Source organism: Gigantopelta aegis, chromosome 8, assembly GCF_016097555.1.
Source record: "Gigantopelta aegis isolate Gae_Host chromosome 8, Gae_host_genome, whole genome shotgun sequence".
NCBI lineage: Eukaryota > Metazoa > Mollusca > Gastropoda > Neomphalida > Peltospiridae > Gigantopelta > Gigantopelta aegis.
The window spans coordinates 69,323,571-69,395,659 of record NC_054706.1 but is presented as its reverse complement, the minus strand read 5'-3'; the positions used below and the strand labels follow the sequence as shown (position 1 = coordinate 69,395,659).

At 40.0% G+C, this 72,089-nt stretch overlaps 4 protein-coding genes across 5 annotated transcripts in view; 2 read left to right on the top strand and 2 right to left on the bottom strand.

Moving 5' to 3' along the window:
• Positions 1–760, bottom strand: part of LOC121380078 (testis-expressed protein 47-like) — a 32,264-nt gene extending 31,504 nt beyond the window's left edge. For both annotated transcript variants that reach the window (XM_041508829.1, XM_041508830.1), the window contains exon 1: positions 637–760. In XM_041508829.1, the coding sequence (XP_041364763.1) occupies positions 637–732 (96 nt within the window). In that variant the 5' untranslated portion in view covers positions 733–760. The remainder of the gene's footprint in view (positions 1–636) is intronic.
• An 11,939-nt stretch (positions 761–12,699) lies between these two features.
• On the top strand, positions 12,700–27,784 carry LOC121379939 (G patch domain and ankyrin repeat-containing protein 1-like). The gene is made up of 2 exons (XM_041508629.1): positions 12,700–12,832; positions 26,366–27,784. Exon 2 carries the CDS (start codon positions 26,435–26,437, stop codon positions 27,641–27,643), a length of 1,209 nt encoding a protein of 402 aa, XP_041364563.1. The 5' UTR covers positions 12,700–12,832; positions 26,366–26,434; the 3' UTR covers positions 27,644–27,784.
• Positions 27,785–32,426: 4,642 nt separating this feature from the next.
• Positions 32,427–49,316, bottom strand: LOC121380198 (alanine racemase-like). Its single transcript, XM_041509012.1, has 10 exons — positions 49,098–49,316; positions 48,758–48,894; positions 46,639–46,790; positions 45,596–45,724; positions 43,194–43,280; positions 41,688–41,809; positions 41,059–41,168; positions 39,914–40,043; positions 38,696–38,793; positions 32,427–32,792 (listed from the first exon to the last, which is right to left on the bottom strand). The coding sequence occupies exons 1-10, from the start codon at positions 49,136–49,138 to the stop codon at positions 32,551–32,553; spliced, it is 1,248 nt and encodes a 415-aa protein (XP_041364946.1). The 5' UTR covers positions 49,139–49,316; the 3' UTR covers positions 32,427–32,550.
• A 4,982-nt stretch (positions 49,317–54,298) lies between these two features.
• Positions 54,299–54,793, top strand: LOC121379799. The gene has a single exon (XM_041508451.1). The coding sequence runs from the start codon at positions 54,299–54,301 to the stop codon at positions 54,791–54,793; it is 495 nt and encodes a 164-aa protein (XP_041364385.1).
• The last annotated feature ends 17,296 nt before the right edge of the window (positions 54,794–72,089 follow it).

Sequence of the window (72,089 nt, the reverse complement as noted above, 5' to 3'; positions counted from 1 at the left end):
GTACGGGAGATGCCGAAGTGGTAATTCGGATTACTGTGTAGCGTAAAAACATACCGTGCATACGCACCCCGCACACACACCCCACACCAAATTACCAAAGGTCCAATTTGTTTTTCTATTAAATTTAAATAACATTATACGTACACGTAAAGTTTTTTGTTGTTGTTTTTAACAGACTCTTAGCACAGGCCCAGAGCACATCAGTCATATTTTACTTCTCAGGCGCGTGCGCGGGGAGGGGGGGGGGGGTTTGGGGGTCGACCCCCCCCCCCCCCCCCCTCAAGGCGTAAACAAATTTCATATCCCGATTTTTAATGTAATTTCTTTCCAAAAAAATGTGGTCAGAAAGCAGCTCGGCTAGCCAGCAGAAAACACCTCAGAATAGCCCTAGAAGGGGTCAATTTTTTCTCGACTCCCCCCCCCCCCCCCCCGCGCAAAAGTTCCTGCGCACGCCCCTGCTTCTACATCATTGCGCTTTACAGTCTAACAAAAATGGAGTCGTAGCCATTGTTGGTCCCATCACGAGGAATTTGCACCCCTCCCCCATTAAAAATCCTGGGACCGGGTATTGGTCTGAACTGGGATTATTGTGGATTTTACGCCGTTAATTACAATCGGTGCTTTAGTGTACTTTACCTTGTTTAACGTTCTGTTTCTGTCTCCAGTTACCTCGAACAGAGATTGTCGATTAAAGTCAAAAAATAAATCTTTTATTGCCTCTTCGGACGCCATCTGGGAAAAAAGCAGACTACAGATGAGATATGACGTCATTCATAGTAAACGTCATTTAAAATGACGTCATGTGGATTTCATCGTGGCACATTGGGCCTGTTCGGGCACTTGTTCTACCAAATCATCAGCCCAAAGAAGATGAGATAAACTTTCTTTATAAAGAACTACCGGGTCACATACTTCATTTGGAAAAGTTAAGTCATTGATTAATAAGTTAAACAATAATAATAAATTTAATAAAATTATCAATAATAATAAAACAATTTTGAGTGTAACGAGATTTATGATAGTATTACAGGCAATTTATTATTATTATTTTTTTTTTTTTTTACCAAATTTAACTAATTGTGAAAGATAATAAACTGAGAACAATTAACAGAAAAACGTTTTCCCTTTTGATGTAACTAATAATATATGAACCGTTAGCTGTACTGCAAAATGCTCTTAATATACTACATGGTTAATCTGAGAAATGGCACATGTCCATTAACAAATAAATCAAACTATATGACAGCTAAACGTGGTTAGGCAACATGCATTTAAAATCGGAATAAATGACATTAAACAAATAAATGAATATACATATCTAGGCTGCACTATAACATCAAATGGTAATTTTCATAAAACTAAACAGAATCTCCACAGCAAAGGTTTGAAAATTCTTTTCAAACTTCTTCAAAATTCATTGCATGTTCATCATCTCCACCATAAATGTACAATAAGTTATTTGATACTTTGGTAAAACCAATAATATTATATAATTCGGAAATTTGAGGAACTTGGCTACAAAGAAAACAAAATAAAGGCTACAACAAATTTATGGATTCTTTAATAGACTGAACCTTTTGAAAAGATACATAAGTAGTACCCGGGCCTATATAGCGTCATGACCTACTTTCCGTGACCTTGACCTTGATGACGTCACGGCCTTGTCACGTGACCTCGTCCTACTGACCCTGACCTACTTAGACTGACCTTGACCTTAATGACGTCACGGTCTTGTCACGTGACTTCGTCCTACTGACCCGGCCCTGACCTACTTAGACTGACCTTGACCTACTTAGACTGGCCTACTGTGCCGTGTGCAACGTCCTACTGACCCGGCCCTGACCTACTTAGACTGACCCTGACCTACTTAGACTGACCTTGACCTACTTAGACTGGCCTACTGTACCGTGTGCAACGTCCTACTGACCCGACCCTGACTACTTAGAACAATAACGTGTTGAGACATTAACTGTTTCAAACACGTGTGAGACACTTGAATGTTTTTGACATAACTGTATGTTTTGTCATATATTTTATGTACTACATTTTTGTTGTTTAGTAATAAAATTTTGTGTTGTATCCTTCTGTTATTTATAAATAGCATGACTTTGTGACCTATAGGCCAGTTGAGAACCATGTCTCGGTGGGAAAGGTACCTAGAGTCTATTTACTACGATGTAAAACATCCTGGGAGTTATGCAGGTCCTAGTAAACTGTATCAAGCTGTTAAAGCAGAGGGTAAATTTAAAATTCCTCTGACACGTATTAAGTCATGGTTGAAAGGTCAAGAGACCTATACCATGACACATCAAGTGAGGCGAACGTTTCCACGTAATACCTATGTTGTGGAAGGGTTAGACAGTCACTGGCAATCCGATCTAATGGATATGGTCAGTTTGGCTAAATACAATGACGGGGTGAGATACCTCATGGTGATCATTGACCTGTTCTCCAGGTACTTGTGGGTGCTACCACTCAAGTCGAAAACGGGGAACGACGTGGTAGATGCTTTGACAGAATTCTGGAAATTAGAGTCCAGAAAACCCAAACTGTTTCACTCCGATTCAGGGTCAGAATACAAGAACCATAAGGTCAAAGCATTGTTGAAGTCGCATGGCATAACGCAGCTGTTTGCTCTAAATAAAACCAAAGCAAGTTATGCCGAACGGGTCATTAAAACCATCAAAATGCGTCTCTATCGCTACATGTTAAACAACTTTACTTACAAGTACATGGATGTCCTAGACAAGGTCGTCTATAGCTATAACCACACCAAGCATCGAATGTTAGGTCAAACACCAGCCAGTGTCAACCAAACGAACGAAGGAGAGGTCCGTCTGTCTCAGTACCTGATCAAACCTAAAAAGGCAATCCACAAAAAGAAGTTTACATTTAACATAGGTGATAAAGTACGAGTCAGTCATCTTCGGGGCACCTTTGATCGGGAATACCAAGAGAAATGGTCTGGCGAAATATTTACCATTGAGAAAAGGTACTGGTCTCAAGGTAAAGACTTGTACAAATTAAAGGACTGGGGTGGTGATGCCATCGAAGGGACATTCTGTGCAGCTGAACTTCAAAAGGTGACTGAGAATCTTGATCAACTGTACCGTATCCAAGACATTGTGAAAAGGAGAACTCGTAACAAACAGAAAGAAGTGTTGGTCAAATGACTTCACTGGCCTAAGAAGTACAATTCGTGGATTCAAGAAGCAGACGTTGTTCGATATCAGACAGTATAAAAGACCTAAGCACATGTTTGACTTTTCATTATCATGGAAGAAATTGTAGAGACACAACCTCTGTCAAGAAGTCATTCGGGTGATACCTGGACATTTTTTTGTAAACGTGTGGCCAAATCGGAAACGGTATTTTTCTCTCAAATCATCATCATATACGTGGTGGTGATTACGTGTATCATCAACTTATCTCTTCATCAAGGTAATTCTAACTTGTGGACAGCACTACTCAGCAGTAGCTTGGGTTATTTGCTGCCAAATCCCAAGATCAAAACGAATAAGCACCATGGATAAGTACATTACCATTCGAAGTACAGACAGCACGTCTTACTTTCCCGACAACACACACTGGTCTTTTAGAGTCAATCTATATGACAGACTACATCTCGGGAAAAAGTGGGTGGTAGCAGCCACCGAAATCACCATTCAGAACTGGGAAGTTTCGAGAAAATCAGACAGCCATGACATTTACGTGTGTTCCAACATCTGCTACAGCTCACACGTTGTAGAAAGAAAGGAGCCCTTGCTGAGACGCATCTGTTTGATGGGGAATAAAAAGGAAAGATCTTTTGTGTTTCCAAACTATCATTACGTACCCATGAGACTGGACGATGTGCAGATCGTGGACATCTATATACAGGACGCAGATGGCAATCCAGCCTCATTTATCACGGGACCAGTGACGGTGACTACATAAAGCCGCAGCCCTTTTGGTTTTGAAACATGTCTGAATACGTTCTAAAACATTACAATTATTTAAAACTGATGACGAATATTCACGATTACCATATGACTCTGGGATTACTGAATGATATGAATGAAGAACAAATGTTGGCCTTCGTGGAGATCGTTCAAGGGTTGCTGGACGGACGTATTCACGTCGGAGCAGGACAGAAACGTCGATTTTTACAGTCTAACAATGAATATCTGAACATGATGAAAATGCTCGTATCACCTGCCGTGATGAATAGAACTAGAAAACGTATATTGAAACAAAACACCCCTTTGTTAGCCTTCGTTTTGGACGACAGTCACCTGGATCAGATGAAAGCAAAAACCGTATGGTCAGTGGTCACGGATAGCTGGAGATATGCAGGATGTCTGTCACAAACCATCACCATTTGAGATAGAACCTTCAGAGGAGCAACATGTCAGACCAGTACAAGCTGTACGTTCCCGACGTAGACAAGTGGACCCGTTTCTACAAACTGCAGGCACAAGGCAAACTTCAACCTCACTTCGAAATTCAACGTGGTGGGCAAAGTCAGATCATGTACAGTGTGGATCGATGTCTAGAACTGTATGACCGTACATGGAAAAAAGAAAAAGAGGAACAGAACAAACCCCCGGCACCCAATGTTGTCATGGTCTCCCCAACGCAACAGGTGGTAGAGCAAGCCATGGCCGATCTGAAACGGAAACGAGAACAGAGTGGCGTGGAACAGAAACGACGAGAGCAGACTGGGCAAAAACGGCACAAGCATTTCTGAGAAGGCTATAAAAGGGGGCATGGCAGTTTCAACATCGTCAGTTCACATCGAACACTTCAACAGTCAACAACATGAATCAGTGTCGCATTTGCGAAAAAAAATATGTTTGGACCAACGACCTAACTCGGCACGTACGAAATAAACATGGACTCTTGGAATCTGACAATAAGTCTTCCCAACAGCAGCAGCAGCAGCAGCAGCAGCAGCAGCAGCAGCAGCAGCAGCAGCAGCAGCAGCAGCAGCAACAGCAGCAGCAGCAGCAGCAACAGCAGCAGCAGCCCCTAAGATTGTTACATCCGTTCACCATGATCGTGTCGGGACCCACGTCGTGTGGAAAGACATTTTTGTTGTACAAACTGCTAAGGGATGGTAAAATCCAGCCGCCTCCCCAGCGCATCATCTGGCTCTACAAACCATGGCAACCCCTCTATGATATGATCAAAAAGGTTGCTCGAGTGAAATTTGTTCAAGGCATACCCGAGAATTTGGAAAAGGATCGTTATTTGGATTCGAGAGTCAGAAATCTCATCGTGTTGGACGACCTGATGTCTACAGCTGGAAAAGACCCTCGCATCACCGACCTGTTCACGGAAGGAAGTCACCACAGAAACCTCTCTGTGATTGCCATCAACCAGAACCTCTATAACAGCAAGGACCCGACACAGAGAAGAAACTGTCATTACCTGGCACTGTTCAACAACCCCATCGACAAGCAGCAAGTCCTAACCTTGGCACAGCAGATGTATCCTGGAAATACTCGTCATTTCATGCAGCGGTTTGAGGAAGCTACCCACAGGCCCTACGGATATCTCTTGGTGGACTTGAAACCGACCACGCCCGAACATTGGCGCCTTCGACCTAATGGTTTAGAGACAGAGCCGTCCGAATGGTATAAAAGCACGAACGTAACGGCGAATGTTTCAGAAGAGTTGCAGCCACCGACGGAGAAAGAGCTCTACGTGCAAATCATGCAAAGAAACGCATTCAAAAGAAAACTACCAGGCATACCCGCCTACGAAAGTAACGACGAAGAAGAAGATGAGGTGGAACCCTATCTGAAAAAAGTCAAGAGGATGCAGTCTTGCGATACGTGTGGTCTGGTCTTTAAAGACGGTAGCGACTTGCAGCGACATCTGCGATTTAAAACGTGCGAAGAGGGAACTGAAAAAAAAAAAGAGCTGTCGCCCGACCTGGAAAACGAAGGCATTCGTCTCATGGTGGAACGTGAATTCGACATCAATCATGACTACATCGAAAGCAAGAGGAAACGCTACGAAGAAAAAAACATGTCCCAAGATGCCATCGAAAGAAACATGAAGACTTTACAATGGAAGTTATTTAAAGACACGTACTCTCGCTTTCTGACCTATATGCATTACTTTGACAAAGGCCCCAACACGAGGAAACTTCTACAGTCTGTGAATCCTAACCGAGATGTCAGACCACAGATTCGTTCTAAATTAAATCAGTATCGTTCCTGGATCGGCGAATATTTGGACGAAGTAGATGACGACGATACCGATGATGATGATACTGATGAGGAGGACGAAGATGAAGAGAAATGAACACTCATATTATTCACATGTCGCCCTTAAGGCCTCTCGATGTAACACAATGTGTGCCCATTTTATATATGTGTCTGTGATTTGTAATTTAGAAATAAATGAAAAACCAAACCATTGTGTTTGTTTTTTGTGTTTTTTACTCTATGACTAGATTTGTGATTGGATATTTCTACCGCTACTTTATAGTAGCAAGAGCTGTGTGTACAAGACAGAACATACCACGACCTTTGATATACCAGACATAATACACTGGTTGTACTGGCTTGTACTCTAGGGAAATACTTGTGTTTAAAATGCAGTTAAAGATCATAGGTTAGGTTGGAGCGTTGAGTTGCAGTCACGCGTTCTTTCTTCAAAGCAATGGGTTGGAGTGTTTCACACACACACACACACACACACACACACACACACACACACACACACATTCCTTTCTTTTTAACAAACATTCCTTTCTTCGAGACAAATATGTCTTTCTTTCCCTATGACTAAAACAAAATAAATATTTGTGTTCAATTAATCTTTATTTTACAAGGAAGGAAATGTTTTATTTACTCAATATATTTTATTTTACGGTTATATGGACATATGGTTAAGGACCAAACATATATTGAGAGAGGAAACCCGCTGTCGCCACTTCATGGGCTACTCTTTTTGAATAACAGCAATGGATCCTACACTATCCCACATACAGGATAGTACATACCACGGCCGTTGTCCAGTTGTGGAGCACTGGCTGGATATAGCCCAATGAGCCCACCGACGAGGATCGATCCCAGACCGACCGCACATTGAGGGAACACTGAGTTACGTCCCGTCCCCACAGGGTTATTAGAGGCTGCTTGAAAAAAACATCGTAACATAATAAATAAAAAAAAAAAAAAAAAAATAAAAACAAATAAATAAACTTTCAATAACTAACTCATAATAATAAAACTATTAGGAAAAGGAACTCAATACCCTCAAAAATGTATTTTAAAAAAGAAAGAAAAAAAAGACAGGAGTGTTTGAATGAATGTGTGTGATAGGTATGACCAGTGTCTCTCCGCTCAAAACGATGGACGGATGGATGTAGGAACTGTGTTTTGTTTTCACTACAATATATATTGTCAATGATTTGAAAATTTCAAATTTCACTGTAAATCCACTGTATATCAGTCATGCCTAATTGTGGGGACCATGCAAATTACATTGATCACCTGTTCCAAAATTGTTAGATGTGTACATGATGGGTAGCATTGAACCATTGAACAACACAATCTCTGTATATTTAATAGGTTACATCCACTGACTAAAAACAAAATCACAATACATCTCTAAAGGTATACTAGTTTTAAATCTTCTCTGTATACATGGGTACACATTTAAAGCGTAAATGTCATATATGAGTGTGAATATATATATGTACCCTAAAATCTAATATAAATTAATTAAACTGCTGTTTAAACATGAAATGTTAAATTTCAAAACAACCTACTTATACAGACCCCCGCCCTACAGGTGATATATAGGCTGGTTGTACAAAGGTGAAAGGAGGCTGCTTTAAAAAATTCGTAACATCAAAAATAAATAAATAAGCAAACAAATAAATAAAAACAAATAAATAAACTATAAATTATTAAATTTTTTTAAAATAACAGAATTTTTTTAATTTCCCCACTTAAAATACAAACGGCGTACCTTCCGCGCTGGACGCGAACTCGTTCGCAGTTGACTACTTCACACATGTAAACAAAACCTGTCATTTAAACCACATATACATATATGCGAGCGGCGAAGTGCGTTCTTTGGGTATGTTAAAATGGTTTAATAATCTTGCTAGTGCGGGAGACATAGTGGGACGAGAATTCTATTTTACACCTATTTAAATCATTTCAATTTTCACGTCTATAAGAATGTAACTTCTAGTTCCGAAGAATATTGTCACCGACAATAAAATAGGATACCACCGCTTCCCGGATGTAAACAGTGTCAGTGATAACCATTCAACATTCAGTGCGCTAAAATTAAACAATACCTCGCGTCGGGCTGAGTCCTTAGAAGTGGTTTTGTTTAACGACACCACTAGAGCACCTTGATTTATGAATCATCAGCCATTGGATGTCAAACACACTTTTCACAGTTTTAGAGAGGAAACCCGCTACACTTTCCCATTAGTAGCAAGGGATCCTACACTTCCCACAGACAGGATAGCACGGACGTTGCTAAGTACGACGGATCGGGGCCGGGCTAAATAGGTCAGGACTAGACTAAGTAGGTTGGGGGGCGGGTCAGTAGGACGTTGCACACGGCACAGTAGGCCAGTCTAAGTAGGTGGGGGCCGGGTCAGTAGGACGAGGTCACGTGACAAGGCCGTGACGTCATCAAGGTCAAGGTCAGTCTAAGTAGGTCAGGGCCGGGTCAGTAGGACGAAGTCACGTGACAAGGCCGTGACGCCGTCAAGGTCACGGAAAGTAGGTCAGTAGGACGAGGTCACGTGACAAGGCCGTGACGTCGTCAAGGTCACGGAAAGTAGGTCATGACGCCCAACAGGCCTCCCTACTACTTACATATTAAATTCTGCAAACTTAATCTTCAAGTTGGAAGAAATACAACAAATATAGCATGTAAGGGTGAGTTAGGAAGACACCCCTTAATAACTGATATAAATGTCCGTGTGTCCAAATACTGGGCCCATTTAGAAAACCTTCCTTTAAATCGTTCATTACTTGCTGATACTGTGCTATGTAGCAAAACATTAGATTCAGAAGGGAGCCTACCAATAGCTGGCACATGCTATGTTTAAAACAAATAACATTATTATAAATTCATTAGATGTTACACCACATGAACAAAAACAGTTTGGACAAAATGTAAAAAATATATTTCATCAAAAATATTTAACATATTATCAAAACAAACTCGTGGAATCGGAAACATTATTATTACAAACATCTTATAAAACCATATAATTTATCTCCGTAATTAACTAAAATAAAAAAATAAACAATTTTAGAAGAGCTATAGCAAAATTTCGCATATGTGCACACAGATTAGAAATTGAGCGAGGCAGTTAGCCTACAGGAACATTAAAAGGGAAGATAGATTGGGCAAAATATGTAATTATGGTGTAGAAGATAAATTACATTTATAAATAAATGTCATGCTTACAACAACCAAAAAAAAAAATATATATATATATAGAGAGAGAGAGAGAGAGAGAGAGAGAGAGAGAGAGAGAGAGAGAGAGAGAGAGAGAGAGAGAGAGAGAGAGAGAGAGAGAGAGAGAGACTTGCTATATAAAAGAAACTTGATCAACAATGTCCATTATTTAAAACTCTTAAATAAGAAAAACTATTTTTCATTCTTGACTGTCCTGCAAACCTGTCTTCTATAGTTGGTAAGTTTTGCACGGAAATGTTTAATGAGCGGGATAAACTACTTAACATCAACCCATCCAAACCTACTAATTAACATGATATACGTGTATATGCTGATCTGAAACAGTTTGAGGAGCACTGAAATCTTATTCTATGATCTACGTGTATATATAATTTGATTGGCTGTTTATCATTGAGTAAAATTAATTTTAATATGTATATATTCCTCATGGACTTATACAATGTCCTTTTAATCCTATGTTTAACAAATTTAGATTTCTATCATTGTCATATGTTTTTAGCTTGCACAATATACGTGGCACAACTCATTTATACTGTTGATGTATTTACGAATAAACTGAATTGAATTGATATACGGAGTTATCGGTAATGATGACATATCGTTCCTTGGCAACAGGTTTGTTTATCCTTTGGTTTTTAAGGAATTACCGAGGAGTCGTTTTGTCCTAATATGAGTTAACACAACTCTGTTTTAACCACTGAATTTTCTCAACGTTTCGTTAATATACTATTAACATCATTAGTTAAAGACCGAACATAAAAACTAAGTACTGCAGAATTTAAAAGCAAGATACTTTTTTTTAGCAACCACTGGCATCGAGAGAGAAATTCTAAAGGGGAGGGTCGAAGGGAGAAGAGGAAATTTTATTAAACTGATCTTGGGTCGGACATGGTAGAGAATTCGACAACTTTGAAACCTGTAGCAGATCTAAGGGGGGTACTTGGGGCCCGGCCCCACACCATAAATTTTGCTCCCCCCCCCCCCCCCCCCCCCCCCCACACACACATTGTTTACGTTGGAGAATCCGATGAATCCCTTCGGAAACGTTTGTGGCCTTTGGTCATATATAATTGTAATACCCCACCCCCTCCAATAGATTTTCTGGATCCGCTACTGTAAATTGAATATATCTAGGGTTTCTACACTATAATTGGGATTAAATAATAAATAAATTACGAAGATTAGCTATAGGAACTTTTCTGCGATTTATCATTTGTTCGAGCAATTTACCTTCATTTAAACTATATTTATTTCTGTTTATATATTAACAGCTGGGAAAGACATTTCCTTATAATATACAGTTGAAGTAATAACTGATCAACAAGGAAATGTTGAGAAAAATAGAAGAAGTAGTGTATTTAGTGTTGAGTAAAGTAAATCTATTACATTTTTAACCTTTTCAAATATAAATAATTGTATATAAATTAGAACACCAAAGAAGAAGAAAGGATAAGAAGCATGTGACATAGAGAATATTAAATTTCATGTTTTTTGTCAAATATGATTTATATCTCATCGAGTGATGTTTGCAATTATATCTCACGAGTCGCGCTTGCGCGACGAATGTGATATGATTGCAAACTTCAAAAAACATTAAATTTTCTATTTATAATATAACTTTTAGCAATTTACCTTCATTTTTAAAATGCCAGCAGCAAAATAGTTCCGGCTTTCTTACAGTGAAGGTAACGCTTTCTATAGTGACGATAACACATTTTAGAGTGAAATAGTGAAATTTTCACTCTAAAATGTGTTATCGTCACTGAGTGACTGATAGCACTTTTATTTCACTGATATTTTAAGATATTTCACTAAATGTTATATAATAAATGTTGATATTTAAATTTGTGTGCTTTAACGGATAAGTAGGTCTGGCGCTCTCTGTTGTATAGAGGGGCAAAATAATAGGAACTATTCCAAACCTTCAACATAATGACCACAGGAACAGTATGGGTTTTCTTCAATGAAGCGTGCGAATTTGCTGCCATTTAGATCGCTTATTCCTTGTCGAAGTCTCCACTGCAGTATTTGTAGCTTCCTTTCACTCTCATAAAAATGTGCAGAGACTGCTAAATCTTTTGCTTTTAATTTGTTCTTGAAACAATTTCTAGATGTGGAATTTGTAATATTCAGTGATAAATTGGTCCATAAATTAATGCTGGGGGGGGGGGGGGGGGGGGAGAGTTAGATAGATTCAGGATATTATTTTGAACGATATCGATACGAACGTTATATGTGATTAATCATAGGCCTACATAAAATCTTAGGTCAGCTAAATTGAATAGTTATCCTTTACCAAATATAATACTAGGCATTAGCTATATAATCTTAAATAAAAATTGTGTCCACTTCGCGATCACATTGGCTTATGGACTTTTTAATTAAAAAGGCACGTTTTTGTATTGTGTGGTAAAGCGCTCGCCTGCTGCGCGGTCAGTCTGGGATCGATCCCCTTCCGTGGTTTCATTTGGCCATTTCTCGTTCCAGACAGTGCACCACGACTAGTATATCAAAGGCTGTTATATGTGCTATCCTGTTTGTGGGATGGTGCATATAAAATATTTTTATTTTATTATTATTTATTTAAATTATTATTATAAATTAATAATTTTCCTACACGTAAGACAGGTCTGCGCTGAACCTCGTGTAAAACAAATTGTATGAAAACACAACACAGCCCCACATTAACACAAATAAGATGATTATTAACCCATAGGTTCATACACTGTGATAATTAGCTTGCCCTAAGGTATAATTTCAAACTTGAACATGAATTCACATGTAAGTATATTTTAGTAAAGTTATTTTAGGGCACAAATGCTTTTATACATTTAAGATATTAATGTATGTTACAGTTAAACTTTAAAAAGAAAAATGTTTATATTTAATTATAATATAAAACATTGTTTTAAATATGTTACGGAAATGACATTAAGAGAGACTGTCATTATATAAATAAATAAATGTTCTGAAAATTCACGTTAACTTTCTGCTGAGTATCAAAATGTACAATCAATACATTATTTTTATTAATTTTAAATGGAGTTTATTTTTTGATACTTGAGATAAGGAAATATTCAGAAATTGTAGAATGACCCATGTAGACTATTTGAAAACTGAACTTCTGAACTCATCCCTTTTGTCAATAAAATACCTAAATAAATCAATCAAACAAACAGTCAATCAAAGTATTTTATTAATCAATCAATCAAAATATCAAATCAATCAATCAATGGATTGATCGATCGATGAAATAAAACTTTCAATATGTAAAATATTCTACACTGGACTCAAGAATCAGTGGAAGAAATTACCAACTATCCTGGACGAATAACTCCAGTGTGTTGATGTTTGTTGGTTATCTCCCTTTATTACAAAGGTTTGTTTTAATTTTATTTTGTTTAATATTTTATTTTATTGTTATATAACCAAAAAGAGTTAATTGCGTGTACATTTGATGCACATCGAATCGTAAATAATGGTTATAATTTAAAACATATGGCTATTCTTTGACCGTACAGTTCATAACTCGGGGGCGAGACGTATCGTCAACGTCCCTAACTGCTTCCAATTCCGTTCACTTTGTTTTCTCGTGCACGGTTCGCGCAATCAGCATCCGATTTGCTATCATCGGCATGTCGTTCATTTATGAGGTTTTTCTTCACAGTTCAGTAACATTTTCATAAAAAAAGTTTTTTTAAGAAAGTAAGTATCTAAATACAAACTTTACAAACCCCTAAAAGTTAAAACCGTTTTTGTTTATAATTTCATTCCTTAAAATTACAGATATCGGGTCCACATGACTCGTAGAAATTGACTTAAAATGGAGAAAGATGAATTAACATTCAGTGCATGAACCAGCACACGAACCAGATCAACAAGACCAAAGCATTTAAATTAAATTTTAATTTTTACGATATTTAAAGGGACATCCCTGAGTTTGTGCTATTTTCAAAATTCTGCCTATTTTCAACTCTAACCCCCCCCCCCCCCCCCTCCATCCCAAGTCAGGCCACCGATCTAATCTAGCGACCAAATGTAATGAGTAGAATTTTCTCTAATTAATAGGGATGCGCAGCAAAATTTTAAAGGCCCACTATTTAATTTTTGGATGTAAATTTCTAAATTGTCCACTTAATTTTTTTTCTGTGCCGGGACAAGTCCCTGGCTATCCAGAGACAGGCCCCGGGACGGACATGCTCGAAACTCTAGTGGTATATGAGCATGTAAAAAGTATTCGCACTCGCATTGTAAGATGTTTCCGACTGATAAAATGTTTCTACGATTAAACTTACATATTAAATATATTTTCTTGTTTCGAATATATCAGTGTCTGTATATTCAATGTGTTTCTGGTCATCTTACTATTTGTAAGAAGCCCAAACTGGATTTTGTTAAATTATTTTAGGAAATAAACAATCTAATTAAAATTAGCTCCCACTATTACATGTGGAACTAACACCAGCCAGTTGGAGCTCATGTCCACCAATCAAAACCTTACTTGCAGAATCCTGCCAGTGATTTAAAAACAATTTGAAAACATTCCAAATTATCCTGAGGGTATACGATATGTTTCATGTGAATTACGAATGCCTTATTTAGACCAGCAGAACTAATTTTAATCGGATTGCTAACAACACTGCGTAGTCCCCAATGTCCAGGTAACATTTCGTCTGTAAATAATGATTTAAGTATTGACCAATCACACTTCGCCATTTATAACGTTATTTGGGAGCATACAAATTCTAAAAATATCGGGCGAGTCTATTTTAGTGGCCGCAGTACAGCAAACCATATCAATACGTAAGGGGTGGGTTATCAGTCTTCAATTTTACATTAAAAATATTTATTTATTTATAAAAAAAAAAGTTTTCAGTTTTACATTACAAATTATTTATTTTATAAAATAAAACATGTTTTAAGGCATTCGTAATTCACACGAAACATGTTGTATACCCTCAGGACAATTCGGAATGTTTTCAAATTATTTTTAAATCACTGGCAGGATTCTGCAAGTAAGGTTTTGATTGGTGGACATGAGCTCCAACTAGCTGGTGTTAGATCCACATGTAATAGTGAAGCTAATTTTAATTAGATTGGGAAATAAAATGAAATTTAACCTACTACAAATATTAGAACGATCAGAAACACATTTGATATACAGCCACTAATATTGTATGCAGAAAAATGTATTTGATATGTAATTACAATCGTTAATAAGTCTGTTAGTTGATAACATTTTAAAAATTGCAGCAAACTTAGGAATGTCCCTTTAACTTGTTTAAGACCCCTGTTGTTAGAATTTGTTTTCAATTATTATATTCGATCTGCAAAAAGTATGCTACATTTTTGTGCCTCTGTTGTAGTGAATGGTATTCATAATCCGTTCATAACAATTGTAAATAATTTTGAGTGTATAAATTGTGTTACCTGGTAATTAAGAATCAATTCATTAAAAAAAATATTTTTTAACAAACTATTCACTGGTATAAACATATTGCCTATCAGTATTGATATCAAGTGTTTAGCGATGTGTGTTGATAAAACGCAGACCAGACCAGAACACTTGGCAAATTGAATTTTTCCTTTTAATTTTTTTTTAAAACTAAGTGTTCGTCAACTATGCATAGTTAAGAAACATATATTTTTTCATGCAGTGGCCTTAAAAATGGAAAATGACGAACCACACATGCGCGTTTCAGTACTTTTTGCAAACATGCACCTGAACGCAGTTAGAAATGTCGCACTCTTTCCTGTTTACCGGAGGGTGTTTCACTTTTGTTTACTAGAATGGATTTGTTTTACATTCACATTGTTTATTTTTTATGTTAATTGATTGCAATCTATTTTGTTTCACGTATCGTAGCTGAAAAATATAGAATAGTATTTCCGTGTTTTTGTCGTTAGGTGAATGCAGTTTGGGACATCGATGGTAGCCCAATGGTAAAGCGCTCGCTTGATGCGCAGTCAGTTTGGGATCGATACCTGTCAGTGGGTCTATTGGGCTATTTCTCGCTCCAGCCAGTGCACCACGACTGGTATATCAAAGACCGTGGTATGTGCTATCCTGTCTATGGGATGGTGCATTTAAAAGATTCCATGCTGCTAATTAATTGAAAAAGAGTAGCCCATGAAGTGGTGACAGCGGGTTTCTTCCCTCAATATCTATGTGGTCTGACACCATATTATAACTGTAAATAAAATGTGTTGAGTGTGTCGTTAAATAAAACATTTCCTTTTTCATAGCTCGAGTCACCTCTACTAAGGGACGTTTTTTTATACTATGAGATTTACTACTAGTTATTTATTTCTGAGCTGATTGTTTTAAAAATTGCACACAAAAATAGTATATTTTTGTTACTTCCAAACACTTTTATTTTTCTTCTTATGTCAAACCAAACTGAAATTATTTACAAAACAATTGTTTTGTAGGATCGGACATCAACTACAACATATCAATATGGGTAGGGCTGCCTCAGTGGTGTAGTGGTTATGCCATCGGACATCTGGCTGGTAGGTACTGGGTTCAGTACCTGCTCCAACCCAGAGTGAGTGCACTGCTAGGCTCGATGGGTAGGTGTAAGGCCACATACACCGAGTTTCACCCACTTCATGGGTGCGATTATGGGTGTGTCTCCCGAGTGTATGACCCCACATGAGGGATGATTACCTGGCATGCACTGCAGGTTCCGTGTACCCCGGGTTTGGGTGATACTGAGATAGCTCAGCTGGAGCACGGACCTGTCAAGTAGTCCCATACCAAAATGGAAATACTGTGGCTTCATCATTCATCTCATCATCATCATGTTTGTAATGTACAAAAATACAAAAGCTGTCTTTGTTTCTGTGTTTGTGGCTTTTAAAAAAAAGAAGTAATAATAATAATAAAAAAATAATTAAAAATAAATATGGGTCTGGCTAGAGGCGACTCGAGCTAACGGTTTCACAGAATGGATAGATGGGTTACAGGTACTTTATTAACATCCCTATGTCCAAAAGAGGTTCAGGCACGCCTATCCAACATTAGATCTCTGGCACTGGGGTTTAGGGTGAGCAAAACAATTCACCAAATTGTCTATTAAACTTAAAAAATTGCAGAAATTGTCAGTTATTTTCTTTAAAAATGTCAATTATTACATGAAATTATTTCGCCAGACTAAAATAAAATTTGCAGTTGGTGAATTTGGTGAGTACCCAAGCTAACTCTGCATTGCATAATTTGCACAATGCTTAACAAGTAAACCCACCAGTTTTTGTCGACCGAGTGTTAAGACAGTACTCCACTAGTCGCAGATTATTAAATTTTCGACAAGTTCGAAATTCTTCAACATTGATCCATTGGTTTTAATGTTTTATAATATTTATCCCATTAGGCCAGAAATAATATACATTATTTTCTAATACAAAATAAATCACCAGTTGTCAAACTGGCTACAAAACATCAAAATAACTGTCCATCAATTGATGTATCATGTTTTCTTGATGAAACAGCAGTATAATTCAGAAACCTTCATACTGAAATAATAAATTGAATGTTTACTTCTAAGTTAATTGGACTATTCTTTTAGTTTTCGTCACCTGTGATATAGGTTTGGCAGGTGTGTATTTGGCAGATAACGAGACCAAAAACTACTTATTGGTAGTATTAACATTATGGGGTAAAACATATCCCAGTGGTAAAGAAATCACCTGATGCATGCCCGTCATTTAAATATATAAATTGCTGTTGGTTGGGAACATCACCGATGGCACTTTTGTGCTGCTGGATTCAAATTACTACCATCAGTAAAATTCCTCAACAAGAGCATAATGAATACATCTAGTGTACATTATCTGCCAGGCAAGGCTCACGCTGTCGGTAGCCAAATAAGCCATTGGCTAATTTGAAAAAAAAGGCTAATAAAATTTGCAAGTGGATAAAATTTTGGCAGTATTTCACATTTGTATATTTGAAATTTGTCTAAATGCAACAAAATAACCTTTCAGTCATTTCTTTGCTGTAAAAGTCACGTTTAAAACAAAATTGCCACAGGTGGGCTCAAAATTGCCATTGGTATGCTGTTTCACCCAAGGCAAATTTTAAAGTTTGAGCCCTGAACCAGTGCATCACGATGGTATATCATAAGTTGTGGTATGTGCTATCCTGTCTTGCTACAAATGGAAAACTGTTGCGGGTTTCTTTTCAAGACTATATGTCAAAATTATCAATTGTACATCCAATTTTCCAATAGCTGATGATTAATAAATCAATATGTTGTGTCGTTAAACATCAATTTAAACTTTATTAACATCACAGGGTATTGTGATGCATTTTTTTACCAGTCTGATGTGTGATGACATGCCTTAATATTAGACTTAATAGTATGGGGGGGGGGGGGGGGGGAATGTAGGCACTAATGTTATTAGCATGTAGTGGATCACCATATTGCTCAAGAAAATTAACTTTCCGGTAATGGGTACACCTGTGTAAAATTGACTTAATGGGTAGGTGTAAGGCCACTACACCAACTTCTGTCTCAGTAATAACTAACAGTTAATCACTAACCTATTGGACATCTTGGATAGACAGCCCAATATATTATTTATAACCATAGACAGTTGTTAAGATAAATTAATTATAAAACAAACAATATTTATTGAGTAAAAGTTGTATTTATCTAGACCAAAAACAGAAAAGAAAAATAAGCGAAGTTTATTTTATGACAGTGATGTAATGCAGATGTAATTTCTTAGTTGACTAAATTTGAAAACATGTGTTTTTGTTGTTTTGGTTGTTTTTTTAAAACTATTACTTGGAAACAGCGAGCCCATGTTTAGGTCTCTGTTTACTTGTACATCCGCTATACCCTGTAGGTTAAGGATTACTGCCATCAGTTGTAGCTAGTAGTTACAGAATGAAATGCTATACCCTGTAGGTTAAGGATTACTGCCATCAGTTGCAAGTAGCTAGTAGCTGAAAGGTAGTTAATGGCATTACTGCCAGTTGCTGTAGCTATAGAAATGAAATGCTATACCCTGTAGGTTACAGTTGTAGCTAGTATGAAATGCTATACCCTGTAGGTTAAGGATTACTGCCATCAGTTGTAGCTAGTAGTTACAGAATGAAATGCTATACCCTGTAGGTTAAGGATTACTGCCATCAGTTGCTATACCCTGTAGGTAGCTAGTAGTTACAGAATGAAATGCTATACCCTGTAGGTTAAGGATTACTGCCATCAGTTGTAGCTAGTAGTTACAGAATGAAATGCTATACCCTGTAGGTTAAGGATTACTGCCATCAGTTGTAGTTACAGAATGAAATGCTATACCCTGTAGGTTAGCTAGTAGTTACAGTAGTTATGAAATGCTATACCCTGTAGGTTAAGGATTACTGCCATCAGTTGTAGCTAGTAGCTAGTAGTAGGTACAGTTGTAGCTATGAAATGCTATACCCTGTAGGTTAAGGATTACTGCCATCAGTTGTAGCTAGTAGTTACAGAATGAAATGCTATACCCTGTAGGTTAAGGATTACTGCCATCAGTTGTAGCTAGTAGTTACAGAATGAAATGCTATACCCTGTAGGTTAAGGATTACTGCCATCAGTTGTAGCTAGTAGTTACAGAATGAAATGCTATACCCTGTAGGTTAAGGATTACTGCCATCAGTTGTAGCTAGTAGTTACAGAATGAAATGCTATACCCTGTAGGTTAAGGATTACTGCCATCAGTTGTAGCTAGTAGTTACAGAATGAAATGCTATACCCTGTAGGTTAAGGATTACTGCCATCAGTTGTAGCTAGTAGTTACAGAATGAAATGCTATACCCTGTAGGTTAAGGATTACTGCCATCAGTTGTAGCTAGTAGTTACAGAATGAAATGCTATACCCTGTAGGTTAAGGATTACTGCCATCAGTTGTAGCTAGTAGTTACAGAATGAAATGCTATACCCTGTAGGTTAAGGATTACTGCCATCAGTTGTAGCTAGTAGTTACAGAATGAAATGCTATACCCTGTAGGTTAAGGATTACTGCCATCAGTTGTAGCTAGTAGTTACAGAATGAAATGCTATACCCTGTAGGTTAAGGATTACTGCCATCAGTTGTAGCTAGTAGTTACAGAATGAAATGCTATACCCTGTAGGTTAAGGATTACTGCCATCAGTTGTAGCTAGTAGTTACAGAATGAAATGCTATACCCTGTAGGTTAAGGATTACTGCCATCAGTTGTAGCTAGTAGTTACAGAATGAAATGCTATACCCTGTAGGTTAAGGATTACTGCCATCAGTTGTAGCTAGTAGTTACAGAATGAAATGCTATACCCTGTAGGTTAAGGATTACTGCCATCAGTTGTAGCTAGTAGTTACAGAATGAAATGCTATACCCTGTAGGTTAAGGATTACTGCCATCAGTTGTAGCTAGTAGTTACATACCCTGTAGGTTAAGGATTACTGCCATCAATAGTAGTTACAGAATGAAATGCTATACCCTGTAGGTTAAGGATTACTGCCATCAGTTGTAGCTAGTAGTTACAGAATGAAATGCTATACCCTGTAGGTTAAGGATTACTGCCATCAGTTGTAGCTAGTAGTTACAGAATGAAATGCTATACCCTGTAGGTTAAGGATTACTGCCATCAGTTGTAGCTAGTAGTTACAGAATGAAATGCTATACCCTGTAGGTTAAGGATTACTGCCATCAGTTGTAGCTAGTAGTTACAGAATGAAATGCTATACCCTGTAGGTTAAGGATTACTGCCATCAGTTGTAGCTAGTAGTTACAGAATGAAATGCTATACCCTGTAGGTTAAGGATTACTGCCATCAGTTGTAGCTAGTAGTAGTAGTTACAGAATGAAATGCTATACCCTGTAGGTTAAGGATTACTGCCATCAGTTGTAGCTAGTAGTTACAGAATGAAATGCTATACCCTGTAGGTTAAGGATTACTGCCATCAGTTGTAGCTAGTAGTTACAGAATGAAATGCTATACCCTGTAGGTTTACTGCCAGTTGTATAGTAGTTACTGCCAGGTCTGCCAGTTGTAGCTAGTAGTTACAGAATGAAATGCTATACCCTGTAGGTTAAGGATTACTGCCATCAGTTGTAGCTAGTAGTTACAGAATGAAATGCTATACCCTGTAGGTTAAGGATTACTGCCATCAGTTGTAGCTAGTAGTTACAGAATGAAATGCTATACCCTGTAGGTTAAGGATTACTGCCATCAGTTGTAGCTAGTAGTTACAGAATGAAATGCTATACCCTGTAGGTTAAGGATTACTGCCATCAGTTGTAGCTAGTAGTTACAGAATGAAATGCTATACCCTGTAGGTTAAGGATTACTGCCATCAGTTGTAGCTAGTAGTTACAGAATGAAATGCTATACCCTGTAGGTTAAGGATTACTGCCATCAGTTGTAGCTAGTAGTTACAGAGCTATGAAATGCTATACCCTGTAGGTTAAGGATTACTGCCATCAGTTGTAGCTAGTAGTTACAGAATGAAATGCTATACCCTGTAGGTTAAGGATTACTGCCATCAGTTGTAGCTAGTAGTTACAGAATGAAATGCTATACCCTGTAGGTTAAGGATTACTGCCATCAGTTGTAGCTAGTAGTTACAGAATGAAATGCTATACCCTGTAGGTTAAGGATTACTGCCATCAGTTGTAGCTAGTAGTTACAGAATGAAATGCTATACCCTGTAGGTTAAGGATTACTGCCATCAGTTGTAGCTAGTAGTTACAGAATGAAATGCTATACCCTGTAGGTTAAGGATTACTGCCATCAGTTGTAGCTAGTAGTTACAGAATGAAATGCTATACCCTGTAGGTTAAGGATTACTGCCATCAGTTGTAGCTAGTAGTTACAGAATGAAATGCTATACCCTGTAGGTTAAGGATTACTGCCATCAGTTGTAGCTAGTAGTTACAGAATGAAATGCTATACCCTGTAGGTTAAGGATTACTGCCATAGTTGTAGCTAGCCTATCCCTGTAGTTGGATTACTGCCATCAGTTGTAGCTAGTAGTTACAGAATGAAATGCTATACCCTGTAGGTTAAGGATTACTGCCATCAGTTGTAGCTAGTAGTTACAGAATGAAATGCTATACCCTGTAGGTTAAGGATTACTGCCATCAGTTGTAGCTAGTAGTTACAGAATGAAATGCTATACCCTGTAGGTTAAGGATTACTGCCATCAGTTGTAGCTAGTAGTTACAGAATGAAATGCTATACCCTGTAGGTTAAGGATTACTGCCATCAGTTGTAGCTAGTAGTTACAGAATGAAATGCTATACCCTGTAGGTTAAGGATTACTGCCATCAGTTGTAGCTAGTAGTTACAGAATGAAATGCTATACCCTGTAGGTTAAGGATTACTGCCATCAGTTGTAGCTAGTAGTTACAGAATGAAATGCTATACCCTGTAGGTTAATTACTGCCATTACTGCCATCAGTTGAAATGCTATACCCTGTAGTAGTTACAGAATGAAATGCTATACCCTGTAGGTTAATGATTACTGCCGTCAGTTGTAGCTAGTAGTTACAGAATGAAATGCTATACCCTGTAGGTTAATGATTACTGCCGTCAGTTGTAGCTAGTAGTAGTAGTTACAGAATGAAATGCTATACCCTGTAGGTTAATGATTACTGCCGTCAGTTGTAGCTAGTAGTAGTAGTTACAGAATGAAATGCTATACCCTGTAGGTTAATGATTACTGCCATCAGTTGTAGCTAGTAGTTACAGAATGAAATGCTATACCCTGTAGGTTAAGGATTACTGCCATCAGTTGTAGCTAGTAGTTACAGAATGAAATGCTATACCCTGTAGGTTAAGGATTACTGCCATCAGTTGTAGCTAGTAGTTACAGAATGAAATGCTATACCCTGTAGGTTAAGGATTACTGCCATCAGTTGTAGCTAGTAGTTACAGAATGAAATGCTATACCCTGTAGGTTAAGGATTACTGCCATCAGTTGTAGCTAGTAGTTACAGAATGAAATGCTATACCCTGTAGGTTAAGGATTACTGCCATCAGTTGTAGCTAGTAGTTACAGAATGAAATGCTATACCCTGTAGGTTAAGGATTACTGCCATCAGTTGTAGCTAGTAGTTACAGAATGAAATGCTATACCCTGTAGGTTAAGGATTACTGCCATCAGTTGTAGCTAGTAGTTACAGAATGAAATGCTATACCCTGTAGGTTAAGGATTACTGCCATCAGTTGTAGCTAGTAGTTACAGAATGAAATGCTATACCCTGTAGGTTAAGGATTACTGCCATCAGTTGTAGCTAGTAGTTACAGAATGAAATGCTATACCCTGTAGGTTAAGGATTACTGCCATCAGTTGTAGCTAGTAGTTACAGAATGAAATGCTATACCCTGTAGGTTAAGGATTACTGCCATCAGTTGTAGCTAGTAGTTACAGAATGAAATGCTATACCCTGTAGGTTAAGGATTACTGCCATCAGTTGTAGCTAGTAGTTACAGAATGAAATGCTATACCCTGTAGGTTAAGGATTACTGCCATCAGTTGTAGCTAGTAGTTACATACCCTGTAGGTTATGAAATGCTATACCCTGTAGGTTAAGGATTACTGCCATCAGTTGTAGCTAGTAGTTACAGAATGAAATGCTATACCCTGTAGGTTAAGGATTACTGCCATCAGTTGTAGCTAGTAGTTACAGAATGAAATGCTATACCCTGTAGGTTAAGGATTACTGCCATCAGTTGTAGCTAGTAGTTACAGAATGAAATGCTATACCCTGTAGGTTAAGGATTACTGCCATCAGTTGTAGCTAGTAGTTACAGAATGAAATGCTATACCCTGTAGGTTAAGGATTACTGCCATCAGTTGTAGCTAGTAGTTACAGAATGAAATGCTATACCCTGTAGGTTAAGGATTACTGCCATCAGTTGTAGCTAGTAGTTACAGAATGAAATGCTATACCCTGTAGGTTAAGGATTACTGCCATCAGTTGTAGCTAGTAGTTACAGAATGAAATGCTATACCCTGTAGGTTAAGGATTACTGCCATCAGTTGTAGCTAGTAGTTACAGAATGAAATGCTATACCCTGTAGGTTAAGGATTACTGCCATCAGTTGTAGCTAGTAGTTACAGAATGAAATGCTATACCCTGTAGGTTAAGGATTACTGCCATCAGTTGTAGCTAGTAGTTACAGAATGAAATGCTATACCCTGTAGGTTAAGGATTACTGCCATCAGTTGTAGCTAGTAGTTACAGAATGAAATGCTATACCCTGTAGGTTAAGGATTACTGCCATCAGTTGTAGCTAGTAGTTACAGAATGAAATGCTATACCCTGTAGGTTAAGGATTACTGCCATCAGTTGCTGTAGCTAGTAGTTACAGAATGAAATGCTATACCCTGTAGGTTAAGGATTACTGCCATCAGTTGTAGCTAGTAGTTACAGAATGAAATGCTATACCCTGTAGGTTAAGGATTACTGCCATCAGTTGTAGCTAGTAGTTACAGAATGAAATGCTATACCCTGTAGGTTAAGGATTACTGCCATCAGTTGTAGCTAGTAGTTACAGAATGAAATGCTATACCCTGTAGGTTAAGGATTACTGCCATCAGTTGTAGCTAGTAGTTACAGAATGAAATGCTATACCCTGTAGGTTAAGGATTACTGCCATCAGTTGTAGCTAGTAGTTACAGAATGAAATGCTATACCCTGTAGGTTAAGGATTACTGCCATCAGTTGCTGTAGCTAGTAGTTACAGAATGAAATGCTATACCCTGTAGGTTAAGGATTACTGCCATCAGTGCTGTAGCTGTAGCTAGTAGTTACAGAATGAAATGCTATACCCTGTAGGTTAAGGATTACTGCCATCAGTTGTAGCTAGTAGTTACAGAATGAAATGCTATACCCTGTAGGTTAAGGATTACTGCCATCAGTTGTAGCTAGTAGTTACAGAATGAAATGCTATACCCTGTAGGTTAAGGATTACTGCCATCAGTTGTAGCTAGTAGTTACAGAATGAAATGCTATACCCTGTAGGTTAAGGATTACTGCCATCAGTTGTAGCTAGTAGTTACAGAATGAAATGCTATACCCTGTAGGTTAAGGATTACTGCCATCAGTTGTAGCTAGTAGTTACAGAATGAAATGCTATACCCTGTAGGTTAAGGATTACTGCCATCAGTTGTAGCTAGTAGTTACAGAATGAAATGCTATACCCTGTAGGTTAAGGATTACTGCCATCAGTTGTAGCTAGTAGTTACAGAATGAAATGCTATACCCTGTAGGTTAAGGATTACTGCCATCAGTTGTAGCTAGTAGTTACAGAATGAAATGCTATACCCTGTAGGTTAAGGATTACTGCCATCAGTTGTAGCTAGTAGTTACAGAATGAAATGCTATACCCTGTAGGTTAAGGATTACTGCCATCAGTTGTAGCTAGTAGTTACAGAATGAAATGCTATACCCTGTAGGTTAAGGATTACTGCCATCAGTTGTAGCTAGTAGTTACAGAATGAAATGCTATACCCTGTAGGTTAAGGATTACTGCCATCAGTTGTAGCTAGTAGTTACAGAATGAAATGCTATACCCTGTAGGTTAAGGATTACTGCCATCAGTTGTAGCTAGTAGTTACAGAATGAAATGCTATACCCTGTAGGTTAAGGATTACTGCCATCAGTTGTAGCTAGTAGTTACAGAATGAAATGCTATACCCTGTAGGTTAAGGATTACTGCCATCAGTTGTAGCTAGTAGTTACAGAATGAAATGCTATACCCTGTAGGTTAAGGATTACTGCCATCAGTTGTAGCTAGTAGTTACAGAATGAAATGCTATACCCTGTAGGTTAAGGATTACTGCCATCAGTTGTAGCTAGTAGTTACAGAATGAAATGCTATACCCTGTAGGTTAAGGATTACTGCCATCAGTTGTAGCTAGTAGTTACAGAATGAAATGCTATACCCTGTAGGTTAAGGATTACTGCCATCAGTTGTAGCTAGTAGTTACAGAATGAAATGCTATACCCTGTAGGTTAAGGATTACTGCCATCAGTTGTAGCTAGTAGTTACAGAATGAAATGCTATACCCTGTAGGTTAAGGATTACTGCCATCAGTTGTAGCTAGTAGTTACAGAATGAAATGCTATACCCTGTAGGTTAAGGATTACTGCCATCAGTTGTAGCTAGTAGTTACAGAATGAAATGCTATACCCTGTAGGTTAAGGATTACTGCCATCAGTTGTAGCTAGTAGTTACAGAATGAAATGCTATACCCTGTAGGTTAAGGATTACTGCCATCAGTTGTAGCTAGTAGTAGTAGTTACAGAATGAAATGCTATACCCTGTAGGTTAAGGATTACTGCCATCAGTTGTAGCTAGTAGTTACAGAATGAAATGCTATACCCTGTAGGTTAAGGATTACTGCCATCAGTTGTAGCTAGTAGTTACAGAATGAAATGCTGTAGGTTAAGGATTACTGCCATCAGTTGTAGCTAGTAGTTACAGAATGAAATGCTATACCCTGTAGGTTAAGGATTACTGCCATCAGTTGATTACTGCCCCTGTAGGTCTGCCATCAGTTGTAGCTAGTAGTTACAGAATGAAATGCTATACCCTGTAGGTTAAGGATTACTGCCATCAGTTGTAGCTAGTAGTTACCTGCCATCAGTTGAAGGTATAATGTTTGGTTTTCAATTTTGTAATAAACATTTGTTGCGATAATTGCTGGCTTTTTTCATTTTCTGTAGGTAGTCTCAAAATTGCCATACGGCAAAAAAAACCTTTCAAATAACTTTCAAATTTTCCATAGGAAAAACAATTCTTATGCTAAAGCCCTGTACTTAATCATATTTTGGACGTGACTGGATAGTTTACATATTCTGTTTACATAGATAGATCTTCTATATTGGACACTGTGTATAATTTGTAATTTGTTCTTGGCTTTTTCTTTTCAGAATACATGTCCATGGATATTCGGTATATAAATTTGAATACAAAAGGATTGTAAATATAATTGGTGAAACATGACACATCCCAGATTAAAAGCAGATTACCAAACACTTGTTCAGTTTGTCCGAGCTTCAGATCTGAGTAGAACCAGACGTCCGGACTTAAAGCCAGCTTTAACGAAACAAGTTACTTTGGATGGCCAGAAGGTCAGAACGTTTTATGAGAAAATAACTTCATCAGAGTATGAAGCACCTACAGATAAACCTCAAAGAAAAAAAGAACATGTTAAAAGGGTTAATAAGACGTCTAAGAAAAAATTATCAAAAGTTACATGTGACGAAAGTAGAAGGGCAAGTTCTGAGGGAAACTTGTCACCTCGTTCCATGATTGTAGGTGAAAAGAAGACACACAATGGATGTGAGGTGACTGTGCAAAGTAATTCATCTTCTGTTATTGGAGCTGGGTGTGAGGTTCGAACAGGACATCCGGAGACGGTGTCTAGACTTGGCTTGACGCTGCTGAAACATGCCCAAGAAGGAGACACTGAACAGGTCAAGACATGTTTACTGCAGGGTGTTTCCGTGGATTTCCAGGATCAGTTTGGTTGGAGTGCTCTGATGTGTGCATCAGTGGGTGGACATCCTGATACAGTTCAGTTTCTGTTGGAGCGGAAAGCCGACATTTTCAGAAGGGAAAAATCTGGCATGACTGCTCGAGACCTTGCAAGGCAGAAAGGACAGAATTGTATTTTGCAACTATTTGAACAGTCACAGTCCCATTCAGAAGTGAATTCCGTTTCATCGCCAAGCTCATCCATGGTCCTGAACACAGACACACGCACCACTTTCTTCTGCACTGTGTGCAAGCAGGAATTTGTTGACACTAACCAGAGACAGCACCAGACATCAACCGTCCATTTGTTTAACATGCAGCTGAAGCCGAAGTCAAACAATTACCTTATCCCAGAGTCAAACGTGGGCTACAGAATGTTGTTACGGGGTGGATGGGATGTGGACAAAGGACTAGGACCTGATGGTAGTGGTAACAAGTTTCCTGTTAAAACTGTCTTAAAGAGAGACCGCAAAGGACTTGGATCGGAGCAGAAGGTACCGGCCAAAGTGACGCATTTCAATCCTCATGACACAAATGCAATAAACAGCATCAAACGTAAATGCGAGAGAAAGGTTTCTGTACGCACTTTATCAAAAAGGGCAATGAGGTTGAAGGAAAAACGTGACAGGGATTGGGAAATACAGTTAAGGAGGTATATGAACAGTGACTGATGGTGAATTGTATACACGGTCATACCAGACGGGTAGCAAGCGAGCTGGAAAGCAACTTCCACCTACCAATATTATGGATGTTTGAGCAAGTGTTTTAAATATTCTTGTAATTAAGACTGGATAAAACTTACATATAACAAATCATCTGTGGATTTCATTCTTGAAAGCACACATTTTATTTATTACCTTTGTATTACAGAAATCTGTTTCCAAGTAACAAATTGTATTATTACCCATATTGTCAAAATATCTTGAACACTTCGACGTCACACGATGGCATCATCGATTGGCGCACTACAACTTTACAGGAACGTCAACCAAACGATTTGAGTGATATAAATTAAGATCGATTATGGGTAATAAATAGGACATTAAACTCGCTACCATTTCGAATCATGTTTATATCCCTCGTGAAATAAATTTCATTGTCACTCGCTAAAGCTCGTGACAACTGAAAATTATTTCACTCGGGACATAAACATGATATGAAATTGAAGCTCGTTTAATATCCTATAATAATGATGCACTGATAAATGTTAAATTATATTATTATGTTGAGTGAAACACGTCTAGCCTTATACGTCAGGTGGGCCGGTGGATCAGGAGGCTTTTACCCCAACTCTAAAAATTATGACTTTCTCCTCCCCTCCGTGCACTTTTAATATAGGGTAAATTAGTCCCCTTCCCCCTCCCCCCGGTCGTAAGCATCTTCTGATACCTACATGTATGCGTGACTTAAGGCCTCAGAGAAGTCAAAATCTGTGTAACTCATTTATTTGTTACCCAAAAATAAATTCGGGTAACTCATTTCTTTTCTCCTTTTTTGTGTAACCCGTCGTGTTGTGTCAATCTAATTAAAATTAGCTCCACTATTACATGTGGATCTAAAGACAGCCAGTTGGAGCTCATGTCCACCAATCAAAACCTTACTTGCAGAATCCTGCCAGTGATTTAAAACTAACAACACTGCGTAGTCCCCAATGTCCATGTAACATTTCGTCTGTAAATAATAATTTAAATATTGACCAATCACACTTCGCCTTTTATAACGTTATTTGGGAGCATACAAATTCTAAAAATATCGGGCGAGTCTATTTTAGTGGCCGCAGTACAGCGAACCATACCAATACGTACGGGGTGGGTTATCAGTCTTCAATTTTACATTAAAAATTATTTATTTATTTATAAAATTTAAAAAACCTAATCAGTCTTCAGTTTTACATTACAAATTATTTATTTTATAAAATAAAACATGTTTTAAGGCATTCGTAATTCACACGAAACATGTCGTATACCCTCAGGATAATTCGGAATGTTTTCAAATTATTTTTAAATCACTGGCAGGATTCTGCAAGTAAGGTTTTGATTGGTGGACATGAGCTCCAACTGACTCTCTTTAGATCCACATGTAATAGTGGAGCTAATTTTAATTAGATTGGTGTTGTGTAACAGTTCATGTCAACGATGTCCTAAATTTGACGCGCAATCGAAAAAAAGAAGAAAGAAATGTTTTATTTAGCGACGCACTCGACACATTTTGACTACGGTTATATGACGTTGGACATATGGTTAAGGACCACACATATAATGAGATAGGAAACCCGCTATTGCCACTTCATGGGCTACTCTTTCCGATTAGCAGCAAGGGATCTTTTATATGCAGTATCTCAGACAGGATAGTGCATACCACCGCCTTTGTTACACCAGTTGTGGAGCACTGGCTGGAAAGGGAAATAGCCCAATTTCCCAAACGACGGTGATCGATTCTAGACCAGCCGCATATCAATCGGGAGTTTTACCAATGGGCTGTCTCGCCTCCGTTGCGCAATCGAAAGATGTTACACAAAATAAAATCATTATCTCAGCTTTTATGCAGGCAACAGACTGACTACATCCATCCCATTTGTTAATAAACGTTAAATGCCACATAATATAATATTGTTTATGACGATTGACATATTATAAAATTAACAAAGCCATCGTTGTTAATGTTTGGAGTATATAATAAAATCGGACTTAAACCGGTTATACAACACGTATGTATACTCTTCAAAAGAAGAAACGCAAAACCACATTGTCGTAACATTTGGAGAATTGATTTAATTATTGAATAGTGAGTCCGATAATTACCAAATGTTGCAGGATTGTTCACAATTCACTCTAGTCCATTGTGAGTAAGTGATAGGACACACCACCAAGGTCAAGGTCATCTGGAGTCAATACCGGGTGTGGCCTCCGCGTGTGTTGACAACTGCCTGGCACCGCCTGCTCATTGAAGCAACCAGAGTACGGATGACGTCCCGGGGGATGGTGGCCCACTCGGCCTGCAAGGCTGCTGCCAGCTCGGGCAGGGTCTGGGGCTGTGGTTGTCGCTGTCGGAGGCGTCGGTCCAACTCGTCCCATAGATGCTCAATTGGGTTCAAATCCGGTGATATCGATGGCCAAGGAAGGACATTAATGTTGTTGTTCTGTAGGAAAGCCGTTGTGAGACGTGCTGTGTGAGGCCTGGCGTTGTCATGTTGGAACACTGCGTTGGCGTTGGCCATAACTGGAACGATGTGTGGCCGGAGGATCTGGTCAATGTAGCCCTGTGCATTCAGGATGCCCTGCACGTGGACCAGGTCAGTTCTGCCAGTGTGTGAGATGGCTGCCCACACCATGACACTACCCCCGCCGAATCTGTCCACTTCCTGCACGCAGTTTGCCGCATAACGTTCACCACGACGCCTATACACGCGACATCTTCCATCATGACGTCGGAGCAGAAATCGGTACTCGTCACTGAACCACACCGGTCTCCATCACAGTTGAGGCCATTGTCGATGAATCTGGCACCACTGCAGTCGGAGTCGACGGTGTTGTGGTGTTAAGATGACACCTGGAACTGGACGTCTGGCACGAATTCCTACCTCACGTAGGCGGTTCCGTACGGTCTGGTCGGATATCCTGCGCAAACCTGGTATTGCTGCGGCTGTGGAGGTGGCAGTAGTCAATCGTTCCCGAAGGTGGCGTACCCGGATGTAGCGGTCCTGCCCGGGGGTAGTGACCCGTGGTCGACCGGATCTAGGGAGGTCACGTGTTGATCCATGTTGCTGGTAACGGTCCCACAGTCTGGAGATGGTGCTTGGGGACACATGGAATGCCCTGGCAACGGCCGTTCTGGATTCGCCTGCGTCTAGTCGGCCGATGGCATTGTTTCTCTGCGGTTCACTGAGACGTGGCATGTCCTGGATTGTCAACTGTCGGCCAGATACAGAGGCCAGGCAAGCGAACACCCTGCACTTTTATACTGTTGGTGTTCATGTTGCACGTGCAGACAACGCACGTGCAGTGGTGACATGGTTTGCACGTGGCTGCGTTTTTGCGAATATTCACATTTTGGAACTTTATTGTACAGTAGCTGCGTTTTATCGAATGTAACCGTGGGAATGTGTTTGGGACATGCAATGACCTTATATTCACAAAGCATGAACCGGTAGGAAACATAAAATCGGAGTTATAACCCATTTGTACCCTTTTGCGTTTCTTTTTTTGAAGAGTATATATTGTTCCTGCATATTATGTTTCACTCTTTGTGTGTATAACTATAAAGACTGAGCCGAATTTACGAAGCCTGCATTTCTTAAACGCAGGTGTTTAAGCTTGTAACTGTATGTAGCTACACGCGTGTAAAACAAACAGGTTTTGTAAATTCTTCCGTAGATGTAAGAAGCGAACACTAATGATATAAAGTTAAGCTCATTTATTCAACAAGTACTCTGACACAATTGCAATACAGTGTTTAACAAGAGGTAAATACAAATATATGACATACTTGTAAACATCTAAACCAAGACGTAATATATATAAAATGTGTGTGTGTGTGTGTGTGTGTGTGTGTGTGTGTGTGTGTGTGAGCGACACCAATACAGCACATTGATTTGTTAATCATCGGCTACTGGATGTCAAACATTTGGTAATTTTGACATATACTCTTAGAGAGGAAACCCGCTACACTTTTCCATTAGTAGCAAGGGATGTTTTATATGCACCATTATATCGACAGGATAGCACATACCACGGCGTTTGATATACCAGTCATGGTGCACTGACTGTAACGAGAAATAGCCCAATGGGCCCACATACGGGAATCGATCCCAGACCGACCGCGCATCAAGCGAACACTGTACCACTGGGCTACGTCCCGCCCCCATTTATATAAATGTTACAAGATTTTGAAATAATTGTACATCGAACAAAGGTTGCAGATCTTTCATTTTAAAAAACTGTAGGATTAATGTTATACTAGTTTGGTATACATTAATTTTCGTCCAGTGTTTTCAGGATTACAGATTTTACAACTGAACAAATACTGGTACACAGTATTTGTCTTCAACACGAGCAGACCTAGACAAAAATTTGAGGGGTGAGTAGGGGACTAATAGGAAAAGGGCACATGGACCAACATCTCGAACAATTCTCTAATCTTAAATATGATGTGCGTAATGTGTTGTCAACCATTCTCGTATGATAGCCTCGATTATACATACATTTCAAAGCAAAACTATAACCAGTTTTGCATAATATGATTACTTCAACACGTCCACACACCCTCCACCAACCCTCACTAACCAGTCCCCCCCCCCCCCCCCCCCCCCCCCCAATGTCACCATTCGTAACTTGGCCTGTAAGCCCTATGACTAGATACAATCTTCCTAATTCTCCATGTATTACCATAACACTGAGTACCTCTTTTTAACTTTTAAAAACTCTTTTAGAAAAAACTCATTTTCCAAAAAAAACAAAAACAAAAAACTTTTAATAACAAAGAAAAATATAAATTAAATAATATTAATTAAAAATTGAGCGATATAATATTGGTTCGTCCGACTTCTGCTTCTCCACACGAATCGTATATTCCTCCGTTGTCATGAGCGCACCACGGACTTGATGGCTCCCCCAGCCACATACACGCGGGGTAGCCGACTGTCCAGACTAGTAAGCACCTCGTAGGGCACGGTGTCGAGCTGAGCGGCAACCCGCCTCACGCTGTTACACGAGTCGTAGTCGTCTCGCAGGACGTAGAATGGCGTCGTCAGCGGGACAGCCTTGTTGAGCCGAACCGTCACGGCGTCCATGGACACTCTCCCAACCACCGGGTGAAGTGTGTCTGCAAAATAAAATTTAAAAAAAAGGTTTTTGTACACAAAACTAGAGATCGGCTATTGGGTGTCAAACAAAGGTAAGTATATCAAAATAATAATTTCATTAAAAAAAAGTGTCTAATTATGTATACTCTTCAAAAGAAGAAACGCAAAACCACATTGTCGTAACATTTGGAGAATTGATTTAATTATTGAATGGTGAGTCCGATAATTACCAAATGTTGCAGGATTGTTCACAATTCACTCTAGTCCATTGTCAGTAAGTGATAGGACACACCACCAAGGTCAAGGTCATCTGGAGTCAATACCGGGTGTGGCCTCCGCGTGTGTTGACAACTGCCTGGCACCGCCTGCCCATTGAAGCAACCAGAGTACGGATGACGTCCCGGGGGATGGTGGCCCACTCGGCCTGCAAGCCTGCTGCCAGCTCGGGCAGGGTCTGGGGCTGTGGTTGTCGCTGTCGGAGGCGTCGGTCCAACTCGTCCCATAGATGCTCAATTGGGTTCAAATCCGGTGATATCGATGGCCAAGGAAGGACATTAATGTTGTTGTAGACGTGCTGTGTGAGGCCTGGCGTTGTCATGTTGGAACACTGCGTTGGCGTTGGCCATAACTGGAACGATGTGTGGCCGGAGGATCTGGTCAATGTAGCCCTGTGCATTCAGGTTGCCCTGCACGTGGACCAGGCCAGTTCTGCCAGTGTGTGAGATGGCTGCCCACACCATGACACTACCCCCGCCGAATCTGTCCACTTCCTGCACGCAGTTTGCCGCATAACGTTCACCACGACGCCTATACACGCGACATCTTCCATCATGACGTCGGAGCAGAAATCGGGACTCGTCACTGAACCACACCTGTCTCTATCGCAGTTGAGGCCATTGTCGATGAATCTGGCACCACTGCAGTCGGAGTCGACGTTGTTGTGGTGTTAAGATGACACCTCGAACTGGACTTCTGGCACGAATTCCTACCTCACGTAGGCGGTTCCGTACGGTCTGGTCGGATATCCTGCGCAAACCTGGTATTGCTGCGGCTGTGAAGGTGGCAGTAGTCAATCGTTCCCGAAGGTGGCGTACCCGGATGTAGCGGTCCTGCCCGGGGGTAGTGACCCGTGGTCGACCGGATCTAGGGAGGTCACGTGTTGATCCATGTTGCTGGTAACGGTCCCACAGTCTGGAGATGGTGCTTGGGGACACATGGAATGCCCTGGCAACGGCCGTTCTGGATTCGCCTGCGTCTAGTCGGCCGATGGCATTGTTTCTCTGCGGTTCACTGAGACGTGGCATGTCCTGGATTGTCAACTGTCGGCCAGATACAGAGGCCAGGCAAGCGAATACCCTGCACTTTTATACTGTCGGTGTTCATGTTGCACGTGTAGACAACGCACGTGCAGTGGTGACATGGTTTGCACGTGGCTGCGTTTTTACGAATATTCACATTTTGGAACTTTATTGTACAGTAGCTGCGTTTTATCGAATGTAACCGTGGGAATGTGTTTGGGACATGCAATGACCTTATATTCACAAAGCATGAACCGGTAGGAAACATAAAATCGGAGTTATAACCCATTTGTACCCTTTTGCGTTTCTTTTTTTGAAGAGTATATATAAAAAAATATAAAAAATAAAAAACCCAGCGAAAGACTTCCGAACAATGCAGGATGCATGTTAATATTATCACTAACCTTAACACTAAACCTAAGCCTGAATGCTGGAACGTTCGGAAGTCTTGCCAAACACAGATTACTATGTATTTTTAAATATATGCTAATTTAACGAGGAACTTGCAAAAATAGTATATTAATTATTATTATCATATTTAGAGTCATCATATCCCCCTTCATACGGTGAATGCCTGTCGCCTAGATTTGGTGTGGCGTTGATGATAAAGTTTATTTTCCTCTTTATATATCCAGTTAAAGTTCAAGTACGTTGTCCTGGGCACACATACGTTATACACCTGGAAATTGATGAAGCACCGCCTAGTTCGGACTATGTGGCATGGTCTTCACAGACAATTGTGAACAGTTTGTGGATATAAAACTGAAATTAATGTTCTCTGTATACAAAGGACATTGCAAAAGATTGACAGCAAGTGACACTGTCGTGACATCAGTATTTAGTTTATTTTAGGAGACAAGACAAAAATTGTAAATATGCATGAACATCTATGGTAGTTAACTATGGAGCTGGAATCACACCGATGTGCTTCTCATAAGTAACTTATTCACGCCATCTCGGTAGATACAGAATATGTAAAAGATCAACATCGGGTTAAAACTCTGTTGGCATGGACAACTATTTCAATCTCTTTTTGACTGCAACACAATTCAGATGGTGCTTATTTAATTTCCAGATGTATAGCTACAGTGAGTGTGTGTTTAGAATAAGTGTTAATGGAATATAATTATGGGAGTATCCACAGCCATCAGGTGCAGTTCTTCCCTGAGGATTATCACGGTGTTTCGTATATAACTTGTTAACCTGACTACTGTCTAAATGAGCAGACACGCTGTTCAGGGCGAACACATCAGCCGTTTGGTTTAGTAGATCGGGAAAGAGGTTAATGGTTAGTGAAAGAGAAAATGGTGTAATGGCTTTACATCTAAATGAGCTCTTAAAACTCACTCTGGATTTGGGCCGGGTACTGCTATGCCAACCAGGTACCACCAGCCTTGGCACTGCGATGCGAACCCAGTACCTGCCAGCCTTAAGGCCCAGATGCGGGTCTAGGGGGAGGGGCAGAGGCCCGGGCCCCCCTAAATTTTCCGATGCATGCTAAATCCTAATTTGACAGCATGAAAAAGAACTGATTACAGTGAGACCTCGATAATCCAGACTCTAGTTGTCCAAAAACCTCACTATACAGTCATGACCCGTAAACGCCAGAAAGCCACTAGCGTGCTAAAATTGCTGCAAAAGGTTAGGTCTCACACCTCTTGAGTATGTTTAATTGTTAGCAGTGGCGGATCCAGAAAAAATCCATTTGGGGGGGGGGGGGGGGGAGGCAATGACACGAGGAGGAATGCCAAGGCAACTTAGGGGGAGGTTTGGAGGGGGGAATGAAAATTAATATATAATAAAATTACAACTGTCTCAAAATATTGCGATCCGCCTCTGGTTGATTCTTTGTTCGATAGTTTTCCTTTAACGTGAGAATGACATGGTTTCACTGATCTATTATACCGTTTTGTTAATATTGTTGTTTGCCTTTATAAAATATAATTAATAAAATTAAGACAAAATGTCACTGGTAAAACTGTACTGCGGAAATTCGTTAAACCGGACACTTGAATAAAAACCATACCGTGGGGATTAACGAGGTTCTACTAATATAAAAAGTTAGGGGGAAAAAAACAACGATTTTTTCATGAAAAATCTGCACCAAATATATTTTTGTAAACGACTTTTTTTTATTTACAACCCAAAAAGCAGAAGTCTATTCAATCCATTTGATATCTTCTCGAAACGGTGTAATTATCAATAGTAGGGGCGGGACGTAGCCCAATGGTAAATAGCTCGCCTGATGTGCGGTCGGTCTGGGATCGATCCTCGCCGGAGGGCCCACTCGGCAATTTCTTGTTCCAGCCAGTGCTCCACAACTGATATATCAAAGACCGTGGTATGTGCTACCCTGTCTGTGGGATGATGCATATAAAAGATCTCTAGTTACTAACGGAAGTATGTTTTTTGGTCATGTTTTGTCAACTTTGAGCCTGCCCCTTTATAGGTAGTACTAAACCAAATAACTTCCGGTTGGGTCAATGTTCGCGGTGTACCCAACTTTTGATAGAGTAGTTAATACCCTAAGTCATAAATGTAAGTGTGTTTGTTGTAAAAAATAATTAGTGATCTTGGCAAAAAAATGTATGCTATTTTAGTTCATCTAGTACCCAAGGTTCGCACAGGCTTGAAAAGTACTGGAATTTCAAGCCCTGTCTTGAAAAGTCCATAAATTTGAAATTAACCTTGAAAAGTACTTGAAAACTGCAGAATATCATGAAAAGTCCTAAAAGTAATTGAAAAGTCCTTGAATTCCTGTATGTTGTGCTTGAAAATAGTTATTTCAATAAAGATAGTAACAATTTAAAATATTAGCGGCGAGAGCGTACATGATTTTTGACGAATGCGGTTCATTTACTGTTGATTCGGTGGCTTCGGTAACTTTCGTACGGTTCCGGTAGCGTCTACAAGTTCGTTCGTATATTTTCGTGATCGTCAAGCTTCGTTATATTGCAAATGGCCGCTCGCATCAGCGAACACGTTAAGTGGCTGTGCTTTTGTGGAAGTATTTGTCTTTGAATTGTGATCATGGGCAAGTGCGTGTTTAATCGGATATGGCTGACCCAGTTGCCTTGGGTCAGAGAACACAAATGTGACCGACATAAAGCGTCTTGCTCGCTGTGCAACAAGTGTATTTATCATACTGGCAATATGTTGTTTGTGACTAAGTCAAATGCATTCAGGCGCACTGTTGTGGACAAAAAGAACGATCTCATAGCAGTTGAGGAAAAACTGAATGATAAACTTTCTGCTCTGAAGGGTTGAACAATTTGCCTGTTTGCCTATTAGCATGACATTGGTTATCCTCACTGAGATTTTTTGTGTCCAACTAATGCTTGCTTTGTTTAGTTGTATTGTAACAGTGTTGCAGTATTCTTAATGAACTTCCCATTAAAAGTGTATTTTCTCACATACAGAAAATGTTTTTTATGAATATTTGAGAGGTAAAATGTCCTTGAATTTCATAAGAAAAAACCTTTAAAAACCCTTGAAAAGTCCTTGAATGAGATCAGGAAATTTCTGTATGAAACATGGTACCACTGTGTCAAGTAGCCTTGTGTTTGAAACATGTATGGGGTACCTGTAAAATAAAATACTAACATTTTGTGCGGAACTCGGGTATCATAGAGGCTACTCGCTATCTAAAATGAGCAGCTTAACGACCGATTGTTTTCTGATTTACTTTAAGAGAGGGGTGGTAGCATTTATATTCGTGGTGTACATGCCCATTGACACGATGCAGGTAGTTTTAGCCACGACAATAGTAGCTGTCGTCTATGGGATTTGATTTGGTGGTATACACCCTAAAGCAACAGCAACAAACGTGTTGTGAAGCGTCTCTCTATTATTCAGCAGACTAGTTTCTGACGTACGTATATTATGTATATTCTTCCAGTTGGTTTGATTCACCGTTTTATCACCTGCAGTTGCGACAAATAAAACCAGCATTACCCCTAGATCAATGATCCATCATTGTTTGGGACCGTCCAGATATGAAATCAAGCAATATTTCAAGCTTTCGCTGATCTTCCTACACTTCATTCCTTGTTGCAAAATTAGTTTTAGAGATTAATCGAAGCATACTGTCCGTGAATCGTATAGGAGGCAGGCAGTGCGAACACAACATTTGTAAGTACAAGTAACTATATTACAGATAGGGGCGGGATTTAGCTCAGTCCATTCAAGTAATTGGGAGGTTTTCTCGTTCCAGCCAGTGCACCACAACTGGTCAAAGGCCGTGGTATGTGCTTTTCTGTCTGTGACTAAGTGCATATAAAAGATCCCTTGGTGCATTAAGATGTAGCAGGTTTTGTCTGATGACTACGAGTCAGAAATACCAAATGTTTGATATCCAGTAGCCGATGATTAATTAATCAATGTGCTCTAGTGTTGTTGTTAAACAAAACAAAGTTTAACTGTAACTTTTGGTGTGGGTACATTTGAAATAATGTACTTTAAAAAGTATGTCCCAACTGGTATCGTTTATATGTACTTTTTAGTCATTAAAAAGGATCCGTTTGTCATAACCTCTGGACAATTACTTCAATACAGTGTGACAAAAGGTTATCAGATATGGTATATACTGTTCGACTCTAGGCATAACGATAAATGTGTGACTATACCTTTTGGATCAGTGAAATGATATTTGCCAGAGAGACATCTCCTGAAGCCATCAGCATATCCTAGACTGAACGTGGCGATGGTCTCCTTCGTTGCGCATCTAGTTTATAAGAAGCAGTTCAGTGAAAATACTTGCGATTTTAGTATAGCATAGATATTAATAGACGTAATCTAAAACTGGAGTGATATAATTTATTAAGACTGCCGTAAGCGCAATCTGATTAAAATTAGATCTACTGGTCTACAGTAGATCTAACAGCATTGCGTGGACGGACTCCCATGTTCAGGTGACATTTCATCTATAAATAACAATTTAAATATCGATCAATTACATTTCGCCTTTTATAGCGTTATTCGGGAGCATACAAATTCTAAAAATATCGGACGAGACTATTTATGCAATAGGTGAACTTGTTGGTCTATTTCAACATTAAAAACAGGGGGAAAAGTGCAGTAATAAACTCTGGATTGTATACTAGTATGAACAGATTTTATGGCTATACCATCACGGTTTTTCTTTTTCGTCTTGAAACGAATTTTATATAAAATTTTATATTGAAATTAGTTTCCTGCATACTTCGTAATTAACCCGAATCATTTCGTAAACCCTCAGCATAATCCCGAATGTTTTCAAATTCTTTTCAAATCACTGGCATGATTTTGCAAGTAAGGTTTTGATTGGTCGAATGAAAGGTCAACTGGACATGAGCTCCAACGGGGTGCTGTTAGATCCACAGGTAATAGTAATTAACCAGTGGAGCTAATTTTAATTCAATTGCCGTAAGCGCTACTAATACAAAACCCCAAAAGAAGCTACAATCATAAAGAGGTATATTAGAGCCACCCCCCCCCCCCCACCACCACCAAATTTTGCTATAGTTATAATTTTATTATATATTAATTTTCATTTTTTTACGACCCCCCTCCAAACCTCCCCCAAAATTCCCTTGGCATTCCACCTCATGTCACTGCCCCTCCCTAAATGGATTTTCTGGATCCGCCACTGTTAATAGTAATCTTTGTCGTCGTTTTATACTTACCTTTTTCATCCTCAAATAACCTATATATATTTCATATCTGGGTGTCCTTAAACATTCATTCCCTCAGTCGTTCATTCATTCATTCGTTCATCCATTCATTCAGTCATTCACTCACTCACTCATTCACTCATAAGTTTAACGTTGCTTTTTTCCCCTAGTGAGCATGTACTGGTTACACACCTGTAGGTCTTGTCATACCCTACATATGTTCCTGGATCTAGCGATTTCACTAGACTAGGGTGGGCAATCCACGATATCGTAGGACGGAGACCCAGCGCCCGGATTTTAGACATACTCTCCTCATTGGTGTCTGAAACACGGATACATCTACACTTAGTGCAACTCATAAGTTATTCAGTTTAGGTGAGCTTGTAATGCGTATTTTACTGGAAAGAATGAGCACGATTAATATAAATAAGATTAAAACATGTACCTTTACACATAGGACAGTACATACCGTGGTCTTTTATATACTAGACATTGAGCATAAGTTGGGACAGGAGAAATAAAATGGGTTCACTGAGGCGTTTCGACCCTACGATACAAGTATCTCAGTCGGGGGAAAACCCCACTTGCCGTTCTCAGTGGTAAAAACGTATATGATTCATTTAAAGATAATAAAGGGGCGGGACGTAGTCCAGTGGTACAGTGCTCGTTTGATGCGCGGTCGATTTGGGATCGATCCACGTCGGTGGGCCCATTGGGCTATTTCTCTTCCAGCTAGTGCACCACGACTGGTATATCAAAGGCCGTGCTATGTACTATCCTGTATGTGGGATCGTACATATAAAAGATCCCTTGCTATTAATGGAAAAAATGTAACGGGTTTCCTCTCTTAGACTATGTACCAAAATTACCAAATGTTTGACATCCAATAGCCGATCAGTAATAAATCAATGTGCTCTAGTTGTGTCGTTAAACAAAACAAACTGTTTAAATATAATAACTTTAGACAGTGGTGTGGGCAGACAGAATTACCAAATGTTTAGCATCCAATAGCCGATGATTAATAAGTCAATGTGCTCTGGCGGTGTCGTTAAACAAAACAAAGTTTGACTTTAACTTTTGGTGTGGGTACATTTGAAGAATGTACTTTAAAAGTATGTCCCAACTGGTATATATCAAAGGCCATGGTGCTGTCCGGTCTGAGGGAAAATGCATATAAAAGATTTATCACGTTTCCTCTGAAGCATATGCGTTGGAATTTTCAAATGTTGACATCAAAGAGCCTGTGATTAATTAATCAATGTGCTCTCGGGGTGTCATTAAACAAAACAAAGTAAATGTATGTTGTATTTTGAAAGGTGAATATTATAGCCCATCACCTGGTGGCTGTCCGTACATACAGATGCCCGGTCTAACGAAGTCAAGGTTCGTTCCGAATCCATTTATGATGGCAGCAGAGTTGGCCACGTGTCGCTTGATGTCTTTATTTCTGTTAAAGATAAGACGCCAAAAACAAACTATGAAGACTTGTACTGTACAGGAACGAAGCCAGTTACTGAAAGAGTCGAGATAGGCAACAGAACGTCCATTTCTTCTGACTTCTGGAGGTTACTGGGGTTTATGATTTTGGTGACACTCCCCACCCCGGAACCCGTGCTTGTCCATATTCTTTGATGAAAATCTCACAATAACTATCTACTTTTTATACCCCTGTAAAGCTACTTACTGTGAGTGTGTGTTTTGATATGAGGGGTTGGGGGGTAGGAAGGGGTGGTGGTGGTGGTGTTTGTTTTGTTTTGATTTTTTTTTTTTTTTTTTTTTTTTTTTTTTTTTTTTTATTGTTGTTTTTGTTGGGATTTTTTATTTGTTTGTGTTTTTTTAGGGGGAGAGGGATTGAGGGGTTCCAGGTTATTTTCTTCTCTGATCATAAACTAGCCTCTGTTGTAGCTGTTGTTGTTGAAGGTTAATTTCGTCTTTGATTTATAACGTATTTAAAAACGACGTTTACTTGATGCAGTCTGTGACACTGAGGAAGGCGTCCAGCTGTTTCTGTGTGAACTGGTGATCCTCCCAGGCCTGGGCGAAGTGCGTCATCACACTGTGCACTGGGATGTCCTTGTCTTCACACACCTGTAACACAACACAAACGGTCTCCGAAACTCTAAAACCACTTTATATATTAGGTACATGTGTAGGGAAAGTATACAAGAGGGGGCTGTAGCATACCAAAATATTCCAGCTGCCCAAGATGGGAGGTCTAGGTTGTGGCGAGCAAAGTTTCTAGGGTGGTTCAAGTTCCCCAGAAAATATATTTAAAAAAAAAATTGCTTTGAATGCGGTGGACCCTCGCCTCCCCCCCCCCCCCCCCCCCCCCCCCCACTCAGCTTGCACGCATGCCTGCTATATACATGGGTCAGAAACATGAGCCACCCCATCAAATATTTGAGTTCCATAATGTTAAAGGCTATGACCTACGTCTGTGTTATTTAACGATACCATTACATCCAATCTGGTTGAACTCCGCACTACTGGTATTAGTTAACCAGTGAAGCAGATTTTAGTCAGATTGACATTAGAGCAGATTGATGTATTAGTCATTGGCTATTGGATGCCGAATATTTAGACCCATAGATAGAATAGATGTTTAACGACTCCCAGCACGAAAAATACATCGGCTGTTGAGTGTCAAACAATGGCCAAATAGAAGTCAATCTAAAACTATTGCACTAATTCTCATGTTATAACGTTATGATTCCTTACAGTATAATGGACGGGACATACCTCAGTCGTATAGGGCTCGCCTGATGCACGATCGATCTAGGATCGATTCCCGTCGGTGGGCCCATTGGGCTATTTCTCGTTCCAGCCAGTGCTCCACACTTGGTGTAACAAAGGCTGTGGTATGTTCTATCCAGTCTGTGAGATGGTGCATGTAAAAGATCCCTTGCTGCCAATCGAAAATAGTAGCCCATGAAGTGGAGACAGCGGGTTTCCTCTCTCAGTATCTGCGTAGTCCTTAACCATATGTCCGACACCATATAACCGTGAATAAAATGTGTTGAGTGCATCGTTAAATAAAACATTTCCTTCCTTACAGTATAATGGGCGGGACATAGCTCAGTGGTATAGGGTTCGCCTGATGCACAATCGATCTAGGATCGATTCCCGTCGGTGGGCCCATTGGGCTATTTCTCATTCCAGCCAGTGCTCCACAACTGGTGTAACAAAGGCTGTGGTATGTACTATCCAGTCTGTGGGATGGTGCATATAAAAGATCCCTTGCTACTAATCGAAAAGAGAAGCCAATGAAGTGGCGACAGAGGGTTTCCTCTCTCAATATATGTGGTCCTTAACCATATGTCCGACACCATATAACCGTAAATAAAATGTGTTGAGTGCGTCCTTAAGTAAAACATTTCCTTCCTCCCTTGCAGTATATCAAATATATGAGTCACAAGGGAGTTTTCGATGAAACAACTAGTTTCTAACCACATGTATTTATAGACACGATTACCTTTAACAGAGTCTGGAGTTCCTTCGGCTGACAACCATTCCTAGACATCCCCGTGTCCACTTTGATAACCACTGGCCGAACAGCATCCTGTATAAATCATCATACACAGTATGATAAAACGTGATATATGTAATATTATTGTCTAAAAATCAACTCAAAAGTCTCTTCGTTATTTGTAATGCCATGTACTGCTAAAGCCACACGTTCACTTCCTCTCCTCACACTCCGACGCGCACAACCCATCTTCATAAATCAAGGCTAATATTCGTTCCTCGTATTCAGCCTTGATACATGTAGTCAAGATTACCGATATCCACTGCTAGCGCCCTCTATTGGAAGAAAATTTGTGTACCGATTATGTCCCTTACACGATGACATCGCTGACCAATCACAGCATCGGTAACATGTGACAATCTTGAAAGCAATATAAAAAATTAACCGCCGAAACCTTTTTTTTAACATTTCGTGACAAACACGACACGTTTCCATGGACGCTGACGCTGCCATCTGTGTTTACAATAACAAGGGAATCTATAAGGAGCGTTGCGATTCGTTGCAATCAGATGATATTTAAGCATTTTGTGGCACGATTTCTTAACGACATGTATCAAGGCTGAATACGAGGAACGAATATTAGCCTTGATTTATGAAAATGCGCACAACCACGCACAGTCACACACAGATATATATATATATATATATATATATATATACTCTTCAAAAGAAGAAACGCAAAACCACATTGTAGTAACATTTGGAGAATTGATTTAATTATTGAATGGTGAGTCCGATAATTACCAAATGTTGCAGGATTGTTCACAATTCAATCTAGTCCATTGTGAGTAAGTGATAGGACACACCACCAAGGTCAAGGTCATCTGGAGTCAATACCGGGTGTGGCCTCCGCGTGTGTTGACAACTGCCTGGCACCGCCTGCCCATTGAAGCAACCAGAGTACGGATGACGTCCCGGGGGATGGTGGCCCACTCGGCCTGCAAGGCTGCTGCCAGCTCGGGCAGGGTCTGGGGCTGTGGTTGTCGCTGTCGGAGGCGTCGGTCCAACTCGTCCCATAGATGCTCAGTTGGGTTCAAATCCGGTGATATCGATGGCCAAGGAAGGACATTAATGTTGTTGTTCTGTAGGAAAGCCGTTGTGAGACGTGCTGTGTGAGGCCTGGCGTTGTCATGTTGGAACACTGCGTTGGCGTTGGCCATAACTGGAACGATGTGTGGCCGGAGGATCTGGTCAATGTAGCCCTGTGCATTCAGGTTGCCCTGCACGTGGACCAGGTCAGTTCTGCCAGTGTGTGAGATGGCTGCCCACACCATGACACTACCCCCGCCGAATCTGTCCACTTCCTGCACGCAGTTTGCCGCATAACGTTCACCACGACGCCTATACACGCGACATCTTCCATCATGACGTCGGAGCAGAAATCGGGACTCGTCACTGAACCACACCTGTCTCCATCGCAGTTGAGGCCATTGTGGATGAATCTGGCACCACTGCAGTCGGAGTCGACGGTGTTGTGGTGTTAAGATGACACCTCGAACTGGACGGCTGGCACGAATTCCTACCTCACGTAGGTGGTTCCGTACGGTCTGGTCGGATATCCTGCGCAAACCTAGTATTGCTGCGGCTCTGGAGGTGGCAGTAGTCAATCGTTCCCGAAGGTGGCGTACCCGGATGTAGCGGTCCTGCCCGGGGGTAGTGACCCGTGGTCGACCGGATCTAGGGAGGTCACGTGTTGATCCATGTTGCTGGTAACGGTCCCACAGTCTGGAGATGGTGCTTGGGGACACATGGAATGCCCTAGCAACGGCCGTTCTGGATTCGCCTGCGTCTAGTCGGCCGATGGCATTGTTTCTCTGCGGTTCACTGAGACGTAGCATGTCCTGGATTGTCAACTGTCGGCCAGATACAGAGGCCAGGCAAGCGAACACCCTGCACTTTTATACTGTCGGTGTTCATGTTGCACGTGCAGACAACGCACGTGCAGTGGTGACATGGTTTGCACGTGGCTGCGTTTTTGCGAATATTCACATTTTGGAACTTTATTGTACAGTAGCTGCGTTTTATCGAATGTAACCGTGGGAATGTGTTTGGGACATGCAATGACCTTATATTCACAAAGCATGAACCGGTAGGAAACATAAAATCGGAGTTATAACCCATTTGTACCCTTTTGCGTTTCTTTTTTTGAAGAGTATATATATATATATATATATATATATATATATAGAGAGAGAGAGAGAGAGAGAGAGAGAGAGAGAGAGAGAGAGAGAGAGAGATTTAGTGCTGATAAGATAAATTATATTTACTCATAATAAGTTTAACCGAATAAGAAAAGAAATCTATAAATTTTACATTTCAATAGTAAGACTATACATTTTGTTACATACGCCATTTTCGTTGTTCATTTCCGTTTTGGCCCTGGCCCACGCATTAAGGAACTCGACATTTGCCACGGTCGGTATGAGATTGTGTGTCATCTGTTGCTGTATATCTTCTTCCACAGCATTTCCTAAACACTAGCATTGTTCAAAATAGACCAAAAAAAGCCCTCAGCAACAAGTACCACGGAATAAAATCAAAATGTGAACTCTCAATAGCCCATCTAGGATAAATATATTTTAAATAACTTACGTCCTTATATGCACTTAAGGTGATCTTAGCGCTAAGATCGCTTCATGGAACGGGGCCCTGTGACAGTAAAATGAAAACTTTACTTCCATTGCTTTGTTGGTCGGAATATACATGTATGTTTTGTTTTCAAAAATCAATGTTTGAAATATCAGTCAGACATTCGGGTACATTTCATTGTAATAATTATTAAGTGATCAATTGGTGGTGGTTTATTGAAGTGTCACATGGCAATATACATATAACATTGCACAGTATTTAGCAAATAACATTAAATAAATATTTACAACGAACAAACATTCAATGTGTTGGGATTGTCATAAGCGCACTAGACGGGGGGTGGGGGGGGGGGGGGGGGTCGGGAATAAATCCACACATACGCACGCACGCCTAGTGCTGCAGTAAATCTTCACATTCGGGCAAAAATGCTTGAGACATTCGGGAAAATTAGTTGCCCTGAAACCTTTTCATCGTGTATTTTCATCATTCTACCTACAATAATTATGTACATTTTCGTTTAATTCGGGCAAAAATCAGCCCGGCCACTATCACCCCCCCCCCCCCCCCCCCCCCCCACCCCATCCCCTACAAAAATGGGAGACTGTACGGTAAAAAAAAAACAAAAAACAACAACAAATATATATATATATATATAATTGTTTAAAGCTGTAATTTTCAATATTCTACACTTACTATTAATAGGCTAAATTTATTTAAGTGCTAACACCATTGCTGAACACAGGTATGTTTTTGACATGCTAATAAGTGGAGACTAAAACCAATTTAATATATCGATAGAAACCTGTATAGACCCGGCGACTTTGGATTTTCTCAGAATGACGCCTTCTCCGGGTGTGACGACGGCAAAATGATTGACACCGTTAGCCTCTAGGTGTTTGGCTACCTGGGCGCTGCCGTGGCCGTATGCGTTACCCTTTATCACAGCTATCACGTCTGTAAGTATAATGGATATATTTTTGTATTATATAACATTTAGTGAAATATCTTAAAGTATCAGTAGAATAAAAGTGTTATCAGTCACACAGTGACGATAACACAGTTTAGAGTGAAAATTTCACTATTTTACTCTAAAATGTGTTACCGTCACTGTAGAAAGTGTTATCTTCATTGTAAAAAAGCCGGTACTATTTTTCTGCTGGCATTTTAAAAATAAAGGTAAAATGTCAAAAGTTATATAATAAAATTTAATAGAAAAGTTCATGTTTTTTTGTCAAATATGATTTATATCTCATCTCGTGAAGTTGGCAATTATATCACACTCGTCGCGCAAGAGCGACTCGTGAGATATGATTGCAACTTCACTCGATGAGATATAAATCATATTTGACAAAAAACATGAAATATTCTCTATATATGTGTCAATTAATTAACCAGTTAAAGTTTGTTTTGTTTAATGACACCACTAAAGGCAGTAAAACACATCGATTTATTAATCGACTATTGGATGTCAAACATTTGGTAATTTGACATATGCACCATCCAACAGACACGATAGTACACATCACGGATTTTGATATACCAGTCGTGGTGCACTGGCTGAAGCGAGAAATATCACAGACAGGGATCGATCCTAGATCGACCGTGTATCAATTTAGTATACTTTGGAATAGGTGCAATCTGATTAAAATTAGCGTGGACTCCCATGTCCAGGTGACATTCCATCTATAAATAACAATTTAATTATCGGGCGAGACTATTTATGCAATAGGCGAACTTGTTGGTCTGTTTCAATGTTAAAAAAACAGGGGGAAAAGTGCAGTAATAAACTCTGGATTGTATACTAGTATAAACATATTTTATGGCTATACCATCACGTTTTCGTGTGGGGTTTTTCGTCTTGAAACGAATTTTATATAAAATTTTATATTGAAATGAGTTTCCGGCATACTTCGTAATTCACTCGAATCATTTCGTATAACCTTTTTCGTATATCAAGTTCAGACGGAAATTTCATTGATAAATACACGTGTACATTGTCGGTCAGCGTTTAGAAACACGTTCACTGTAATCGTATTAACGTGTCACCCATATCAATCTAACTCGGCGAAAACAGATACAGTAGCTAGACCGTCCACTTACTATGCGAATTGTGCCGGCGGTGGATCCAGCGGGAAGGGGGGGGGGGGGGGGGGGGGGGGGGGTCATAGAGATCACGTGATCATTCCCCATCTCCACCCCCACCAGTCCGTTTGGAATGCACCTTTTAATTACTTTATTAGGCTATTAGTTTTTCAATTATTATTGTGGGTTTTTTCAATTCATTATCCACAATATATAACACTAAATTGCCCTTTAAAAAAGCGTCTTTGAGCATGTTTATTTCAAAGTTTTCCAGGGAGCATACCCCCCCCCCCCCCCCCCCCCCCCCCCAAATCCTCCTACAGATCTCCCTCCTGGCAGCTCGGCTCATAATTTCGCCTTCGACAAACTCAAATTACCCTTTTAAAAAAAGTGGCTTATGGCTTATGGCTAACTGGTAGGTACTCGGTTCACATACCGGTACCGGCTCCAAACCAGAGCGATTTTTAACGACTCAATATGGGTGTGAATGGGTGTAAGGCCACAGCATTGTGATCTCTCCCACTATTGCCACTAATAACTCGATTAGGGGAAAGTCTGATTTTTGTTATTAGTTCCCCATTGATAGGCCCATCTCGTTCCAGCCAGTGTACCAAGAATGGTATATCAAAGACCGTGGTATGTGCTATCCAGTCTCTGTTTGACATCCAATAGCCAGTATGATCTAGTGGTGTCGTTAATTAAACAAAACAAACTTTAACTTTCTACACTTAGTTTTATAAAATCATTAACTTGTAGAACAAATCAAAGCACGAGTACGTTAAATAGGCCTATGTATTATATACATAAAGTGAAAGTCTTCAACGTAACAAGTGCCTTACCCGTATTCGGGGAACACCGATTTTGTAGAGTCCTGACATTATGTAGAATGGCATCGAGATCGATTCTGAGATAGGTACTTCTTCCTGCAAGTCTGAAGGAAGTTTCGTATTCTTTTGTCTCCAGTCCATTTCTGAAACTAAACACAAATAGCCTGAGGTAAATTTCAGTGATTTCACTTAAAATACATAACTGTATACTTTTAGTGTTTTTAGTTTGACTATTTGTAGCCTATTGTTTTTTCGTTTTTTCACTTTTTTTTTTTTATCTGTGTAAAGTATTTTTCTTTCACACCGAGAACACCATTCTTAATTTATGACAACACATACTAATAATACATACGGTGGGCTGTTCCTAGGTGATGACCCTTTTGCGACAGCCATGCCATCCAATGAAAACAAAACCCATTGAAATTGATTGATCTGTGACGTATGAAACTGATTAGTTTGTGACGCTTAAGTTAGCGACAAGCGAAAGGGCTGTAATTAAGTTTTAGTTGAAAAAGACGTTTGAATTTGTTTATCCTGTAACCACTGTTTCTATTGGCCGATATGATGACCGATTAAAGCAGTCATAAACGTACTATACTAGCAGATTATGACATTTGACGTCACACAGATGACGTCATCTGCAAGCTACATTAAAAGAATTGCTCATTTGATCTCTAGATCATCGTACAATGTTGCTGATATAATAGATTTTCCACTTAATTATTACGGACAACAGGATAAAAATAATAACTAGACATCGGCTTTATCATGTCCATTCTTACCTTCACACGATAAGGCCGATATCATACGTCATTAACTAGTCATTATCTAACCTGAAGCCAACATCGTAAGTTTACGTCTGCGACTAGCATAAAATTACATCGCATCTATTTCACGCAGAATATTACATCATTGCGGAAGATGAATTATTTTAAGGATAAGGAAATTAAATATGTGTGTGACGGTACATGCACTTAATTTTGTTTTCGCCTGTGGCGATATTAATTGTTTTAGAAGGCCGTGTGCAGTTCCAAATTGCACTTAGCCATGTGGGCAACTTGTTACGTAATACTTCTGCGCGACGGTCCTCGATCGGTACGCCTAATACACACCCAGAGCAGGTGTGGAGGCCATGTGGCGAGTAGTTACGTAATACCTCTGCTAGTGCGGTTTCGACGACCGTGATTTTGGCGACCAAGGCGTCAGTAAGTCTGGCGATCAAAGAGAAAAATGCGTCTCTGGGAGTTGGGGATATATCACTTGATAGGGGGAGGACCGCCTTGTACCCCCAGGCGATATTCTGATTTTATAATAAATAGCTAGTGTTTTAGATATATCGAGGAGAACTAGGAAGGCTCCAGGGGATCACGGACGTCGTCCACTGAACGATCTATATTAGTTCAGACGGGACTTTGGTAAATATATATTTTCTGCTCTGTGTATAACCTTGATGTGATTGATGTGACTTTAAATATTTTAATACTGTATTATACCAATATTCTTTAGACAGTGTCTTCGGTCATCTGACGAAGTAAATCGTAGACTTTTGTTCTAACATTATACGAGTATTTGGTAATATAAAGCTTAGCCAGTCATCCTAGAAGACCTAGGTAAACTGTAGGTTATTGTCTTTATTGTGATAGGTACTAGTATTAATTCTGTGTTACAAGGTTACTGAATGAGTAGTTAAGGGTTAATTAAAAATTAACCAGTTAGGAATAGTGTTGTAATTCCTTTATTAATTAAGTTCCCCTAGAAGCGTTTCTCAATTATCACACGTGTGGGTGTTGTGTTACGGTGAAGTGATTAGCATATTGTGTAAACTAGACACCTAGAGATTAACTAATTAAGTGATCAGTTCTGGGTTGTTATTATTGTTGTTATTAATTAACTACTGCGGCTGTACATTTGTCAGCGTAGGTTAATACAGATTCCAAAGTGTATTGTGTTTTTGTTGTGTTTTCTAGTGAACTAAACGTGCTATAATAATATATACTTTATATAAGATCGTATATCTGATCATACCTAGACGAGCCAAAGCGGGTATATACTGCCTGTTACAGAGAGATCTAATAGATATACAGTTAGGAGAGATATTTGGACAATCGTGTTTTATTCAGTTACGGGTATTATAGAATCCCCGTGACAGGAGTATATTTCTAACTATAGTTGTTGTACTCTTAGCAGTAATAAAACAATTTGGTTTAGTCGTAGATTTATGTTTACGTGTAAAACTAGGCTTACAATGTTTTGTGAAATTGGGAGGATATGTAAAAAATAGAATCAAATATTTATGCCCGTTAGATACAACTCTTTTAAAAGTTTCGCTTGTCTGATTCGTTTTAAAACAACACAATGTAAGATAAATGGTAGCTACCTATTGGTCACTCGTGTAGTATTCCCTATAATTTAGAATATTTTGGAAGGGGATCGACGATCAATGAGGTGTTATTGTTGTCATCAAGTTAAATAAGTGTTGAACCTAATAAGTTGCTTTATTCTTATTTATTGCATCTGTTTACTATATGTGGCGTCGTTAAATAAGGAAGGAAATGTTTTATGTTATATGGCGTCAGACATATGGTTAAAGACCACACAGATATTGAGAGAGGAAACCCGCTGTCGCCACTTCATGGGCTACTCTTTTCGATTAGCAGCAAGGGATCTTTTATATGCACCATCCTATTGACAGGATAGCACATACCAGTCGTGGTGCACTGGCTGGAGTGAGAATAGCGCAATGGGCCCACTGAAGGGGCGGGGGGGGGGGGGGATTGTGTCGATCCCAAACCGACCGCGCATCAAGCGAGCGCTGTACCACTGGGCTATGCCTCGCCCCCTTCGTTAAATAAAACAAACTTTACTTTTACTGTTTACTATTTGGGGCGGGATTTAGCTCAGTCGGTTGAGTGCTTGCCTGAGGTGCTTGCGTCGCAGGATCGAACCACCTCAGTGGATCCATTCAACTGATTGAGTTTTTCTCGTTTTAGCCAGTGCACCACAATTGGTCAAAGGCCGTGGTATGCGCTTTCATTTCTATGGGAAATTGCATATAAAAGATCCCTTGCTGCATTAGAAAAAAACGTAGCGGGTTTCCTCTGATGACTACGAGTCAGAATTATCAAATGTTTAATATCCAATAGCCGATGATTCAATGTGCTCCAGTGGTATCGTTGAACAAAACAAACCTTTTAACTGTTTATTGTGCGCAATGACATACAGGCGTGTATTTAGAAGTTCTCAAGGAGGGGTGTGTAACAATATAATGTAATTAGGTGGCAATAACAAACAGGATTTCTCGCTCTACGTAAAGGCAAAATTAATCATTCAACCCACAATTGGGCAGTCGCGTGTGCAGAGGAGCCTTACGCCCCCCCCCCCCCCCCCCTCATGCTCTAAGCGAATTTTCTTTCATTCAGTAGATGTTGCGGTGTAGCATGGTTCGACCCCTCCTCCCTGACTAAATATGTGTCTGACATATGCTGGGGCCCATTAGTAGTAGTGGGGCCTGTATGGAGGCATGACCTACTGACCTACTTTCTCGTGACCTGCTGACCTACTTTATCGTGACCTACTGACCTACTTTCTACTGACCTACTTAGACCAGACCTGAGAGTATAAAAACACCGTTAGTAACTTCATTCACTCTCTACGAACGAGAACTGAATTCATTTGACATGGCCTGCTGGACAAGTGGAAGCAGTACCGATACGAGATGCAAGATAGAACTTGGAAGTAACGTATACGTTGTGGCCAAACTGTGGAAAGGGGACATTGCCATTCACATTAGGAAATGTGACGACGAAAATGCCACTTTACCCACGAAGCGAGGTATTGCACTAACCCTTAAACACTGGGTCGAACTGTGTACGAGTAAGAGCCAGATAGACGACACCATTGCAGTCTTAAAGGAAAGGAAAGAGGAGAAGTTGTTTTGTCATATTGGGTCCAACGTGTACGTGAGCGTGGACAACAACATTGTCGGTGTAGACATTCGACAGTGGTGGTGGTGGTGCGATAACGCGATCAAGCCATCGAAGAAAGGAAGTTTTCTTCACCTAGACCAATGGGAGAAACTCAAAGACTGTTTCGCGGTCATGTGTGACTTTGTACCAGATCTGAACTCGATCGTGCCCTGCGCCATGCAAGACGACCATCATAATCAGATGGGATTTCTACAGTGTAACTTCTGCAACCCGAACGAGTGTCATCAGTGGTAACAGACATTTTTTGACTATAAAAAGTGGTTTGTGGTATAAACGTCATTTTATGATTCTAACATTTTTGTGTCTTGTTGCACTCTATCTGGAACGAAGAAAATGGCATCGGGATATTCGAGCAGTGTTAGTAGCAGCAGCAGTAGCGACGATGACGACGTCTTGGTCTGCAAATGTTCAGAAAGACATACGATCAAAAGAGTGACTACCAAACAAGATGAAAATCTCACGGATCAAACGGATGCTGCCTTTGAAAATATGGATGAAAATGAAGATGGTGAAATCAAAGAAGCCGTGGATCAAACAGATGCCGCTCGAGAATATAAAACAGACGCTGCCTGGGATGAAGAAGACTGCTGTTCGAGACGTTACCTGTTCTACCATCGTCCCGAAATGCGCCACGTCTACACGCGGATGCAGACATTTGGGTGGTGGCCAATACAGTTACGCCAGAAACCGAGGGAACTCGCCAAGGCGGGTTTTTATTACACGGGAGATCACGATGCCGTCGTCTGTTACTGTTGTGGGCTACGAGCCTACCAATGGCAGAGAATGCACGACCCGGTGATGGAACATTGCAGACTCTCTCCGAGATGTCCCTATGTGAACAATGTGTTCAAACGCATTTGAAACACCTGTATGTTTTTGCTATGTTTTGTCATATATTTTGTGTATTTCTGCTGTTTTAGTAATAAATTTTGTGTTGTATATTGCGAATCTGTTGTTTATAAATAGCATGTCTTTATGATCTATCGGTCAGTCGAGAACCATGTCTCCATGGGAACGGTACCTGGAATCTGTTTACTACGATGCGAAACATCCTGGTAGTTATGCAGGTCCTGTTAAACTGTACCAAGCCGTTAAAGCAGAGGATAAATTTTAAATTCCTCCAACGCAGATTATGAAATGGTTGAAAGGTCAAGATACCTATACCATGTCACATCAAGTGAGGCGAAAGTTTCCGCGTAATACATATACGGTGGAAGGCTTAGACAGCCACTGGCAATCCGACCTGATGGACATGGTCAGTTTGGCTAAATATAATGATGGGGTGAAATATCTCATGGTGATAATTGACCTGTTCTCCAGATACTTGTGGGTTCTGCCGCTCAAATCAAAAACGGGCAAACACGTGACAGACGTTTTGACAGATCTATGGAAGTCACACGGTATAACGCAGTTGTTTTCGCTCAATGAAACCAAAGCCAGTTATGCAGAACGGATCATTAAAACCATTAAAATGCGCCTGTATCGCTATATGTTATAAAACTTTACTTACAAGTACATGGATGTGTTAGAGAAAGTCGACCATAGTTATAATCATACCATACATAGGATGATAGGTCAAACACCAATCAGTGTAAACAAAACGAATGAAGAAGAGGTCCGTCTGTCGCAGTATCTGATCAAATCGAAAAAGATAATCCAGAAAAAGAAGAAAAAGTTTACTTTTGACATAGGTGAAAAAGTACGAGTCAGTCGTCTTTGTGGTACCTTCGATCGTGAATACCAAAAGAAATGGTCTGGGGAAATATTTACCGTCGAGAAAAGATACTGGTCTCAAGGTAAAGACATGTACAAATTAAAGGATTGGAGTGGTGATGCCATCGAAGGGACATTCTATGCTGCCGAACTTCAAGAGGTGACAGAGCATCCAGAACAGTTATACCGCATCCAAGACATCGTGAAAAAGAGAACTCGTAACAAGAAAAAAGAAGTGTTGGTGAAATGGCTTCACTGTTCTAAGAAGTACAATACGTGGATTCCAGAAGCAGACGTCGTTCGATATACGTTGTATATAAGACCTCAACACCTGTTTGACTTTCATTAGTATGGAAGAAACTGCAGGGACACAAGCTCTTTCTCGAAGTCATTCGGGTGATACTTGGACATTTTTGTGGTAAACGAGTAGCCACATCTGAAACGGTATTTTTCTCTCAGATCGTCATCATTTACGTAGTGGTGATTACGTGTATAATAAACTTATCTCTTGATCGAGGAAATTCTAACTCGTGGACAGCACTACTCAGTAGTAGCTTAGGTTATTTGCTGCCAAATCCCAAGATCAAAACCAATAAGCACCATGGATAAGTATATTACGATTCGAAGTACAGACAGCACGTCTTATTTTTCCGACAACGAACCATGGTCTTTTAGGGTCAATCTGTATGATAGGTTATATCTGAGTAAAAAGTGGGTCATAGCAACCACCAAAATCACCATTCAGAATTGGGAAGTCTCAAGGAAATCAGACTGTCGCGACGTATACGTGTGTTCAAATATTTGTCACAGCTCACACGTGGGAGGAGGAAAAGAGCCCTTATTGAGACGTATTTATTTGATGGGAAATAAAAAGTGAAGGTCATTTGTGTTCAACAGTATCATTACATACCTTTGAACCTGGAAGATGTGCAGATAATCGACATCTATATACAGGATGCCAATGGCAATCCAGCTTCATTCATCATGGAACCAGTAACGGTGACACTACACGTGAAATCGCAGCCTTTTTGGTTTTGAAACATGGCCCCAATACGTATTAAGACATTATGATTATTTAAAACTGATGACGAACATTTACGATTACCATATGACTTTGAATTTACTGAATGATATGAATGTTGGCCTTGATGGCGATCGTTGTTGGACAGACGTATTAACATCGGAGCAGGACAGAAACGTCGATTTTTACAATCTAACAATGAATATCTGAACGTGATGAAAATGCTCTTGTCACCTGCCGCGATGAATAGAGCTAGAAAACGTATATTGAAACAAAACACCCCTTTGTTAGCCTTCATTTTGGACGACAGTCACCTGGATCAGATGAAAGCAAAAACCGTATGGTCAGTGATCACGGATCGCTGGAGATATGCAGGATCTCTATAAATAGGACGTCTGTTAAAAAACCATCATCAGTTTCAAATATGCAGCCAATCCGATCAGACGTCGTCGAGTGTGCTGTGCAATTACCCCCCCCCCCCCCCCCCCCCCCCACCTGGGGGGACTAATTGCAACTTACGGAAACCTGATGGAATACCGCGTCTCGTACACCGGGTCACGGGCGACCGTGACCTTGGTGTACGGAGACCGCATACCGAAGAAAGGAAGGTGGAGGAAAAGGAGACGTGCGCCAGCGGCGGCGCAGGGGGAGTCAAAACCGGTGGCTAAACCACCGGCAGCGACTCCGTCTGCTAGACCGCCTAACGCCACTCAACTGGAGAAGAAGACGAAGATGGAAGTGGCCCCGGCCCCAGTCATCACTGTCCCTTCAACAGTCACCGAGGAAGTCGACGCGCCGGACACAGTCATCTGCGATCCGCCGTCTACACGACCTGATCCACCGCCCTTCTACCATGGGATACAGGGCTTATCGCCGGTTAAACGGACGACACCCGAGACCCAGGCCCGGAAGACGGCTGTAATCAAGAGAAAGGCGACCACTCCTCCGAGTGCCATACCAGCCAAGCCAAGTCGCCCCATCAAACCGCCGAAGCCTGAGAAACAACCAGAGGAACCATGGACACTTCAGGCCAGCAAACTTCATCCGCGGTACCATCAGCTGATGAAGACCAATCTAGAAGACGTGCGCCAACTCACTAGTGAGCCACAACACAAGGCGTACCATCCGCTACCTACCGAGCCTGATGAAGGGGACTTCGCCGTCCACCGAATCCGGGATGAAAGGGGGATCAACGCAGTTTGCGTCACCATTCGCCGGAGGGGGATCTACCATCAAGCGCTGCTTCTTAAAGAAATGGACAACCCGTCGCTACATCGTGCCCTCAAAACCATCGCGGGGAGCGAATATAGCCACATCATCAAGTTACTAGCAGACTCCCCCTACCGGAAGGATCTCCCACATCTCGACGTCACTAACTTCATCGGCTCGCCGTAGACGCCAACCTTTGCTAGGACAGGTAACAACCTCCTTTTGGGCTAGTTAGACTTTAAACGTTTTGGAAGCAGTTCAAAATTCTTATGTTTATTTTTTTATAAGTAGTCTAACGCATTTTACTTTGGCGCCCGTTCAATTGCTCAAAATCACCTTAAAACTTTTTGGCCGTGCAGTCTTAACTATTTTGGGTTAAATTTTAGAGTCCGGACATGTTTTTGGATGCAGTTACTCTTTGTAGACTTAGGTAAAAAACAGGCTTCACCGAGGAATCGAAATTCAGCCAATCAGAGCACGGCTCCCACTCGGTGTACTTCAAGTTTACGAAGTGTCTGCTATTTGGTCCGCGCTCGCGTTGACCTTACTAAATGGCTTTCTTCCAAATTCCGCCCACCTCAAACTTACCCCCCCCCCCCCCCCCCCCTGCTCCGGAGTTAGTCACTGGCGAAGTCAGAGGCTAAATCCGTAGTGGGCGTGCCTGAACCTCTGTGGATAGGGGCACGAGAAAATAGTTCCCACTCCCACTCATTTGGGGATAGAACGTTCAGAGGAGCTTTGTTTTTGTGTTTTTTACTCTATGACTAGATTTGTGATTGGATATTTCTACCGCTACTTTATAGTAGCAAGAGCTGTGTGTACAAGACAGAACATACCACGACCTTTGATATACCATACATAATACACTGGTTGTCTATAAAGGCTTGTACTCTAGGAAAATACTTGTTAAAAGATCATAGGTTAGGTTGGAGCGTTGAGTTGCAGTCACGCGTTCTTTCTTCACACACACACACACACACACACACACACACACACACACACACACACGTTAATACGCGTGACTGTTAGAAATTCAATACCGCAATTTTTTAATCACATTCAGTCGGGCCTACTTACTATATTCGTGAAATTTTGTTTTGAATACCTAACAAATAGAGAATAAACAACTATAGATTTATATAAGAAGGAAAAAACCACAAGACGTATGTAGAAATAATTATAATTTAATTTACATAACGAAACGATACGGTAGGGTTATTCCTTGTTTGGGGGTAAATAGCTTCATATTATGTAGATGGACAAGGACAGTGTTTTCGTTTGTCATAATGATTATACGCAAATTAATAGTCTTGTGGCTGGCTCCATTGTTTACGTCACGAGAAATGGTGAGCGGTGAAATGGTGAACGGTGGTCTTTAACAATAAAACATATTTAATTAGTTAAAGCTGTGTACCTGTATTCCGGCACCTGTTATTTCATGGTCTTTACTAAAGAACGCCACTTATTTGTAAAAGTATTGTCCACTGTCGTTAGCGTGTGTATGTTAACATCTCGATAGGTGACAATGATGTTATTATCCACCCAGGGGGAGGAGCGCTTTCCCGCCTTCATTGTGGTTCCTCTGGAGCGTTACGATAAATCTAGTGTTAGGCAGTCAGTCGCATTGACTTAAAGTGCCTTTATCCAATGAAGGTTTAGTCACCCCCTCCGTTGATACTGTCCACCATCAAAGGCCGGGACCCGTTGCCGAGTCTGTACCCACGACGAGGAGCGGGACATCTGGTGTTGTTATCTTTTTTAAATGTGGTTTTTTCGTCACGGTAATTAAGTTACCATATGGGAATGATAGCGGGAATTGATTGCTCGCATCATAGTATGACGATTATAAATTCATTGCTAACAATCATTCATTACTTTGAACACAGCTGCTAACAGTCATTCGTTACTTTACTACTGTGCTTTATTGTATTACGCTATTTTGTTTTGAATATTGCTTTTGATATTAATGTTCAAGTGCGTTCAATTTGGCATTAAGGAGGTGGAGTGATTGCGTGTATGTTCTCTCTCTTATACAAAGACTAGACATACTGATTAAATGACATTAAACTGGGATTTTTTTTACGTGTTAAATATTTAAAGCTGTTAAAAAACAAAATCAATATTTACTGTTTTCTTCTTCTTCTTTTCCAGGGACCGACAGGAACACAAAAGAATGCTTACAACGATCATTAGGTCGTTGCAAGAGTTTCATGATACACTTTAAATAAAAAAATAAAATGAAACTGTGTTATGATGTTTGGCCAATAATAACCTGGGTATAGCTAAATCGACCGTCGGCTGATTAGGAAAGTAGAGTCTGTTAACCGTTTCATTATCTCCAGTATACAGCAATTATTTTGTAGCTATGTCGATGCGTCAAAAGCATTCCTGTTTTATGCGAAAAATGGTGTTCAATCTCCAAATAACGTACGTTTTTCGCTGGTAAAACTTTGATTTATATTAAAATGTGTTTCGTATATTTAGGGACACATTTCTGAGTTTCATAATAAACGCATCACCTTTGCATCGTTAAATACAACTTTGTTATCCCACGTATAATTAGGTAAAGAAATTTTATTTTTCTACCACCAATTCTTACTCATCTCTATAGTAGTTAAATTTATCAAATACAATACATACTTACTTTTTTCTCTCGCAATCAAATAATGATAAGTCGAAGTCGCAATCCGATGTAGTTATCTAACAGCTGCAATGTTTGTGGTTCAGCTCAGAATGGTGCTACTTTTTATACACTCGGTGGTCTGGTCTAAGTAGGTCAGTAGGTCGGGTCAGTAGGTCACGAGTAAGTAGGTCAGTAGGTCATGTCTCCATATAGCCCCACTACTACTCCCATTTTGTATTGAACTGCCCACTTTGTAAAAAGTGGTCATTTTGTCTAGACCACCCCCTGCTAAGGTTTGTGCACACATACCTGCTTTTTACAGGGGTTTGTGTGTGTGTGTGTGTGTGAGAGAGAGAGAGAGAGAGAGAGAGAGAGAGAGAGAGAGAGAGAGAGAGAGAGAGAGAGAGAGAGAGTGCGTATGCTGTGACTGTCTGTTTCGTCACGTCTGGGCTTTAACACACGTCACAAACAGCAACCGCCAATGTGACCTTAATATGTAAAAGCTAACCTTTGGTGTCACCAGACACGGAGATGTCAGCGACCTTATAAACGTCCGTAGCAATGAAAAACTTAACACGATTTTAAAATTTAGTTTACTTTATACACGCTTGTCATACGAGTAAAGCAGTTGCGGTGGAGTAAAGTGTCAACCGGTTTTGGCGCCAATATGGAAAATCCAACAATGTCATGTGAAAGAAAATTACCAAATGTTTGATGATTAATAAATCAATGTGCTCTAGTGGTGTCGTTAAACAAACCAAACATTAACTTTAACTCTAAGACTATATGTCAAAATTACCAAATGTTTCACATCCAACAGCTGACGATTAATAAATCAATGTGCTCTAGTGGTGTCGTTAAACAAACCAAACATTAACTTTAACTCTAAGACTATATGTCAAAATTACCAAATGTTTGACATCTAACAGCTGACGATTAATAAATCAATGTGCTCTAAACGAAAGAAACGGGTTTTATTATTATTATTATTATTATATATATATATATATATATATATATATATATATATATATATATATATATATATATATATATATATAAATTCGTCACTTTTTTCTCACCATTTACAATTGCGCGAAATCTGCCGTGCCTTTAGCGCACCAATGTTTAATAATAAAAACCATAGCTTTATTTTCTTACACACCCGTTGGTGAGAACACTATGCGGTTTTTTGATTACACATGGTTGTTAACTGGACGCTGGCTGCTCCTAAATGATAACCAGGTCACCAATGCCATACACCCAATGAAAAACTACACGAGGAAATCGATTAGACTGTGACGTATAGTTAACCTGAGATTCATTTTGTCTGTGACGCGTCAGTCAGCTACAAGTGCAACGGCTGTAAATAACGTTTAGTCGAAAAAGATGTTAAAATTTGTTTAAAACCTGGTTTTTGAGAATATGTAAGAAATAGAATAATACATTCGTGTCCGTTAGATACCATTTATCTCACAACTCGTTGCTTGATAACGTATCAAACTCGCTTTAGCTCGTTAAATGCATTTTAAAACAACTCGTTGTGAGATAAATGGTGTCAACGGCCACTCATGTATTATTTTCTATGTATGCGCAACATTCTGCAGTGTTCTAGCTAGCAATAAATAGAGGGGCGCTGCGCCCTGGCCGCGTTTTGCGCCGCCCTGTCGTATTTGATTCCGCACCGCCCTTGATTATTGCCGCCCTGCCCTAATTCATTGTCAAATAAAAATACAAAATCTTGTTTCCTGTCAAAGCGTGTACAGTGTTGTTACGAGTCTGAATTCCCAACTAAAAGACGTTTGACAATACATTGTTTGGCCGATAGCAGTAATAGTAATAGTAGGTATGTTTTTTCTTCTTCTATTGTTAGTCGATATAATTGCAGACGAGCGGTCTTACAAAGCTTGAATGCGAAGTAATCCTCACACCGTCACGCACATAACCACACACCACCTAGCAAACACCTAGCTGAAAGTAGGCCATCATGGTAAACTTCGGCAGAACGTCAAATGCGAAATTTTTAAAGTAATTTTTGCCGTTGCAAGTACCCAGACCAAGATACATATAGTTTTAACTGGTGTCAGTAGTCCTTATCAATGACACATTGATTGTATCTTTATAATATGGCACAGAGTAAACTAGCAACACTATTACATTAGGGCATGATATTAAATGGTGTAAATACTATATATAATAGAAAAAAGAATATGATTTTTTAGGTGATCCAACCTTTTGTAAAACATTTTAATAGTTAAAGTTTGATTTTATTTAACGACACCACTAGAGCATTTTAATTTATTAATAATCGGCTATTGGATGTCAAACATTTGGTAATTTTGAAATTTAGTCTTAGAGAAACATCCGCTATTTTATTCCTTTAGTAGCAAGGATCGTTTATATACACCATCCCACAGACAGGATAGCACATACCACGGCACATACCAGATTTTTTTTTAATAGTGTCTATATTTAGTATATTAGTACAATAATATTGCTTTCGGCGATGAATGTACTGTTTCATCAAACATCCAAATTTAAGAACAATAAATTTGGGTTTAGAAATTGATTGCCCCTCTCCCTCCAAAAAACGTTTTGTAAATTAAAACCAGCATAGATATTTCTACATATACATGTATGATATTTATGAATGTAAAATATTCGATCATATCCAGCACTTGCCTCAAAAATAAGATTTTTGCGTTAAAAATGCCCTACAATTAAATTAGCGCCCTGCCCCATCAAAATCCTAGCTAGAACACTGTTCTGTCACACTAGTGTCGTGTCAAGCACACTGTTTGAAACGTTTATCTAAATAGAATCGATGACGACCATGAAGCAGCTTAAACGAAACAGGTTAATATTTTCAGTGGTATCTAATATATACTCTTCAAAAGAAGAAACGCAAAACCACATTGTCGTAACATTTGGAGAATTGATTTAATTATTGAATGGTGAGTCCGATAATTACCAAATGTTGCAGGATTGTTCACAATTCACTCTAGTCCATTGTGAGTAAGTGATAGGACACACCACCAAGGTCAAGGTCATCTGGAGTCAATACCGGGTGTGGTCTCCGCGTGTGTTGACAACTGCCTGGCACCGCCTGCCCATTGAAGCAACCAGAGTACGGATGACGTCCCGGGGGATGGTGGCCCACTCGGCCTGCAAGGCTGCTGCCAGCTCGGGCAGGGTCTGGGGCTGTGGTTGTCGCTGTCGGAGGCGTCGGTCCAACTCGTCCCATAGATGCTCAATTGGGTTCAAATCCGGTGATATCGATGGCCAAGGAAGGACATTAATGTTGTTGTTCTGTAGGAAAGCCGCTGTGAGACGTGCTGTGTGAGGCCTGGCGTTGTCATGTTGGAACACTGCGTTGGCGTTGGCCATAACCGGAACGATGTGTGGCCGGAGGATCTGGTCAATGTAGCCCTGTGCATTCAGGTTGCCCTGCACGTGGACCAGGTCAGTTCTGCCAGTGTGTGAGATGGCTGCCCACACCATGACACTACCCCCGCCGAATCTGTCCACTTCCTGCACGCAGTTTTTGCCGCATAACGTTCACCACGACGCCTATACACGCGACATCTTCCATCATGACGTCGGAGCAGAAATCGGGACTCGTCACTGAACCACACCTGTCTCCATCGCAGTTGAGGCCATTGTGGATGAATCTGGCACCACTGCAGTCGGAGTCGACGGTGTTGTGGTGTTAAGATGACACCTCGAACTGGACGTCTGGCACGAATTCCTACCTCACGTAGGTGGTTCCGTACGGTCTGGTCGGATATCCTGCGCAAACCTAGTATTGCTGCGGCTCTGGAGGTGGCAGTAGTCAATCGTTCCCGAAGGTGGCGTACCCGGATGTAGCGGTCCTGCCCGGGGGTAGTGACCCGTGGGTCGACCGGATCTAGGGAGGTCACGTGTTGATCCATGTTGCTGGTAACGGTCCCACAGTCTGGAGATGGTGCTTGGGGACACATGGAATGCCCTAGCAACGGCCGTTTGGATTCGCCTGCGTCTAGTCGGCCGATGGCATTGTTTCTCTCTGCGGTTCACTGAGACGTGGCATGTCCTGGATTGTCAACTGTCGGCCAGATACAGAGGCCAGGCAAGCGAACACCCTGCACTTTTATACTGTCGGTGTTCATGTTGCACGTGCAGACAACGCACGTGCAGTGGTGACATGGTTTGCACGTGGCTGCGTTTTTGCGAATATTCACATTTTGGAACTTTATTGTACAGTAGCTGCGTTTTATCGAATGTAACCGTGGGAATGTGTTTGGGACATGCAATGACCTTATATTCACAAAGCATGAACCGGTAGGAAACATAAAATCGGAGTTATAACCCATTTGTACCCTTTTGCGTTTCTTTTTTTGAAGAGTTATACATAGGCGTACTGGCGCCCATTTTTGTAGGGGGCAGGCCGATTTTGTTTTTGCCCGAATTTAAACAAAAGTGCCCAAATCTGGATAACAACGTTTATTCCAATTAACATTACTACCAAACAGCTATATAGGGTTGCAAACGAATCGCCACGAATTTTTACATGGATTAGGCCTACAACTAATATTGTGGGTAGAATAATGAAAATACATGATGAGGAATGTTCAGGCCAGCTCATTTTACCCGAATTTCTCCATTGTTGCAGTTGCAGACCCTATAAACGTCGGTCGCCACAAGCTAGACCTGCCACCCCCACCCCCACTAAAATTACTGGACCGCTATGTTGACTCGTAGAAACGATATCTGGAGTGGGGGGGGGGGGGGGGCACAATATTAAGTGGGCTGTTTGCAGTCTCTAGTGCTGGGGTGGGGGGGCAGAAGTCATATGTTTACCTTTATTTTTATATAGTAGAATTAAAAAAGTACATGTTCGGTGTCGACCCACCACCACCACCACCCCACCCCCTCGGTTGCTACGGGCCTGCTATGTAACTAAGACAGGACTGGTGGAAAGAAAAGGAACAGTAATTATATGTTCAGAGACACATTTCACATGCTGCTTCCTACAAAACGTTCTTGTCCACAAGGCGTTATCAATTTAAGACAACTGATGTCTTATGATTCAAAGAACTGTAACTTGATGGTATACTGATCAATCATATATGACGATTTACTCCATTTTGGGTTGTAGGTAACCATGGTGCATATAGCCTTTCCACGGTATACCTAACATTACCATATAGGAGTATGTAATATACATGGCTCCATTTTCTCCTATTTTTAGATATCACGAGTTCTGGGTGAAAAAAGAAATAATAATAAAACAAAAAAATAATAACAATAATACCCCCCCCCCCCCCCCCCCCCCCCCCCCCCCCCCAAGAAAAAAAAAACACACAAAAAAACAAAACAACAACTTAACAACAACAAAAATCCACCATAAAAACACACACAAAAACAAACTCAAAACCACAATCAAAATAAACCACAAAAAAAACCCATACTTCGTCATCTTTTAACAAATTCAATATTGCAACACTACGCCGCTCCTACTGGTTAGCGATTGGGAATCTTTTATATCGATTTTCTCAATCACCATAGCCTTTAAAAAATTCAGTCTCGACGCGAAAGAAGAAAAATACCAAAGGATGTATGAAATAAGGAGCTTGGATGATGGGGCGAAATAATGAAGAAACAAATACATACATAGAGTGATTCCTCTGTGACGTAATGTCCATTGCGAATTAAATGTTTTCACTAGTTCTAGCAGCTGAGCAAGGAGTATCGCGTGTTTCTCTTCTCCAGTCAGTTCTGAATGTGTCTGTGACTAAACAACAATCTAAGTTAATGTTTCATTGCCTGTCACTGCTGACCCAGTTGTTTAACAGACTAGCTCTATCTTATTCTAAGGTAAGCTTGCGATAATACTGTTTACTTTATACTCACATTATTGACATGTAAAATATAGTGCTGGGTCTTAAAGTGTAATAGGATAAATTAAAGTCACACTTGTATTCTTAAATATCATGCGCAGATGTAGGGGGAGGGGGAGTCGGGGTCGACCTTCCTTCGCCGCCCCTCTTTTCTTAGTGTGAAATATATTTTTCGGGGAAGCAGGATTCAAACCCCTTAGAAACTTCGCTTTCCACAGTCTAGACCCCCCCCCCCCCCCCCCCCCCCCACACACACACACACACAAACACACCAACCTTGGTATAATTTCCTGTATTTACGTATTATTGTTGTCATTATTATTTTTGTCTTGTGATCGATCCCCGTCGGTGGGTCCCTTTGGGCTATTTCTCATTCCAGCCAGTGCATAACGACTGGTATATCAAAGGCTGTGGTATGTACTATCCTGTCTGTGTGATGATGCATATAAAAGATTCCTTGCTACTAATGGAACAATGTAGCGGGTTTCCTTTCTACGACTATATGTCTAAATTACCAAATATCCAATAGCCGATGATTAATAAATGATGGGCTCTTGTGGTATCGTTAACCATGTCCCCAAATCACTCCTCTTTTTTTCTTCTCCATCACTGTTTCTATTTGCCCGTCACTCTATAACACGACTCATAGACACTGTGGGTGGCCCTTTCCCCTAATAAACTCCTGGCTACGAAAATATCTAAAACAAAACAATAAAACAAAAGTTATATAAGATATATTTCAGTTCAAGACTATCTACTCTATATCTTTTGATGTCTGTTATGTTGAAACATGCATTTTGATTGAACGAAGAATGTAAAGTAGTCATCTAAGATACACAGTAAATCTGTTGAACATACATCGCTTGGTTACGTCAACAAATTATATTTGCTGTCCTAAAAATGCACTGTTTAACAAACAGATTCCCTGGTTAACTGATGGTTAAGTTAAACAGTGGTGAAATGCAGTTCAAATTATTTAGATTTTCTGAAACGGCATCAAAAGTTAACGCGAAAATGTTTTTTTTATTTTTTTTTATTACACCTGCATTTGTTGTTGTCTATGAACTATTATATATTGACACAATTTAATTGATATTTTGCTACAAACACTATGCCGGAGAGTTTAGCATCCATCAATGGTATTGTGTTCATTTTCTGATTCTCAAATTACCTCGATAACACGATGATTGTCATCTTGGTTTTCAGTCAGAAAATCGAAATAATCAAATTAGTAACACACAAAGATTAACATTCAAACATGTTTGGTTCGGCTAATGAAGTTATTTGTCAATACTTACGTCCTAGAATCCTCTTGTTTTGTATTTATTAAAAAAGCTTTTGCGTTTATAATTTCCTCTATCATAATCAGTTTCTGCTTGAACAGTTTAATATGAGAAAATTCCTAAATACAGCTGTTATAAAGATACGTAGTTGCTATCGGAACCGTAATGCAAAAGCACTGGTTAATATTAATTTAATGAGATAGGAAATACTGATTCAAGAAAATATTATCCTGATATTTTTAAAACATTGATACTATATTCTACTCAACATTTATCACATTAACTTTCTGTATTTTCAGCGGATCAGTCAAAAAATATATTCACCTATTATGACGATGTGTTTACCCACTTTGTTTGCCACACTGTATATGCGGGGCGTCCTCGTTTCTAATCTGAGTACTCCAGCTGTAGGTGGTAATCGAATGGAGTGTTTGACTTGGTGCTACCGAAACGCAACTTGTACGTCGTTCTTCGTGAACGAAGAAACCCGCTCATGTCACCTGCATAACAGGTGGATCAAGAACATGACCAAGCCCGAGACGCCGCCTAGCGTATCCTACTATCTACTCCACCCAGGTATGGTTTCAACTCCTCTCATCTCGATTTATATGTCTGTCTGTCTGTCTGTCTGTGTGTGTGTGTGTGTCTCTCTCTCTCTCTCTCTCTCTCTCTCTCTCTCTCTCTCTCTCTCTCTCTCTCCCTCCTCTCTCCCTCTCTCCTCACCCTCCCTGTTGTCTCTCCTCTCCCCCCCTCTCTCTCTCTCTCTCTCTCTCTCCGTCTATCCTCTTGTATCTCTCTCTCTCTCTCTCTCTCTCTCCATCCTCTCTCTCTCCCATCTCTCTCTCTCTCTCTCTCTCTCTCTCCCGTGTAAAATATCATCTCTATCTCTCTCTCTCTCTCTCTCTCTCTCTCTCTCTCTCCCTCCCTCCCTCCCTCCCTCCCTCGCCTCTCTCCCTCGGCTCTCGCTCTCTCTCTCTCTCTCTCTCTCTCTCTCTCTCTCTCTCTCTCTCTCTCTCTCTCTCTCTCTCTCTCTCTCTCTCTCTCTCTCTCTCGCAGTAATGGTAGTAATGTAGTGAGTTTTCCCAGTGCGGCAGATGGGTGCAATAGCTGTTCACTTCGGTTATGGGTACGTATTAATTCTTGATAAGAAGCGAAATAGTTTGAGTGTATGTTTGCTTTCAGTAAAAAGATGGCTGCTATCTACACTGGAAAACGTATTTTTTAACGAAACAAATTGCTTAACAAAAAGACCAATTTTGGTTTAAAACGAAGAAAATTAAAAAAAATTAAATCTTCAACGCCTTAATTTTAAAAAGTGCTATAATTAATCACTTTCAATAACTTGTAACTACTTTGCATATTTACCTGTCTGTTTTACTATACAGTATGGAAGATGCTATAACTATACAAAGATGTATTTAAAATAGTTCAATATAATCGAAATATATATTTGTCATATGTTTATGTATTCAGTGGTCCTTTTTGCATATTTCAAATCTCGCTTCAATTGATTTTTGATGTTGTTAAATCAAGACCATTAACCATTAAATAGCTGTTGTTAATAATTTCATTAAAGGGACAGTCCGAAGTTTTTAAACAATAGGGTATATATTGTTTTACCTAGACTCTAGTTTCAACCCGTAAAAATGGACACTAAGTTTGGTTAATTTACAAACCTGTAACAAATATGGATACAACAGAGTCTGTGACGTTGAAATACCTTTTAAAATAAGACTAAAACGCGACTACATAACCGTTAGTTCTCAGACGCACATGCGTTTTTAAGAATATGAAGAAAAAAAGCATTTTATGGTATTAGAAACGCCAGGATGACCAGGAACACTTCGGTTGTACGGAAATGGATAATCTAAACAATAAAATAAAAGTAACATTTGATTTCAGTGATCATAAACGGTTCTAATAGTGACAAAATATGTCTTAGTGTTTAAAAACGAGAGTCTGTCACTTTAAAGTAAAGTAAATGTCCGTGTATATTTGCATTATGTGTGAGTGAGAAAATATAATATACATAAGTAAACAGTAAATACCTTTAAATAAAGACTACAATTCAGATACCCTCGAAAGGAAACGTTGAAAGTTAAAGTTTGTTTTATTTAATAACACCACTACAGCACATTGATTTATTCATCATCGGCTATTGGATGTCAAAGATTTGGTAATTTTAACTTATAGTCTTAGAGAGGAAACCCGCTATAATTTGTTTAGTAGTAGCAAGGGATCTTTTATATGCATCATCCCAGAGACAGGATAGCACATACCATTGCCTATGATATACCAGTCGTGGTGAATTGGTTGGAACGAGATATAGCCCAATGGGCCCACCGACGGGGATCGATCCCAGACCGACCACGCATCAGGCGAGCGCTTTACCATTGGGCTACGTCCAAAATGTAGCGGGTTTCTTCTCTAAGACTATATGTAAAAATTACCAAATGTTTGACATCCAATAGCTGATGATTAATACATCAATGTGCTCCAGTGGTGTCGTTAAACAAAACTAACTTCTTCTTAGCTCAGTCGGTTGAGTGCTCGCTTGAGGTGCTTGCGTCGCATGAACGAATCACCTCGGCGGATCCATTCAACAGATTGGGGTTTTTATCGTTCCAACCAGTGCACCACAACTGGTCAAAGGCCGTGATATGTGCTATCCTGTCTGTGGGAAAGTGGATATAAAAGACCCCTTACTGTATTATGATAAATGTAACGGGTTTCCTCTGATGATTACGTTTCAGAAATACCAAATGCTTGACATCCAATAGCCGATGATTAATTACTCAATGTGCTCTAGTGTTGTCGTTAAACAAAACAAACTTTTAACATATTGATATAGATGTATATATTAGGTATTTCGACAGTTAATCTAGAGCACTGGGCAGGGATCATGGGGAGGCATGCTGCCACCCCCCCCCCCCCCCCCCCCCCCCCCACACACACACACACACATTTTGTGTTTGCCTGTCACCCGACAACATGACTCATAGACAGCGTGAGTGCCTCCCTTATCCACACTATAAAACTATTAAAGGATGAACCAACTGTCGCCATATTCTAATGCTACCGAATAGCACCAATAATTTTTTTTATTATATACATAGCAATGAAATATATAGATCTACGGAAACCATACAAGTGATATCCGGTGTAAAGTCATATTTTCACTGTGTTTTAGCTACAGTGAAAATATAGATATCATATTTACTTCTTCTTTTTTTGTTGTAAAAGTTCATGATTAATTTATCTCCTTTGTTCGTATTTAAGTTTGATGATTACCATGATCGTATTTGAAAAGTAAAAATAAAAAAAGTAATTTAAACAACTGTACCTATCAAAAAGGGATATGAAGTGCAATTAAAATAAAATATCTAAAACGAATTGAATACGAAACTAAATAATGACGACACAATGTTCTGTCATTCAGTGTAAGTTATATTTTAATGGCGTTCGATTCGTTTTGTTTTTTAGGATCGCTTTGTCAGGTATGTTTGCACAGCAGTTTTATCATAGTGGAAGATTTTCAACTATATTCAGTTGTACTTTAGTTACTCATGGGCTAGCAATCAGATCAATTATTGTGAAACTAAATTACATCATCAAGAACACTACGGAGTTTTAATTGTCGTCCGCAGCTGATACCCACTCTGCCATCAACTGTGCCTATTTATTATTATGTAAGAATTTGCAGCAGTTGGCGATTACAATAATTATATCATGTGACACAATTCACAAAGAGGTCTTGGTCTGGGCGTGTTGTCTGGGACAGCTCTATTGACTAAAACATAAATCCCCAAGGAATATTAAGACGTAATCATTTGAGCCAGATCCTATCAAAATAGATACCAAGATAGAAGGAAGGAAATGTTTTATTTAACGACGCACTCAACACATTTTATTTACGGTTATATGGCGTCAGACATATGGTTAAGGACAACACAGATATTGAGAGAGGAAACCCGCTGTCGCCACTTCATGGGCTACTCTTTCCAATTAGCAGCAAGGGATGTTTTATATGCACCATCCCACAGACAGGGTAGTACGTACCATGGCCTTTGATATACCAGTCGTGGTGCACTGGCTGGAATAAGAAATAGCCCAATGGGCCCACTGATGGGGATCGATACCAGATCGACCGCGCATCGAGCGAGCGCTTTACCACTGTGCTACGTCCCGCCCCTAGACTCCACTAGAGATCCATACAGACCCAGAGATAGACCGGTAAGGAGAGAGAATATTTATAGAGATCGAAGCGGGGGCCCAAGACCTTGGGGTCTCAGTCACAGTGCCCACTCTATCGTTAACCTAAGAGCTGAGACAATATATATAGTTTATCTGTATCCCCATGTTGTTAACTTATTAATCATGTTTAATGCTGGAAAGTAAAATACAAGAACCTACATCACTAGTTTGTGACTTCTAGTCATTCATTTACATTCCTAAGAAAAACTACGCTGTGTTAGTATTATTAAAGAAAGAAAGAAATGTTGTATTTAACGACGCACTCAACACATTTTATTTACGGTTATATGGCGTCAGATATATGGTTAAGGACCACACAGATTTTTAGAGGAAACCCGCTGTTGCCACTACATGGGCTACATGGGCTACTCTTCCGATTAGCAGCAAGGGGTCTTTTATTTGCGCTTCCCACAGGCAGGATAGCACAAACCATGGCCTTTGTTGAACCAGTTATGGATCACTGGTAGGTGCAAGTGGTTTACACCTACCCATTGAGCCTTGCGGAGCACTCACTCAGGGTTTGGAGTCAGTCTCTGGATTAAAAATCCCATGCCTCGGCTGGGATCCGAACCCAGTACCTACCAGCCTGTAGACCGATGGCCTGCCACGACGCCACCGAGGCCGGTCTTAGTATTATTAAATAAATGTTAATTTAATAATTAAATAAAGATAATTTTTGTTCAAATTTATTTTTAAAAGTCTATGGTCAAGTAAAATTTCTGGAAAAGTTCCATTGGAAGAAATATGTCATGGCGTTACATGTTTTCGATGGGAAAAGCGAAAGATATTAACAAAACGCGAAAGATATTGAGGGAGGAAACCCGCTGTCGCCACAACATGGGCTACTATTTTCCATTAGCAGCAAGGGTACCATCACATAGACATAATATCACATACCACGGCCTTTGATATACCAGTCGTGGTGAGTACTATAAGGGCCAACGGGTGCCATGACCTACTTTCTGAAACCGTGACCTACTTTTCGTGACCTTGACCTACTTTCTTGTGACCATGATCACGTCACCGCCTTGTCACGTGACCCGGCCCCGATCTACTTAGACCGGTCCCGACCTACTTAGACTGGTCCTGACCTACTTAGCCCGGCCCCGATCCGTCCTAGTTAGCAACGCCCGTGCATTACTGTCTGTGGGAAAGTGTAGGATCCCATGCTACTCATGGGAAAGTGTAGCGGGTTTCCTCTCTAAAACTGTCAAAATTATGTTTGACATCCAATAGCCGATGATTAATATATCAAGGTGCTCTAGTGTTTTCCTTAAACAAAACCTACCGCTTCTAAGGACTCAGCCCGATGCGAGGTGGTGTGCATACACTCAACACACTGATATCGTCTGGATGTTCTTCTATCGTTAGTCGTC

Excerpts from the sequence above, each read along its gene's own strand:
- LOC121379799 (XM_041508451.1), top strand. The coding sequence starts at position 54,299 with ATGATAGGTCAAACACCAATCAGTGTAAACAAAACGAATGAAGAAGAG.
- LOC121380198 (XM_041509012.1), bottom strand. The coding sequence starts at position 49,138 with ATGGCTGTCGCAAAAGGGTCATCACCTAGGAACAGCCCACC. Across the intron at positions 45,725-46,638 it reads AAGTCGCCGGGTCTATACAG|TGTTTAGGAAATGCTGTGGA; the intron begins GTTTCTATCGAT and ends GAACAATGCTAG. Across the intron at positions 41,169-41,687 it reads AGTGTCACAGACTGCATCAA|AAATAAAGACATCAAGCGAC; the intron begins GTAAACGTCGTT and ends TATCTTTAACAG.
- LOC121379939 (XM_041508629.1), top strand. The coding sequence starts at position 26,435 with ATGACACATCCCAGATTAAAAGCAGATTACCAAACACTTGTTCAGTTT.